Source organism: Erythrolamprus reginae, chromosome 1 (assembly GCF_031021105.1).
Source record: "Erythrolamprus reginae isolate rEryReg1 chromosome 1, rEryReg1.hap1, whole genome shotgun sequence".
NCBI lineage: Eukaryota > Metazoa > Chordata > Lepidosauria > Squamata > Dipsadidae > Erythrolamprus > Erythrolamprus reginae.
Window position 1 is genome coordinate 20,014,058 of NC_091950.1, and position 71,444 is coordinate 20,085,501.

Here is a 71,444-nt window from a genome sequence, read left to right on the forward strand (position 1 = left end):
TTTTCCCATAGGAATCAATGTAAAAGTAAATAAAGTGTGCAAACCCATTAAGAAAAAAAATAAAAGCTGTGAATTTGGATGGGAGGAGGAAGAGGAGGACAGTCACTGCTGAAGGAAAAATGTGAGGTGAGGTGAATTTTAAAAAAATCCAAAACTTTAAAGCTTAAAAAAAAAGGAGGGACTGAGGTGGTGAGGAGGAGCACCCACCAATACACCCAGCGCGAGGCTGCCTCCCATATACTGGCTGCTGCTGCTGCTACCTCTTCCTTCCCATGCTGAAGGGCTCCCCTCTCTTCTCGCTCGCTTTGTAGCCAGCGCCTTTCCTTCGCTGTGGTGAGTCCTCGGCTGCCCAGAGCAAAGGGAGTGTTTCTTTTTTCTGGGCGCTGGCAGGTTTATTCCCTCTCCAAGAGCCCAGAGAAAGGAAAATGCTTCGTTCGCTCTGGACTGCCAAAACCTCCTTAAGCACCACCAATAGGCTCCTCTGGCAGCCCAGATGGCCGGGATTAAAGGGGGAATAGCAGAAAACTTGCTGGGCCTTCGTGCCGCTCTCAAATTTCCTGGGAAATTTTTCCGGGCTCGGGTCCTTAAATAGAAAATGGTTTTTAAGTACAGACAAAAAAAATCTTCAACACCCAGTTCTTATCTAGAAAAGTTCTTAAGTAGAGGCGTTCTTAAGTAGAGGTACCACTTTACTTCTTAGTGTAACATATCCTAGGGATGAGTGATGACAACCTTTAGATCCTTGGAACAAACTTCCAGCAGACGTGGTTGGTAAATCCACAGTAACTGAATTTAAACATGCCTGGGATAAACATACAGTAGTCCCTCACCTATCGCTGGTGTTACGTTCCAGATCCGGCCGCAATAGGTGAAATCCGCGATGGGGAATTTATCGACTGATAGTACTTATTTAAGTATTTATATTATAATTGTTTGGTAAGTTTTCATTGTTTTCAGTGTTTATAAACCCTTCCCACACAGTATATATTTTAGATACAGTATTTAAATACAGTATTTACAATTTTAGATATTTTTTTTTTGAAAAACCTGCCGATTGAGTTCGGCGGGCTGTTTAAATCTGCCGATCGACTTCCTCAGAAACCCGCGAACCAGCGAAGATCCGCGAATGATTTTTCTCATTAATATTTCTTGAAAACCCGCGATGAAGTGAAGCCGCAGTAGGTGAAGCGCGGTATAGCAAGGGACTACTGTATATCCATTGTAAGATAAAATACAGGAAATAGTATAAGGGCAGACTAGATGGACCACGAGGTCTTTTTCTGCCGTCAGTCTTCTATGTTTCTATCTTCCAGGCTGAGTTGGAATTAAGGTGGTCATCTAAAGTTAAATCATCCATCTTATCTGATACAAACAAATAAATTACATGGTAAATTTCTATGGTGCTTCCTCTGTCAGTAATATGCACCAATCTGATAACAACATCGATGTCCTTAATTCCTTTAATCTGCTTTTAAAAGCAACAAATTAATTTTGCTTCACTGCAGGGGTGGGTTCAGCTTACCTTTGCCACAGGTTCATATCGCGATGTTGCACACATGCACATGTACCATCATGCATTTTCGCTTCTGTGCATGCTCACTAGCCTGATAAGAGCTCGAAACACAGCTGAGGAGCTAGTCAGCAATGCTTCGGGTAAAGAAATAAAGCTCAGGATTAACCTGGGGGCTTTTTTTCAGTAGAAGAAGAAGAAAAGCCATCCAAAGAGAAAAATTCGCCAAAAATTCTAAAAAAAAAAATGGCAGCAGCCACCGACTAGCACCAACCAAACCGGATCCATGATGCCATTGTCACTTCACCAGTGGGTCAGTAATAGTTCGGGCAATTTGGTCTGAACTCAGAGGAACCCACTCATTTCACTGGCTAGTTGAACTAAAAGTTGACTCTTATTTATTTATTTATTTATTTGTTTATTCATTCATTCAATTTTTATGCCGCCCTTCTCCTTAGACTCAGGGCGGCTTACAACATGTTAGTAATAGCACTTTCTTTAAACAGAGCCAGCCTATTGCCCCCACAATCCGGGACCTCATTTTACCCACCTTGGAAGGATGGAAGGCTGAGTCAACCTTGAACCGGTGATAAGATTTGAACTGCTGACTTTCAGATCTACCGTCAGCTTCAGTGGCCTGCAGTACAGCACTCTACCTGCTGCGCCACCCCGGCTCCTCCGCCAGCCCTTTTATAACTTGCTAGCAGATTTTGGTTATTGGGTAGTTTTAAAAATGTCAGACACAACAACTGCGCTTACTATCAAGCAAGTGAGCTCTCGGGTAATTTATTTATTGGTTATTATCTTATTAACCTCTGTAAACTTACAGCAGTACAAAAATATTATTTTCTTTGAATCAGAACGCATTTCACAAGATTACATTAGAGGAAAGAAGTCGGTTCGCCCCATCCTCCAAGCAACACATCTAGTTTTGCTAAGTTCCAGCACAGGGAACTATCAAAAACCAAACAAAAACATTCATTGGCATTACATTAACTGAAAGTGTGGTAAGAAGGGATGAGATGTTTAAACACACAGGAAAATTATTGGAGTATTAAATAGGACATGTAACAGTGAGTGTGACAGACAAACTTAAGAAAATAGCACAAGGCAAGTGCAATGCAGCATATGGCCCTCATCTTTTTATAAGGTGCATCGTTAGATGATAGGAGGTTGTACAAAGTTAGCTTCGTTTTAGGTTTTAAGAATGGGGGTCACTGAACACTTCGACCATTGTTGACTTACCAGATCTACAACCCAAAGAGGAGCAATAGCTCGAACGGACGGTAGTAGCAGCAGTTACTAAGAGGCAAAACCCCATGGGAATCTTATTCATGCCAGTTCCTCTGAAGTGGACAGAGATTGTAGCTTGCTTTAACACCCCATCCAGCGGATTCTGATCACCTGTATTCTGCATATAGAGGCCAATGGGAAGACTCAGCAATGGGGTCTTATGCTTAACAAAGAGAAGGGGGGAAACACAGGACATTTGTATTCCTGAAGGCATCCTTGCTTGTGTTTGGAGTAAACTGTAGCTGGCTATTAGCATAGCATTTCCTATGGACACCAAAGTTTTTGGATGCTTGTCTTGCATAATCAATGGGGTCAGGAATTGCAAGATGTCCAGCTCAATCTACTTTTGTCTATAAAAGTGGGCCTGCAAGGTCTTTACTGAGGAAGCCTCCTGTAACTAATCAGTTTGTCCAAGAGAAGGGAGTGTGGTTTGGGCTGAAACTCCGCAAATATGCAACCGCTTATCTGCCGCCAGTTTGTCCAAGAGAAGGGAGTGTGGTTTGGGCTGAAACTCCGCAAATATGCAACCGCTTATCTGCCGCCACTTCTGATTTGCTGCCTTGCCAACTGTGCATTGCCTTAAACTAGTGTATCTCTCAACCTTGACATTTAAAAAAAAAAAAAGATGCATGGATTCTTTAAATTCCCAGAATTGGAGAGTTCTCCTGGCTGGAGGAATTGTGAGAGAGTTAAAAGCCCACGCATCTTAAAAAAGACTGTCAAGGTTGAGAAACACTTGAGGTCTAGACTCAAGGTTAAGTTTATTTGGCATCAGACACAGATCAGCACCCTGTGGGCGATGGTGCTTCATGCAAAAGGCCCACCACCCATGCTTAGCCCTCTCTTCCCAGACAGAAACAGTCAGCCAAGACGATACAGAGAACATAGATTTAAAAAAAACAAGTAGTAATTTGCAGGTCTGTTAGCAGCTGGGCGGTGAGTGGGGAGAAAAAAAGTCCACCTCTGCTCCTCTAACAGTTTCCATGAGGACTAGTCTGTCTCATTGTCCTCATCTGTTATGCTCTGCCCATTCAGAGCCACTGAGTCGTAAGGGCCCTGGGAGAGGTCTTCGAAGTCATGGCTGGTGGCAGGGGAGATGATGTCTGGACTGGTGTCGCAGGACTCGGTGGTCTGCTCTGAGGTAGCAATGGTTGTGGCGGTACTTTTTGGGACAGGGTCAAAGTCGTCATCTTCAAGGATGGGAGACTCGTGGACATCTGGAAAGGCAGAAGGGAGATTTGTTACCGAATGATCAGGAAGGCAGGAAAAGGCATTGGATTTACAGAGTGTGTCCAGCCTTTAGAAACAATAGAAACATAGAAGATTGACGGCAGAAAAAGACCTCATGGTCCATCTAGTCTTCCTGTATTTTATCTTAGGATGGATATACAGTGATACCTCGTCTTACGAACCCCTCGTCATGCAAACTTTTCAAGATTTATTGTTTGTTTGTTTGTTTGTTTATTATTTATTTACTTACTTACTTACTTACTTACTTACTTACTTACTTACTTACTTACTTACTTACTTACTTACTTACTTACTTACTTATTGGATTTGTATGCCGCCCTTCTCCGGAGACTCGGGGCGGCTAACAACAGTGATAAAAAACAGCATATAACAATCCAATACTAAAACAACTAAAAAAACCCTTATTATAAAACCAAACATACATACAAACATACCATGCAGAAATTGTAAAGGCCTAGGGGGAAAGAATATCTCAATTCCCCATGCCTGACGGCAAAGGTGGGTTCTAAGCTTACGAAAGACAAGGAGGGTGGGGGCTATTGTAATCTCCGGGGGGAGTTGGTTCCAGAGGGTCGGGGCTGCCACAGAGAAGGCTCTTCACCTGGGTCCTGCCAAACGACATTGTTTAGTTGACGGGACGCGGAGAAGGCCCACTGTGGGACCTGAGATAATATGGTCCGGTGCAATGAAGGGCTTTATAGGTCAAAACCAACACTTTGAATTGTGACCGGAAACTGATCGGCAACCAATGCAGACTGCGGAATGTTGATGTAACATGGGCATTATTATTTATTAGATTTGTATGCCGCTTTGGGGAAGCCCATGACTGCTCTCGCAGCTGCATTCTGCACGATCTGAAGTTTCCGAACACTTTTCAAAGGTAGCCCCATGTAGAGAGCATTACAGTAGTCGAGCCTCGAGGTGATGAGGGCATGAGTGACTGTGAGCAGTGAGTCCCGGTCCAAATAGGGCCGCAACTGGTGCACCAGGCAAACGCCCCCCTCACCACAGCTGAAAGATGTTTCTCTAATGTGAGCTGTCGACCGAGGAGGACGCCCAAGTTGCGGACCCTCTCTGAGGGGGTCAATGACTCCCCCCCCAGGGTGATGGACGGACAGATAGAATTGTCCTTGGGAGGCAAAACCCACAGCCACTGCGTCTTATCACGGTTGAGTTTGAGTCTGTTGACACCCATCCAGACCCCAACAGCCTCTAGATACAAACCCGGGGTTTAAGATTTTTTTGCCTCTTCTTCCAAACTATTTTTACCTTTCAAACCCAAGCCGCCACCATTGGGATGCCCCACCTCCGGACTTCTGTTGCCAGTGAAGTGCCCGTTTTTGCGCTGCTGGGATTCCTCTGAGGCTCCCCTCCATGGGAAACACCAACTGCAGACTTCCGTGTTTTTGCGATGCTGCAGGGGAATCCCAGCAGTGCAAAAACGGGTGCTTCGCTAGCAACGGAAGTCCGGAGGTGGGGTTTCCCAGCGAGGGGAGCCTCAGCGAAATCGCAGCATCACAAAAAAAGTCCTGAGGTGGGGTTTCGAGGACTTCCGTGTTTTTGTGAGCTGGGATTCCGCTGCTGGGATTCCCCTGCAGCATCACAAAAACATGGAAGTCCGGGGGTGGGGTTTCCCATGGAGGGGAGCCTCAGGGGAATCCCAGCAGCGCAAAAACGGGCGCTTCGGCTGGCAAAAGGGGTGCGTTTTGGGCTTGCATGCATTAATCGCTTTTCCATTGATTCCTATGGGAAACATTGTTTTGTCTTACACACTTTTCACCTTACAAACCTCGTCCCGGAACCAATTAAGTTCGTAAGACGAGGTATCACTGTATGTTGATCCCAGGCATATTTAAATGCAGTTACTGTGGATATACCAACCACGTCTGCTGGAATTTTGTTCCAAGCATCTACTACTCTTTCAGTAAAATAATATTTTCTCACGTTGCTTCTGATCTTTCCCCCAACTAACCTCAGATTGTGCAACCTTGTTCTTGTGTTCACTTTCCTATTAAAAACACTTCCTCCCTGAACCTTATTTAACCCTTTAACACATTTAAATGTTTCGAACATGTCCCCCCTTTTCCTTCTGTCCTCCAGACTATACAGATTGAGTTTAGTACACATCTGCCAGCAGAAGTAAACTGTTTTCTGGTCCTTAAATCTCAGGGCTCCCTTTTGACCTACGTCTGGTTTACTGAACAGGACAGCTGTTAAAGTTATTTTTTTAACAAAATGAATACAAAGCAATCTAGCACACAGAAACTGTAACTGAACCTTTATATTTAACGTTTATAAAAAAAGACAATATTAACTGCAGCCCTGAAATAAAAGGTGCAAAATTTTAAAAGTGGTGGGAGAATGTTTCTCTGGGTGAACAAATACGGTACTGTTCATTATTCAACAATAGCATCATTGGAAGAACTCGTATTGAAGTCTACTTACTGCTAAATGCTTCTGGATACTGTTTTGCTAGCTTTCCTTTCAGAGTTCTGCAAGAAAAAAGGAAAATAACTAACTACACCACAGCTGTTTCAAAGGGGCAGGGAGAAACTGGGGTTAACTGGTCACTTAACAGTACAAGGCAAAGAAAGCAATATGCAAACTTTTTTTCAGAAGACTGGCTCAAAGGTGCTTTTTCAAAAGGCAACTGGTGTTTTTTGGAGGAAGGAGATTTACATTTAGATTTAATTGGATTTGTATGCCGCCCCTCTCCGGGGACTCGGGGTGGCTCACTGCATGTACAGAAAAACAAGAACAATAATAACAATTCAATTAATACTTTAAAAAACAATCTTTAGAAACATAGAACATAGAAACATAGAAGACTGAAAAAGACCCATGATCCATCTAGTCTGCCCTTATACTATTTTTTGTATTTTATCTTAGGATGGATCTATGTTTATCCCAGGCATGTTTAAATTCAGTTACTGTGGATTTACCAACCACGTCTGCTGGAAGTTTGTTCCAAGGATCTACTACTCTTTCAGTAAAATAATATTTTCTCATGTTGCTTTTGATCTTTCCTCCAACTAACTTCAGATTGTGTCCCCTTGTTCTTGTGTTCACTTTCCTATTAAAAACACTTCCCTCCTGGACCTTATTTAACACTTTAACATATTTAAATGTTTCGATCATGTCCCCCCTTTTCCTTCTGTCCTCCAGACTATACAGATTGAGTTCATGAAGTCTTTCCTGATACGTTTTATGCTTAAGACCTTCCACCATTCTTGTAGCCCATCTTTGGACCCGTTCAATTTTGTCAATACCTTTTTGTAGAATTTTTAAAATTCTAATTAAAAAACTATCAATATCATTCATTCAACAATCAAACTAAAGCATTCATTGGTCAGAGGGGAAGATCTAAGGAATCTCCAGGCCTGGCGGCAAAGATGAGTTTTGAGGGGGGAGGAAAAGGAAGGAAGGAAGGAGGAAGAGGAGGAGGAAAAGCAGCAATGTCATCAGTTGTGGCAGGATGGTGGGGGCGATGGAAGGATTAATTCTGACAGGATGAAGTGGTGGAGGAAGAATCATATTTGTTTGCAGTCATTTATTTTATTTTATTAATCAAATTTGTATGCCGCCCCTCTCCGTAGACTCGGGGCGGCTAACAACAATAATAAAACAATATAAACAAATCTAATATTTAAGTTAATTTAAAAAGAAACCTCAATTTAAGAGACCAATCATACATACAGATATACCATGCATAATTTTTTTTTATAAGCCTAAAGGGAAGGGAATATCTCAATTCCCCCATGCCTGATGACAGAGGTGGGTTTTAAGGAGCTTACGAAAGGCAAGGAGGTTGGGGGCAACTCTGATATCTGGAGGGAGTTGGTTTCAGAGGGTCGGGGCTGCCACAGAGAAGGCATTGTTTAGTCGACGGGACCCGGAGAAGGCCAACTCTGTGGGACCTAACTGGTCGCTGGGATTCATGTGGCAGAAGGCGGTCCCGGAGATATTCTGGTCCGATGCCATGAAGGGCTTTATAGGTCATAACCAACACTTTGAATTGTGACCGGAAACCGATCGGCAACCAATGCAGACTGCGGAGTGTTGGTGTGACATGGGCATATTTAGGGAAGCCCATGATAGCTCTCGCAGCTGCATTCTGCACGATCTGGAGTTTCCGAACACTTTCCAAAGGTAGCCAAAGGTAGTCATCTGGTCCTTAGCACTCTCTCTGAGAGTTCTTGAGGCCAGTTGGGAGTTCATCTCTGCCCCAAACCCTACAACCTCCAAGTGGCCTCAAAAGCTCTCAGGAAGAGCGCTGACGTCCAGATTGACTGAGAGAAATGTGATCCTTCAAACTTCCTTCATCCTGTCAGCACACCAAGACAACTAGACACAAGAACAGTTTTTCCCCGAACGCCCTCACTCTACTAAAAAAATAATTCCCTCAACGCTGTCAGACTTTCTACCAAATCTGCACTTCTATTCTACTAGTTTTTCTCCTCATTCCTATCACCCATTTCCTCCCACTTAGGACTGTATGACTGTAACCTGTTGCTTGTATCCTAAGATTTTTATTAACATTGTTTCTTCATTGCTTATTTGACCCCTATCACAATTGTTAAGGGTTGTACAACATGATTCTTGACAAATGTCTCTTTTTCTTTTATGTACGCTGAGAGCATCTGCACCAAGACAAATTCCTTGTGTGTCCAATCAGACTTGGCCAATAAAATTCTATTCTATTCTATTCTAACTTCCATCGCCCCCACCATCCTGCCAAAACCAACGAAGCTTCTTGGATGAGAAGTGAAACATCTTCTTCTTCCTCAAGGGGGGGGGGGGGGTCCAGTCCAGTTGTGTTCTATCCTGAGCCTACACAGATTGAAAACCAAGGAGGAATCCACGCACTGATATTTCAAATCAGTCTTTTTATGTCGTATGTATGTATTTATTTATTTATTTTATTGATTGATTGGATTTGTATGCCGCCCCTCTCCGTGGACTCGGGGTGGCTAACAACAGTGGTAAAAACAGCATGTGACAATCCAATACTAAAACAGTTAAAAACCCTTGTTATAAAAACCAATCATACACACAAACATACCATGCATAAATTGTAGAAGCCTAGGGGGAAAGAATATCTCAGTTCCCCCATGCCTGACGGCAGAGGTGGGTTTTAAGGAGCTTACGAAAGGCAAGGAGGGTGGGGGCTATTCTAATCTCTGGGGGGAGTTGGTTCCAGAGGGTTGGGGCCGCCACAGAGAAGGCTCTTCCCCTGGGTCCCGCCAAACGACATTGTTTAGTTGACGGGACTCGGAGAAGGCCCACTCTGTGGGACCTTATCGGTCGCTGGGATTTGTGCAGCAGAAGGCGGTCCCTGAGATAATCTGGTCCGGTGCCATGAAGGGCTTTATGTAGAAAGCATCATTTATACAAGCCAAATTCATGCATATGAGCTCATTTTGGCTGCTTCTCAGTGAGAGGCGTTAACAGATAACAGTCCGGCAAGGCGGCTGCCGAAGATCAAAGCTATTGTGCATTCCAGTATGAGATAAAGAGTCTCCAGTTTCACTGACTTACATTTGCAGCTTCCCAGACTCTCCGCAGACAGGGCAATTCTACTCCAAGGATTTTAGCAGAAAAGTAAGAGTTGGCTAGCAAAACATCTTTGAGAGACCCCAAAACATCAACCGACTCCATTACAAAACGTTGAAACTCCTTCCTGAATTTCCCATCTTTAAATACCTATGGGAAGTGGTCAACAATTCCCTAGAAGTAACAAACTACAGTGGTGCCTCTACTTACGAACTTAATTTGTTCCGTGACCAGGTTCTTAAGTACAGAAGTTTGTAAGAAGAAGCAATTTTCCCCATAGGAATCAATGTAAAAGCAAATAATGCGTGCGATTGGGGAAACCACAGGGAGGGTGGAAGCTCTGTTTCCTCCCAGGAGATTCCTAGAGAGGCTCCACGGAGGCTTCTCCATGCCTTTTCTGGTCCTGTTTCCTCCGAGGAGATTCCTAGAGAGACCCCACGGAGGCTTCTCCCCACCTTTTCCGGCCCTCTTTCCTCCCAGGAGATTCCTAGAGAGGCCCCACGGAGGCTTCTCCCCACCTTTTCCGCCCGTTTCCTCCCAGGAGATTCCTAGAGAGGCCCCACAGAGGCTTCTCCCTGCCTTTTCTGGTCCTGTTTCCTCCCAGGAGATTCCTAGAGAGGCTCCAAGGAGGCTTCTCCTCACCTTTTCTGGTCCTGTTTCCTCCCAGGAAATTCCTAGAGAGGCCCCACGGAGGCTTCTCCCCACCTTTTCTGTTCCTGTTTCCTCCCAGGAGATTCCTAGAGAGGCCCCACGGAGGCTTCTCCCCACCTTTTCCGGCCCTGTTTCCTCCCAGGAGATTCCTAGAGAGGCCCCACAGAGGCTTCTCCCTGCCTTTTCCGGTTACAGTTTCGGAGGCTCGGGTTTTTAAGTGGAAAATGGTCCTTGAGAAGAGGCAAAAAAACCTTGAACACCCGGTTCTTATCTAGAAAAGCTCGTTAAGTAGAGGTGTCGGTAGGTACTGCTGTACTTCCTTTTCCCATACAAGTATTCTTGTCTTTTTCTTAGTCTTCTAAAGTGGGCATTTAACAAAGGCTCATAGTCTTCCTCCTTCTCCAGGTCAGACCCTACTGTCATTGGCATATCTGCCACCTCTGGTGGTCTTTCAGGTTCATCCAGGTCTATTTCTCCCTCAATCTCATTCTCTGCCTCAGCTGGCAAAACCACTGGCACAGAGTACCAACATGGATTTAGCTTTACTAGATAAATGGTCAAAGCAATGGAAACTGCAGTTTAATGTTTCCAAATGTAAAATAATGCACTTGAGGAAAAGGAATCCTCAATCTGAGTATTGCATTGGCAGTTCTGTGTTTAGCAAAAACTTCAGAAGAGAAGGATTTAGGGGTAGTGATTTCTGACAGTCTCAAAATGGGTGAGCAGTGTGGTCGGGCAGTAGGAAAAGCAAGTAGGATGCTTGACTGCATAGCTAGAGGTATAACAAGCAGGAAGAGGGAGATTGTGATCCCCTTATATAGAGCGCTGGTGAGACCACATTTGGAATACTGTACTGTGTTCAGTTCTGGAGACCTCACCTACAAAAAGATATTGACAAAATTGAACGGGTCCAAAGACGGGCTACAAGAATGGTGGAAGGTCTTAAGCATAAAACGTATCAGGAAAGACTTCATGAACTCAATCTGTATAGTCTGGAGGATAGAAGGGAAAAGGGGGACATTATTGAAAAATTTAAATATGTTAAAGGGTTAAATAAGGTTCAGGAGGGAAGTGTTTTTAATAGGAAAGTGAACACAAGAACAAGGGGACACAATCTGATGTTAGTTGGAGGAAAGATCAAAAACAACGTGAGAAAATATTATTTCACTGAAAGAGTAGTAGATTCTTGGAACAAACTTCCAGCAGACGTGGTTGGTAAATCCACAGTAACTGAATTTAAACATGCCTGGGATAAACATATATCCACCCTAAGATAAAATACAGGAAATAGTCGTTTGGCGGGACCCAGGGGAAGAGCCTTCTCTGTGGCGGCCCCGACCCTTTGGAACCAACTCCCCCCAGATATCAGAGTTGCCCCCACCCTCCTAGCCTTTCGTAAGCTCCTTAAAACGCACTTCTGTCATCAGGCATGGGGGAATTGACATGTTCCCTCCCCGTAGGCTTATAAAATTTATGCATGGTACGCTAGTATGTATGATTGGTTTTAATTTGTGGTGTTTTTTAAATTAACTTAAATATTAGATTTGTTTTACATTGTATTGTTATTGCTGTGAGCCGCCCCGAGTCTGCGGAGAGGGGCGGCATACAAATCTGATTAAACTAAACTAAACTAAACTATAAGGGCAGACTAGATGGACCATGAGGTCTTTTTCTGCCATCAGTCTTCTATGTTTCTATGGGTCTGGCTCACCCTCCTCAAAATCTATCCTTACCAGAGTTGGTCAAGGACCACTCGCAATAAGTTGCCTTTGGAAAAAGCACCTTTGAGACAACCACGACCCAGATGACTAACAATCTCCACAGGCATCTTTTTTTCAGAAGAGTGACGCTACAACTGCCCTTCAATCTGCATGGACTTTCCCTGAGATCCTGTGCTGTGACGAAAACTCAAGAAACTTTTAATAAAAATTTCAGAGCCATAAGAGGAGCTCCTGGGGCGAGAGAAGGGCTGGATGACTGAAGAGGGGGGTCTTCTTGTACCTGATCCTCCGAAAAATATTATCCAAATCTTTCTTCATCTCCACCAACGTCCGGGTATGGTGAAGGAAACGTTCGTTCATCTGCTGCATTCGGACCCCGGATAGGTTGTTAAAGTTGAGTAACATCTCGTTGGTTTTCTCAAATCGGTCAAGCCTGAATGGGAAGGCAAGAGGTTGAATTAGAATCAGACGTGGGTTCAGACCGGTTCTATAAAACCGGCGCCTAAAACACGATTTAAGTATTGCCCACAAGATCATATGCTGCAACGTCCTACCAGTCAATAACTAATTCAGCTTCAACCGCAACAACACAAGAGCACACAACGGATTCAAACTTAATATTAACTGCTCCAAATTGGACTGTAAAAAATATGACTTTAACAATCGAGTTGTCGAAGCGTGGAACTCATTACCGGACTCAATAGTGTCAACCCCTAACCCCCAACATTTCTCCCTTAGACTCTCCATGATTGACCTCTCCAGGTTCCTAAGAGGTCAGTAAGGGGCGTACATAAGTGCACTGGTGTGCCTTTCGTCCCCTGTCCAATTGTCTTTCCTTTATCTCATATATCATATATATTTTCTTCCTTTCATATATCTTCTATTTTTACATATTATCTTTATATATACAGTGTTCCCTCAATTTTCGCGGGGGATGCGTTCCAATACCACCCACGAAAGTCGAATTTCCGCGAAGTAGAGATGCGGAAGTAAACACACTATTTTTGACTATGAACAGTATTACAAGCCTTCCTTTAACACTTTAAACCCCTAAATTACAATTTCCCATTCCCTTAGCAACCATTTAGATTATTACTCACCATGTTTATTTATTAAAGTTTATTTTAAAAAATACTTTAATATTAAAGGCGGACAAAAGTTTGGTGATGACATATGGCGTCATCGGGCGGTAAAAATCGTGGTATAGGGAAAAAAACCATGAAGTATTTTTTAATTAATATTTTTGAAAAAACGTGGTATAGACTTTTCGCGAAGTTTGAACCTGCGAAAATCAAAGGAACACTGTATTACTTCATGTCTATTCTCTTCCATATGTATTCTGTATTGGATGATGAATGAATGAATGAACGAATGAATGAATGAATGAATAAATAAATAAAACCGGCAGTAACTTGGCGGCTTGGGTCGCTAGAATCGGCAGCGACCCAGGCCTGCCACGCCCCTCGGCTGCGCCGTAGGTGAAATCCAGCAGGTTCTGACAGGGGCCATAGGTTTGCTATCACTGCCCTAGGCTCTTAAAGGCCCTGCTGTGCTTAAATGACCACCATTTTCTCCCATTGCTGATGAGGCACACCTGGCTTGACCTACATACAAATCTAATAAATTATTATTATTATTATTACATATGCAAGGCAGCTGCTGGCTGCACAAAGCCTCCTCCCCATAGGCCGCTTGCTCCATTCTCCGAATCGTGTAGGCCATCATGCATCATCCAAACAGCACACCCCATTCCTGCAATATTTCAGAAAGCCTTTGAACTGTTCTCTAGGTCAGTGTTTCCCAACCCTGGCAACTTGAAGATATCTGGACTTCAACTCCCAGAATTCCCCAGCCAGCAAATGCTGCCTGGGGAATTCTGGGAGTTGAAGTCCAATTATCTTCAAGTTGCCAAGGTTGGGAAACACTTAGATCAGCCAAGAACCTTCTGTCAAGCCGGTGCAGAAGTTGGTGATAAATTAATGGCTTTCCACACTATCTATAGAAGGCCTGATGTTTACGGGAACTTGAAAGGGGTGATTTTCATTAGGGAGCAGAGGCAACCACAAAGTATTCTTTCGAGGGGTTCAAGGCCATCCTATGGCCACCCACCTGGGCGGAAGCGGAAGGAGGAATTGCCACGCTGGCACAATCTGAGTGGGCAACGTGACAAGTTTGGGGGTGGGGGACAAGGGATCGGAACTTTAAACTGAGTGGGAAACTTCAGATTTAGGTTTCCCAATGTAGGTGCCAGGATGGCTCCAGAAATAAATTGGAACTTTGAGGTTCACTTTGACTCGGACTCTGATTTAGTTCGGATGTTACCTGGAACCTTGACACCTTCCTTGCTACAGTCCGGCTTTCCCATTGACTTTGCTTGTTAGAAGGTAGGAAAAGGGGGTCATAGGACCCTGGGACACTGCAACCATCATTAAATATGAGTCATTGGTTAAGCATCCAAATTTTAATCACATGGGTTTGCTGCAAACGGCGTGAAGTGCGAAAAATGGTGCTGTTGTAGCTTTGAATGGTCGTGAAACAAATGGCTGCAACTCAAGGACTTTTGGAGAATGCAGGTAATCCATTCTTCAAGTGCTTTGCAATCCTTCTCAATAGTTTTATCCAATGGGAAAGTGCCATGGAGTTTGCTTTCGCCACCTAACTTCCTGCTATTTTTCCACTTCCTGCCTTTCCCATTGGATGGCATTTTTATAGTACTGTATTTGCAACATGCTGTGGCTTCCTGGGGCATGTCAAGCAGCTCCAAGCAGTTTCTCCACTAAAAGCATCCTACAACTCAGGGGTCTCCAACCTTGGCAACTACCCTCTTTTTCTGCTAGATGAAAACATTCAAGAGAAAAGGATAAGTGATGCAAGAGGTCAATTATCAGCTGGCAAAAGGAGAGAGATTAATGGCAGGCAGGAAAGTTTGCTAAGATCAAAGTAATACAAGGCTGTGAAAAAAATGGATAAGCACTCACATGTTCTTCTGAGCCAAGATGATGGCATTGACGTCTTCCGAGTTCACCATGCTGAGCACACGGTTGCAGAAGACGCCCGAGGCGGTGGGTTCCATCTTAGACAGACACTGAAAACTGCCAAACAACAGAGATGGAAAAAAATACATGATGAGTAAGAAAACTTCCTCTAGGCCAGCACTTCTCTTTTTTGGTTGTTGTTAAAAGTTTTATTTTTAAATTTTATTTTTATGTTTTACCTCCATATTCATACATATATCAATGCATAGTGCTTCTCAATTATTTTCTGTTATACACACACACACACACACACACACAGAGGAAGAAGTAGATATTGCGCTCCCCCAGCTTTCCGATTTGGGCCACAATGGAATTTTAGTGTTAATATTTACTATTTTACTTATTATAAGCTGCAAGCAAACTATTGGCTGGGGAAGGCTGCTTTACCCACTTACCTGGCAGTGAATCACATTTGAACTCAGTGGAGTGTGTTTTCGGTTAGGCAAGCATAGTCTACAGAGCCAGGCCAGCTTAATCAAGCCAATGTTTTGGGGTCGCCGGCCTGGCCCATAAGTGCCGCCTCTGCCGGACACTCACAGCAGATGATGTCGAAGGAGGCTTTAGGGTGCCGTTCAAAACTTTCGCCCAGCTGGAGAGGATGCTCCTCCTTCTCCAGCAGCAGGATCAAGAACAATAAGAACCCACGCAGCAGCCCCACCTGTCCACCTTCTCTTCTGGGCTCGGAGCAGTGTGCAACCAGGAAAACATTCCCCAGCGGCCGATCAGGTCCCACAGAGTTGGCCTTCTCCAGGTCCCATCAACTAGACAATGTTACTTGGCGGGACCTAGGGGAAGAGCCTTCTCTGTGGGGGTCCCGGCCCTCTGGAATCAATTCCCCACAAAGATTCGTGTTGCCCCCACCCTCCCCGCCTTCTGTAAGAGTTTAAAAACTCACTTATGCCGCCAAGCTTGGACTCTACCCCCTGGCCAATGAATAAATAGTAAGCTTGCTGAATGGGATGTGTGCATGTTAACGGGTTTTTTATTTTCTTTTTTAAATGTAACTCTTAATTTTAACTTATTTTTATCTCGATGTATAGTTTTTTATGCGTTGTGAGCTGCCCCGAGTCTTTGGAGAGGGGCAGCATATAAATTTTAATAATAATACTAATAATAATACTAACAACAATAATAAGGATCACGCATGTCCCCCGGGGTCACACATGTCCCCCGGCATCGCTCCACACACCCCCAGGGGGGCGCACCCCACTATTTGAGAAGGACTGCTCTAGGCTTAGAGAGGTTTACAACCTCACATGATTTGAGAAAAAAACTTTCTATTATCTATAAGAAAGAAGGAAAGCATCCTCAAAGAAAATAATACAGTGAGAAGCATGAACTATACACAGTGCTGCAAAAGGAGAAGGAGAAAAAGCCCTGTCGGGCCAGTCCCAACTAGACCCCTAGGACAGAAGGAAATTGAACGGGTCCAAAGACGGGCTACAAGAATGGTGGAAGGTCTTAAGCATAAAACGTATCAGGAAAGACTTAATGAACTCAATCTGCATAGTCTGGAGGACAGAAGGAAAAGGGGGGGACATGATTGAAACATTTAAATATGTTAAAGTGTTAAATAAGGTCCAGGAGGGAAGTGTTTTTAATAGGAAAGTGAACACAAGAACAAGGGGACACAATCTGAAGTTAGTTGGGGGAAAGATCAAAACCAACATGAGAAAATATTATTTTACTGAAAGAGTAGTAGATCCTTGGAACAAACTTCCAGCAGACGTGGTTGGTAAATCCACAGTAACTGAATTTAAACATGCCTGGGATAAACATATATCCATCCTAAGATAAAATACAGAAAATAGTATAAGGGCAGACTAGATGGACCATGAGGTCTTTTTCTGCCCTCAGTCTTCTATGTTTCTAAGAAAGACTCTTGACTCCATTTGACTGAAGGGATAGGTTATTTTACAGAAGGTTTGCAACAAAAGCAAGACAAGATTTGAATATTCCTTCCTTAAGATACAAAGTGGGAAAACATGGTCTAGAACAGTGTTTATCAAACTGTGATAAATTGCCAGGGTGGCGCAGTGGTTAGAGTGCAGCACTGCAGGCTACTCCAGCTAGCTGCTAGCTGTGGTTCAGCAGTTCACAGGAGCACACAACAGATACAAACTAAAAGCAAACCGCTTCAAACTCGACTGCAGGAAATACGACTTTAGTAACCGAGTAGTTGCTGCATGGAAATCACTACCAGATTCTGTAGTATCATCACCTAATCCCCAAAACTTTACCCTTAGACCAGGGGTAGGCATTGTTGGCTCTTCTATGACATATGGACTTCAATTCCCAGAATTCCTGAGCTAGCATGATTGGCTCAGGAATTCTGGGAGTTGAACGCCACATGTCATAGAAGAGCCAACTTTGCCTTAGACCAGTGTTTCCCAACCTTGGCAACTTGAAGATATCTGGACTTCAACTCCCAGAATTCCCCAGCCAGCATTCGCTGGCTGGGGAATTCTGGGAGTTGAAGTCCAAATATCTTCAAGTTGCCAAGGTTGGGAAACACTGCCTTAGGCTATCCACTGTTGACTTCTATTCCTAAGAGGTCAGTAAGGGGCGTGCATAAGTGCACCAGAGTGCCTTCCGTCCCCTGTCCTAATATTTCTCTTTTACTAGTATCATGCATATAAATATTGTTTTATTTATTTATTTAATTAATTAGACTTCTATGCCACCCAATCCCGAAGGACTCAGGACGGCTTACAACAGTGTAAATTACAAGTAACAATAATAAAAAGAAGTCAAGAAAAAACCGAACTATTATCTAAAACCCTAATTAAAACTTAAAAACATTTCAGCAACACACGTACTACTCATTCGTCTTTGTATACCACCACCATTAATTTGTACTTGACAAAACAATTTTTAAAAATAATTGCACTTGCACAATTCCCATCATCTCGGTGCAAATTGCAAACATTGCAAATCTTGGCGCCAAGATTTGCAATTTTGCAATTTGCACCGAGAAGATGGGAATTGCAGTTTACTTTATCCAGGTGTTACCGTATGGGGGGTAGCTGCTCTCTTGAGTTAGAAGCGACCCTTCGAGTAACTCCGCCCCTTCTTCCCGCCAGACCCCTCCCCCCCACGCGCAGGTATACTCTTGCCCGAGAGCAGGTGTGACGGACCACGCCTCTAATTGTCCCTACCTGAATGAGCGAACCAGCCAATGGATCACATGTCGGACGCTAAAGGGGATCCGCGGGCGGGAGCGAGCGAGGGACCGAAAAAAAAAGTTTCCCTTCCTCTTAAACCTGTCACCGATTGTTAACTCCGGCCATAGACCAGAGCGGCACGCTCACTTCCGGATTGGGCCGGGTCACGTGACGCCTGACCTCGCCGCCGTTTTTTTGCGTGCTCGGGCCGATCCAGGGAGGGCGGAAACGAAGGAGGCCGTTTAGCCCCGCCCTCGTCCCGCCGGCTCCGCCCCTCCTATGTTTTCATTGGACAAAATGTGGCCAGCGGGGGGACCCGCCCCCCAAACACCCAGTTGGCTGAATTCTGAACTGGGGGGATTGAAAGACCCGGGAGGGGAGGTCCCTTTAAAAGTGACCGCGGGAGAAGAGTGCCTCTGGGAATGGGCAGAGTGCATTTCTACGTAGACAGCAAGGTAGGCACGGTTTGGGCTCGGGGGTTCTTCCTCCCGATCTCCCCTCCGCTCCCGCCCCACCCCGGTCCATCGGGGATGAGCTTGCTACGCATGTGCAGAAGGCAATATCTGTGCAATAAACGACAGTCGTTTGAGGGCTACAGTACGTAGGGTGCATTTCTGGTGAAGCCACGCAGGAAAAAAAAGGGGGGAACCTTGGCCCGTTCAGGGCTTCTTGCAAGGCTTGGTGTGCGGGGAAGGGGGTGCAGCAAGCACACACTCTGGTTTCTCTGCAGAGGGCAAGGCAAGCCGCAAGGGTGTTTTCCCCCAGGAATTCAGAAAAATAATATTATCAGATAGCAAGACTGGACGCGTGCAATTAGAAATGTGCATAATGCATGCTTTGTATGCGGTCAACATAACTGCCTTTGCAGGGTTTCTGGGCATGTACAGAATGTAGGCTTGCTTTCTCAAGCAGCAAGATGGCTGTGTGTCTCTTCTATTTGAAATGTATTCCACTAGCAGTTGGAACTGCAGCGGGCATGACCTTTGTTTACTCAAACCTAGGCTTCTTTTGCAAATAATAAAAGTATCTGTTGAAGATCTGGGTAGATGTGCCTGTAAGGATGTCCAGTAGATTTTCTATCAGGAATCTTGTATCAAATCTTGCAAGAGGGGTCATGCATTATAAATAGATAGCTATGGTTTGGTTAACCAATAAAGGCGGATGTTTGAAACAGGGGGGTCCTTGGTACTCCCTGAGCTTGGTTAGTTCCTTGCAGATGTTTCATTACCCAAAGTTGATAACATCACCAAATTTGCAGGATCAAATTTAAAATTGCAATCTAAAGATTCCAATATTTAAAAACAGTCATACCAATACAATCATACAACATATATCTCATGTATGTAATTGGGACCAGAGGTTTTGACCCGTTCTGGAGCGCATTTTCTAGCTATGAGAAAAGTTCCCTGAAAATGGGCTCCAATCATCCCAGCGACTTGACCCAGATCAGATCATGCAATCTTATTTATTGATTGATTGATTGGTTGGTTGGTTGGTTGGACTTATATGCCGCCCACCTCCGCGGACTCGGGGCGGCTCACAGCATATACCAAAAACATAACAATACAGTTTATCCAATTAATATACTAAAAAGATTCTTTAAAATTCTAACTTTAAAACATTCATTTGCATTCATTCATTATGCTTATAACATTATATTGCCCTTCATTTGTGATCATCAGGTTTGGGTAACAGGACATTAAGCCATATGCACAATCAAACTGCATTTGTGACAGAAGTGTCACACACATGTGTAAATCCAGCTTCCCTGTCATCATTTATTACCTCTAGTCTTCAACAAACTCTCCTTTCACTATCTCCTTTAAAAAGAGCCTTACTGACGATTCCTAGTTCTGGAATGTTCTCCTAATTCATTTGCCTTTGCAGTAAGGAGTCTGTTCATTTTTCTGAGTTTTTGAAATGTAACGTTTATTTCACTGGTAATATTATGCCAATATTAAAAATCCTAGGTTTGGAGAAGTTTGGGAGGGGGTTGGTTTGGTGTATGTGCTTTCATTCAACTTTTATTATTATTATTTTTATTTATTTATTTATTTATTTATTTTTTATTTATTTTTTATTTATTTATTTATTTATTTTTTATTTATTTTTTATTCATTCATTCATTCATTCATTCATTCATTCATTCATTCATTCATTTATTTATTGGATTTGTATGTCGCCCCTCTCTGTGGACTCGGGGTGGCTAACAACAGTGACAAAAAAACAGAATGTAAAAATCCAATTTTGCAACCCTTTCCTAGGAATATCACTGAAGTGTATCCTAGAAATATTGAAGAGTAAAAATGCTTGCAATAAATAAATATAGTGAGGAAATATATACTGTATATAATAAAAAGTCCCCCTTTTCTATTATGACAGTAATCACTACAGTTTTGTGACATGCGAATAAAGTTACTATTTGACAGTATTTGATCATTTCTAAATGCTTGTTTTGGGCCAACGAAGTCATGTATGTATTCCTAAATTTGCACAGTGAGGATAGTCATAGAGTTGGACAATTGGACATTCATTAACTCTTAACTTTATGTTGACTAATCCTGTGGGTGTATTCTGGAAGACTGGCTAGATTCTAAAATGTTTCTTTTCAAGAGCAGGCCAGAAGTTAATCTTGTCAAGTATAATTCCCTAAAAGGCATGAAAACAATCTCCCCTCTCTTTCAATCCTTGAAAGTAAGATATCTCTGGGAAGACTCCATTGTGGGTCATTGATAGCAATTTAAAATAAGGATTGAGTTGCTGGAGATTAATGCTTAGAGTCTAATTTGGAATTATGTGATTTATCATGTTTTTCATTGTGCATGAGATTTTCCCCATTGTTTTGAAAGTTAATTATTAAAGCCTTCTCCGTCATACTTTGCTGCGGCCAGTAAGGGCCCATAGAGTTGGCCTTCTCCAGGTCCCATCTGCCAAACAATGTTGGTTAGTTGATTGATTGATTGATTTGATTTGATTTGATTTCTATGTGGTCCTCCTGAGACTCAGGGCAGCTCACAACATATAGAAATCTAAATAAAATCTACAGATTAAAATCCCCATGATTAAAAGTTGACAACAGATTCATATATCATCTGGTTGGCGGGACAATGCAAGCCGCGGAGTGTTGCAGAAACTTGGGCGAATCTAGGAAGCCCCACGATGGCTCTTGCGGCTGCGTTCTGCACGATGTGAAGTTTCCGAACACTTTTCAAAGGTAGCCCCACGTAGAGAGCGTTGCAGTAATTGAACCTCGAGGTGATGAGGGCATGAGTGACTGTGAGCAATGACTCCCTGTCCAAATCGGGCCGCAACTGGTGCACCAGGCGAACCTGGGCAAACGCCCTCCTCGCCACAACCGAAAGATGATGTTCCAATGTCAGCTGCGGATCGAGGAGGACACCCAAGTTGCGAACCCTCTCTGAGGGGGTCAGTAGTTCCCCCTCTCCCAGGGTAATGGATGGACAGATGGAATTGTCCTTGGGAGGCAAAACCCACAGCCACTCCGTCTTGTCTGGGTTGAGTTTGAGTTTGTTGACACCCATCCAGGCCCCAACAGCCTCCAGACACCGGCACATCACTTCCACTGCTTCGTTGACTGGACACGGGGTGGAGATGTATAACTGGGTATCATCGTGTATTGATGATACCTCACCCCATGCCCTTGGATGATCTCACCCAGCAGTTTCATTAAATAGCAGGGGGGAGAGAACCGACCCTTGAGGCACCCCACAAGGGAGAGACCTAGAGATTGAACTCTGACCCCCCACTAACACCGACTGCGACCGACCGGAGAGGTAGGAGGAGAACCACTGAAGAACAGTGCCTCCCACTCCCAACCCCTCCAGCCGGTGCAGAAGGATACCATGGTCGATGGTATCGAAAGCCTCTGAGAGGTCAAGAAGCACCAGGACAGAGGGCAAGCCCCTGTCCCGGGCCCGCCAGAGATGTTATCATGTCATTCCTGTTCCTTCTTTTCATTAGTCATACTCAAATCCTGCAACCATTTTCCATATGTTTTAGCCTCCATGTGAGACGGGTGACTATGCAAATTTAATAAATAAGTTGTACATTCCTACAGTTCATGTAGTTTTCATAAGACCTAAAGCTGCAACTGAAAAACATACCCATCCCTGCCCTTTGTTGTCCTTTCCCCTTTCCATTTTCTAAAACTCTTAAAACTGTAAGTTGAGTGGCTCTGACTGATTTTAAAATAATTCAGTGTTTTTTCTGTCCTCCTTTTCCGGATAATTTAGTCATAGTGGCTTCTGAAGTGATGACGATAAACACCTTTGTAAATAAAACAAAAGAGCATTTAGATCAGAAACAAAAAAAATATATACACTGCTCAAACAAATAAAGGAAACACTCAAAGAACACATCCTAGATCTGAATGAATTTTTGGAGAAGTGCAGCATACAAATCTAATGAATTGAATTGAATGAAATATTCTCATTGAATACTTTGTTCTGTACAAAGTTGAATGTGCTGACAACATGTGAAATTGATTGTCAATCAGTGTTGCTTCCTAAGTGGACAGTTTGATTTCACAGAAGTTTGAATTACTTGGAGTTATGTTGTGCTTTTTAAGTGTTCCCTTTATTTTTTTAAGCAGTATATATTACAAATCCCAGCTGAATAATAATAATAAAAAATTAACAAACAAACAAAACATTGAACCTGGAGCTTAAAAGTAGCAATGCTTTAGCACATTTCCCCCAACTTCTTCTCCTGCTTGCATCTGACCAAGGTAGGATTCCGATAAAACCATGAACTTTTCCCTAGAATGTGCTAGTTTTTACTCTGCGCCTGTTCCTGTCCCTTTAATAGGCGTAGGTGGCAGAAGGAATGGGGAGGCTGTGGCTTTCAGTCTTTTGAGTAACAGCTGGGAAGGCCAATAGCATTGATTTCCTGTGAGCAACTGGAGGCACTCTGGGGAACTGAGAGGGCGGGACTGAAACTGGATAATTCCTGAGTCCAGGTGAGTGTATTGAAGGGGGGGGGCAGAGAGAGAGAGAGAAAGAGAGAGAAATGTTATAAGAACATGAGAATTAATGCAGAGCTTGGGTGGAGGTGCCAAGCGACACTGGCAGCTGCTTAGATTTTGCAAACTCTAAAGACTGGTCTTGTTTTCTTTCTCTCCCTCCCAGTTTTAAACTTTCAAGTCATTTCAGAGGGGGGGGGCGGGTAAGGCTGATTTTATTAAGTTGAAACCATCTTTAACCATCTTTCTATGCATTTTGGAGACAGGCAGAGAAGAAGAAAGGAACATCTGGGAGCATGCATAATTTTAACTTTTTCCTCCTTTGGGTTATCAGGTTAAAATCTGACCCCAGGGGGTGGGTTGTTATTTATGGCCAACTCTGTGTTGTTTGCTCTCTGCTATGCCCCCACCCGGAAGTTTTTCTTTCTTTCTTTTTTTAAAATTCATACTGATGTTCTTAGCTTTTTCTTTTCTTTGCCACGAAAGAGCCTGCCTTTGCTCCCTCCTCCTTACATTGATAGTTAAGACAAACAAACACAAGCGTTGTGGTGTAGCTGGTTGGAGTGGGACAAAAAGTTACAAAGGTTGGTGTAGCTACTCCCTGCAAAGGTCAGTCTCCTCACATTTGAAGATAAAATAAATTCTTAGTTGTTTTGGCAAATAATAATAATAATAGTAATAATAATAATAATAGTAATAATAATAATAATATAGTGATGATGATAATAATAATAGTAACAACAACAACAACAACAACAACAACAAGAGGGGCGGCATACAAATCTAAATAATAATAATAATAATAATAATAATAATAATAATAATAATAATTGACTTTTGCAAACTCCTCAAAACCCATCTCTGTCCTCAGGCATGGGGAAATTGATTCCCCTGGGCCGTTTCCGCTTTATGTATGGTCTGCATGAGATGTATGATTGTTTTTATATTCAGAGTTTTAAATTGTTTTAAGTATTGGATTTGTACTGTTTCTTGTTGTGAGCTGCTCTGAGTCCTTGGAGAGGGGGAGGGCATACAAATAATAATAATAATAATAATAATAATAATAATAATAATAATAATAATAATAGTAATCAGCCAGATAGCACTTTTTCTGACTCATAAATTGTATTAAAAGGCATCCTCTGTTATGAGCCTCAGCTCACTTATAGGTCATGAAAGCCAATATTTTTAATAAAAGGTGCAAGTTAGATAAGGTGCAACCAAACTTCTAGGGGTTTTTTAGATATATTTTTTATTTTTTCACCATCTTTACATAAACATCCATACCATACCTATACCTAGTATCAAAACATACATAATTATACATTTCTATCCAAAAGTGCCATAAGGAAATATCTAGAATTTGCACTTTTTGTACTTTTATCTCCTATTTTCCCTCTATATTTCATACTACTCTCCTTCCTCTCTTCCCTCTATCTTCTTTCTCCCTCTTTCCTACATCCCTCCTCCTTCTCTCCCCTTCTTCTACTGCCCCTTCCTCTCCTTATCCTTCCCTGAGTACCTCTAATCCATTTTATAGTTAACAGGAGAGCAATTCAAAACCGACCTTCATACCACATTGGTGTTACTCTTAAACTTATACCTTTTCTCTTATCCACCCATCTATTTATCTATCTATCTATCTATCTATCTATCTATCTATCTATCTATCTATCTATCTATATATATATATATATATATAATCCGATCTATCTGTCTGTCTGTCTGTCTGTCTGTCTGTCTGTCTTCTATCTATCTATCTATCTATCTATCTATCTATCTATCATCCGATCTATCTATCTATCTATCTATCTATCTATCTATCTATCTACCTACCTATCATCTATCTATCTATCTATCTATCTATCTATCTATCTATCTATCTATCTATCATCCGATCTATCTATCTATCTATCTATCTATCTATCTATCTATCTATCTATCTACCTACCTACCTACCTACCTACCTATCATCCATCTATCTATCTATCTATCTATCTATCTATCTATCTATCTATCTATCATCTATCTACCTACCTATCTATCCACACACACATACACAGCTCAAAAAAATAAAGGGAACACTTTAACAACACAATATAACTCCAAGTAAATCAAACTTCTGTGAAATCAAACTGCCCACTTAGGAAGCAATACTGATTGACATTCAATTTCACATGTTGTCAGCACATTCAACTTTGTACAGAACAAAGTACAGTATTCAATGAGAATGTTTTACTCATTCAGATCTGACATGTGCTATTTGAGTATTCACTTTATTTTTTGAGTAGTATGTATGTGTGTGTGTAACGTATTTTTGCTGATAATGAAAAGGAAGTGAGACTATTATAGATCTATAGGCTCTATAGATTCGACAAAAAAAAAATCACTCATATTTATTTATATATATCTGTGTGTGTGTGTGTGTGTGTGTGTGTTTTCTTAGATTTTCACGGGTATAGGTACGAAGGTCTTGGCATATTCGAGTTTCTTCCCGTGTAAGTTTCAAAGATTTCTGGTGACGTTCTGACGAGGTCCCACTCGTCATCCTCAGGTTGGTGCTTTTGTCCTTGTGCTAGGGCGAACACAGTGAGACCTGAGCTGCCTTCCCTCTATAAATACTGGTGGGTGGGTGTGGAGTGCTGCCTGCAGCTGCAGAGCCAGCACTCCACACCCACCCACCAGTATTTATAGAGGGAAGGCAGCTCAGGTCTTGCTGTGTTCACCTTTAATTTTCAAATTTCTTCCAAATCAATCGCTATGGCTTATCCTCCAGACATTTTCACTATCTCTTGTACCTCTTACCCCACGGTCAATCTGCAGCTGGATCTAACTCATTGTTTTCTTTGTGGTAATACGTAAGTATGAATATAGGATTTTTAAAAAATAAGATCATATTAAATGACAAGGTCAAATGTAGCTGAGCCAGTGAGAGTATGCGAAGTGCTAATTGGTACAATAGAAGGCGAGTTAGTGAAATTGGCCTCTTTGTTTAAAATTTACAACTATAGTCCCAGAGGTGCAGAGACCACAAATTGAAATTATTTGACCCCTATGACAATCATTAAGTGTTGTATCACATGATTCTTGACAAATGTGTCTTTTTCTTTTATGTACACTGAGAGCAAATGCACCCAAGACAAATTCCTAGTGTCACACTTGGCCAAGAAAGAATTCTATTCTATTCTATTCTCAATTATCTAGGTTGTCCCAAGGGAGCTTTTCCAAAGGCAACTGGACTTTTTTTTTTCCTTTTTGAAAACATTTTGCTTCTCATCCAAGAAGCTTCTTCAGTTCTAACTTAATGTGAAAGAAGGAAAGAATTATTACCGGTATATACCATGTTTCCCCCAAAATAAGACCCTGTCTTATATTTTTTCGAACTCTGAAATAAGCGCTTGGCCTTATCGCCATGTGCTCAAAAGCCCGATTGGGCTTTTTACCAGGGGATGTCTTATTTGGGGGGAATTAGGGTAGATGGGGGGGGGAGTAGTGATCATATTCATTCTTTTTAATACTTCTGTGATGATTAATTTTATATGCAGTGGATTTCATAGTCAAGGGCCCGTTGAGATAAGTCTGGCTGTTGTCCAAACAATTTGTCTGCATTTTATCTGCCATCCTTCATAACCCTTGACCACAATGAGGAACTAAGTTCCAACACATATGAAGGCCAACAAGATAAAGAAAAGCGAGGGAACACATTGTCTAGATGAAGCCATTTTGTAAGGTTCCCCATGGACAGAAAGCTTGATTTAACTGAATAATTTTCTTGACTGTAGTTTGATGGTAATGTGATAATTTCCAATGCTTTTGTTTTGGCCCTCAAAGAATCCTTAAAATCAGGGGACATTATCCTGCCTTTCAAAACTATTTTGCAAGTTGCTAGTCCATATGATATCTACAGCTAAATCCTATGCTGGATTAAAATGTTTTGTCCTTTCCTGGAAAACGATGCTCCTCACAAATGAAAGGCAACTTTACCCATCTATCTTGTTTTTTTCCCCTCCTTTGCCTGCGAAAAAAATGCAGGGCCTGTCCAGCAGGTTTTATTTTGCTCTTGAGCAATTAGCTCTGCTGCTCCTTGTATTAATTATTTCTCACAACCGGCTGATCGGGGATGAGCCAGTAATAATTGTATAAATAAAGCCAACCATCAGATGTGAAAATTTATTTATTTTTTTATTTTATTTTATTTTATTTTATTTTTATTTTTATTTTTTTGTTTATTTTTATTATTATTTTATTTATTTATTCATTTATTTATTTATTTATTTATTTATTTATTAGATTTGTATGCCGCCCCTCTCCGTAGACTCGGGGCGGCTCACAACAATAACAAAGACAATGTAAGAACAAATCTAATAAATTAAAAAAACACTAAAAAACCCATTGTTAAAAGCAAACATACACACAAACATACCATGTATAAACTGTATAGGCCCGGGGGAGATGTCTCAGTTCCCCCATGCCTGACGGCAGAGGTGGGTCTTAAGAACGTTACGAAAGGCAAGGAGGGTGGGGGCAGTTCTAATCTCTGGGGGGAGCTGGTTCCAGAGGGTCGGGGCCGCCACAGAGAAGGCTCTTCTCCTGGGTCCCGCCAAACGACATTGTTTAGTTGGCGGGACCCGGAGAAGGCCAACTCTGTGGGACCTAACCGGTCGCTGGGATTCGTGCGGCAGAAGGCGGTCCCGGAGATATTCTGGTCCGATGCCATGAAGGGCTTTATAGAAAATGTGCTTCCACACAACCATTAAGTCTAATGTTTGTGTATTTGTCCTTATTGGCTGTTTTGGGGTTTAAACAGGGTGGTTTTATAGAGCTGTAATAACTGCCAAGGAGTCCCTAGCCCGGTAATGGCAAACCTATGGCACGCGTGCCACAGGTGGCAAACTAAACCATGTCTACCAGCATGCAAGCCATTGCCCTAGCTCAGTTCCAGCGCACATGTGCATGCCAGCCAGCTGTTTTTCGGCTCACATGGAGGTTCTGCGAGGGCATTTTTGGCCTTCGGAGGGCCTCCAGGAGGATGGGAGAAGCCTTTTTCGCCATCCCCAGGGTCCAGGAAAGCCTCTGGAGCCTGGGGAGGATGAAAAATGGGACTAGTGGGCCCACTGGAGGTCAGGAAGCAGGGGGGGTACACACATGACCATGGATGTGGGCACATATGCGCGCTTTCAGCCTCCAAGGGTAAAAAAAGTTTCACCATCACTGCTCTAGTCTTTTTCTGTCACTTGTTATTTGGAATTGAGCAACCTCCTGTCTCCAGATCGTCAAAGCCAAAGTATTTTGTGGTTATTGATACATAGCCACATAGTTAGTGTATCATGACTGAGTCTTGCAGCAGGGAGTTCCATAAGCTTAATGACATGTTGTGGGGAAAACACACTTCCTGTTGTTTGCAACCTGAATCCTGTTGACACTGGAGTTTTGGTGGCCGAGGAGATGGAGGAATAGCTTGGAGGATTTTTCACTCGGGGTGAGTGAGCTGGAAGTCAATCTCTGTATTTGTGTGTGAATGTAGATTTTTAAAGGAAGAGATATGTGTCTCAGGGTGGAGTTTTTGAGCTAGTGATAAGTCTCATCCCTGGGAATTTATTTAGTAGTTTTGTAACCTGCCTTTCATAGCAGGAGCTCAAAGCAGCATCCATTGTATGCTCGCTCCTACTTTTCCCCACAACGACCCTGTGAAGTAGGTTCAGGTGAGCTAATAAGTGAACCTATATCAAGCAGGAAGAGGGAGGTTGTGATCCCTCTGTATAGAGTGCTGGTGAGACCACATTTGGAAAACTGTGTTTAGTTCTGGAGACCTCACCTACAAAAAGATATGGATAAAATTGAACGGGTCCAAAGACGGGCTACAAGAATGTTGGAAGGTCTTAAGCATAAGACGTATCAGGAAAGACTTCATGAACTCAATCTGTATAGTCTGGAGGACAGAAGGGAAAGGGGGGACATGATTGAAACATTTAAATATGTTAAAGGGTTAAATAAGGTTCAGGAGGGAAGTGTTTTTAATAGGAAAGTGAACACAAGAACAAGGGGACACAATCTGAGGTTAGTAATTAGAAGTAATGTGAAAAAATATTATTTTACTGAAAGAGTAGTAGATCCTTGGAACAAACTTCCAGCAGACGTAGTTGGTAAATCCACTGAATTTAAGCATGCCTGGGATAAACATATATCCATCCTAAGATAAAATACAGGAAAATAGTATAAGGGCAGACTATGAAGGTTTATGAGGTCTTTTCTGCCATCAATCTTCTACGTTTCTAACTTAAGGAGCTTCGGTAGCTGGGGGTGGATATCAATGTAATTCTACCCAATATAACCCCTTAACTATTAGAAGCAGTGTCAGGCAATATATGAACAAGAACAAGGGGGCACAATCTGAAGTTAGTTGGGGGAAAGATCAAAAGCAACGTGAGAAAATATTATTTTACTGAAAGAGTAGTAGATCCTTGGAACAAACTTCCAGCAGACGTGGTTGGTAAATCCACAGTAACTGAATTTAAACATGCCTGGGATAAACATATATCCATTGTAAGATAAAATACCGGAAATAGTATAAGGGCAGACTAGATGGACCATGAGGTCTTTTTCTACCGTCAGTCTTCTGTTTCTATGTTTCTATGAAACATTAAATTGTGTTAAATTGATATGACAAAGTGAAAGACCTCTTTATGGGAATCCTGGTTTATGGTGCTAGAAACTCTGTGTCAGCTAGAAATATAAGTTCCACTTTCTTCTCAAAACTTGCCTGCAGTGCCATTGTGAATTGACAAAATGCCATTGACAAAATGGAGTTCCTCCAAACTCATGGTACAAAGGATAAAGATCTCATAGATGTAAAAACTGGAGATATTTTTCAACTTGTTAAACCAGTTGTTGGCAAAAGTTTGTGCTCCATCTGTGTAGATCTGTTTCTCCAGAGATATGATTGTTGACTAGTGGTGATTTTCAAATCCTCGCGTATTTGAAGCTGAGTCACAAGGATTTGGTGACCGTATTCCCTACTGGAAAGAAGTGAAATGAGGAACTCAGCCTTTTAAAATGCATTTTAGACCCTCTTCTTAAAGTTGATTTCAGACTGTGGTTGGAGGAACAGCATGCTAAGAGGATAGATGAGGAATGTCGTGTTTTGATGTGTTTTAAAATGGCTTTATAAATTATCTTGGTTTCAGAAGAAAAACTATAATTTATTTTATTTTTTTATTTTTTTATTCTTTGTCCAATATACAATACATATGAAAGAGAATAGGCAATAAGTAATATATATAAAGATAGGAAGTAAAAAGAAGAGAAGTAGGTAGGAAGAGAATATGTATAGAGGAGAGAATATATAAGATAAAAGGGATAAGGAAAGACAATTGGACATGTAAGTGCAATAAAGATGGCCTGTTCATCTTTTTTTTAAAAAAAATATTTATTTATAAAGAGCTGATAGATAAATTAGTGAAGATTGGACTTAATCCCTCGATAGTTCAGTGGATTTGCAGCTTGCTGAAGCATAGACATCAGAGAGTTATTGTTAATGGTGAGTATTCTGAGCAGAGACAGGTTACAAGCAGTGTGCCACAAGGGTCTGTTCTGGGTCCTATTCTTTTTAATATATTTGTGAGTGACATAGGGGAAGGTTTGGTAGGGAAAGTTTGCCTATTTGCCGATGACTCTAAAGTGTGCAATAGGGTTGATATTCCTGGAGGGGTCTGTAATATGGTAAATGATTTAGCTTTACTAGATAAATGGTCAAAGCAATGGAAACTGCACTTTAATGTTTCCAAATGTACAATAATGCACTTGGGGAAAAGGAATCCTCAATCTGAGTATTGCATTGGCAGTTCTGTGTTAGCAAAAACTTCAGAAGAGAAGGATTTAGGGGTAGTGATTTCTGACAGTTTCAAAATGGGTGAGCAGTGTGGTCGGGCAGTAGGAAAAGCAAGTAGGATGCTTGGCTGCATAGCTAGAGATATAACAAGCAGGAAGAGGGAGATTGTGATCCCGCTATATAGAGCGCTGGTGAGACCACATTTGGAATACTGTGTTCAGTTCTGGAGACCTCACCTACAAAAAGATATTGACAAAATTCAGAAGTTAAATAAGGTTCAGGAGGGAAGTGTTTTTAAAAGGAAAGTGAACACTTCAGCCAGCTGCAAATCCACTGAACTATCCAGGGATTAAGTCCAATCTTCACTAATTTATCTATCAGCTCTTTATAAATAAATATTTTTTTTAAAAAAAGATGAACAGGCCATCTTCGTTGCACTTACATACAGCAATTATAGTTTTTCTTTTGAAACCAAGATAATTTATAAACACAAGAACAAGGGGACACAATCTGAAGTTAGTTGGGGGAAAGATCAAAAGAAAAATGAGAAAATATTATTTTACTGAAAGAGTAGTAGATCCTTGGAACAAACTTCCAGCAGATGTGGTTGGTAAATCCACAGTAACTGAATTTAAACATGCCTGGGATAAACATATATCCATCCTAAGATAAAATACAAAAAATACACTTAGTATAAGGGCAGACTAGATGGACCATGAGGTCTTTTTCTATAAATAAATAAAAATAAAATAAAATCTCCCAGCATCAATGCTCGTCCTCTGAAATGTGAGGGGGAAATCTTGTATTTCATGAATCTGAAACTGATGTTTCAGACGGGGTTACGATTCCCTATTGCAGTGGTGGTGAAGCTTTTTTTAGCTTGGATGCCAAAAGGGCACGCATGCGTGCCCATACCTATAATACAATGCCCTCCCCGTGCATGCGCATAACTCCACACTGCCTCCCGCGCATGCGCACAGGACTCACTGAAGCCTTCGAACTTTCAGTTGGCCTGTCGGGCCGTTTTTTGCCGTCCCCAAGCTTCAGGAGGCTTTTGAGAAGCCTGGAGAGAGCGAAAACAGACAAAAATCAGCTGGTCTGCGCGCAAATGTGCGCTGGAACTGACAGAACAATGCCTCATGTGTCTTCAGATAGGGACCAGAATACCTATGGGACCGTCTTCTGCCGCACGAGTCCCAGCGGCCGATTAGGTCCCACAGAGCTGGCCTTCTCCGAGTCCTGTCGACTAAACAATGCCGTCTGGCGGGAACCAGGGGAAGAGCTTTCTCTGTGGTGGCCCCGGCCCTCTGGAATCAACTCCCCCCGGAGATTAGAACCGCCCCCACCCCCCTCGCCTTCCGCAAGATGTTAAAGACTCATTTATGTCGCCAGGCATGGCGGGACTAATCCCCCCCTTCTGACTTGTAGCATTTATGTATGGTGTGATTGTGTAGCTTTGTTTATTATAATAATAATAATAATAATAATAATAATAATAACAACAACAACAACAACAACAACAATAATAATTTATTAGATTTGTATGCCGCCCCTCTCCAAAGATAATGGGTTTTAACTTGTTCTTTTTAATATTAAATTTGTATTATATTGTATTGTTGTTATTGTTATGAGCTACCCCGAGTCTTCGGAGAGGGGCGGCATACAAATCTAATAAATAATAATAATAATAATAATTATTATTATTATTATTATTGTTATTATTATTATTATTAGGCTCTAAGTGCCACCTGTGGCATCACTTCTGTATTGTTTTAGAGAAAATCCTGGAGTTGTAAAGGTAGTGCTTGACTTATAAACACTTGAAATTACATTGGACTTTCCACAGGGATATACCGGTACTCAGACTCAAAGATCCAACAAATGGGGGGTGTTCCCCCCTCAAAGTCACATGACTGAATTTTGGGTGCTCAGCCACCAGGCCACATTTATAGCTATTTGCAGTGCTTTGTGGCTATAGAATAGAATTTTATTGGCCAAGTGTGATTGGACACACAAGGAATTTGTCTTGGTGCATATGCTCTCAGCGTACATAAAAGAAAAAGAGACATTTGTCAAGAATCATGTGGTACAACACTTAATGATTGTCATAGGGGTCAAATAAGCAATGAAGAAGCAATATTAATAAAAATCTTAGGATATAATCAACAAGTTACAGTCATACAGTCAACATGGGAGGAAAAGGGTGATAGGAATGATGAGAAAAACTAGTAGAATAGAAGTGCAGATTTAGTAGAAAGTCTGACAGTGTTTTACAATGGTTTTGCTAAAAACCGGAAGCTACTTCCGATTTTCGACAAAACTGCTCCTTATGCAAACCATTGGTTCGTTTAATGACTGCAGTGTTTGCTTAACAACATTTTTAAAAAACATTTTTTATGAAGATCATGATTTTGTCAGGCAGGCTCCATTATGATTGTAAATCAGAGACTACCTGTATACTGAAGACATTTGGAAAAAGATAACACATCTGAATTGGGGAAGTTCTTAGGAAATTTCCCCCCAAAGATATTTTTCTGGTGGAAAATAATTTCACTTGAAGACATTCTCAGTTTTATAAAATTAGTGCTAAAGCTCAATGAAGGAGCAGCTGGAATGGATGGTATTCTCTTCTAGGCTACTGGGATTAATTTTTTTCAGCTCTTCCCTAAAAAAAGATGAGATTCCTGGCCTGCTCAGTGTTTCAATCTGAAGTGAGTGTGTTAGTATTTCAGCACCTTTATCTATTTGCCCAGATAAAGTTTGAGTTCCTTTAAATTTAATATTTATATAAGTAAATAGCCATAGCACTTGATCTTAGACTTGTATACCACTTTACAGTGCTTTACAATTCTCTCTAAGCCAGTGGTTCTCAACCTGGGGGTCAGGACCCCTTTGGGGGTTAAACGACTGTTTCACAGGGGTCGCCTAAGACTATGGGAAAAGACAAATTTCCTCTGATGTCAGGAAGTAAAGCTTCTATTCTGGTGCCTGGGAATGTATTTTTACAATCTGACCAATCAGGCATTTACAGTGGGAGTATCCCTCTGTCCTTCCTGCCAATCAGCTTAAAGCTCTGTTGGGAGAATTGGTGCTAGACTTATGGTTGGGGGTCACCACAACACGAGGAACTGAATTAAGGGGTTGTGGCATTAGAAAGGTTGAGAACCAATGCTCTAAGCCAGCGGTCCCCAAACTACGGCCCGTGGGCCGCATGCGGCCCGCTGAGGCTATTTATCCGGCCCGCCGGTGATTGACAGGAGCACAGGGAAAAGAGAGCAAGAAAGAAAGAAAAGGGAAAGAGAGGGAGGGAAAGAGAAGTGGAGAGGAATGAAGAGGGAAGGAAAGAAGGAAGGAAGGAAGGAGAAGTGGAGGGACAGGGGAAGGAAGGACTGTTTTGGGGAGGGGTAATTTTTTTTTATTTTTCTCTTAACATACATTCAAACAATATAGTGTACCATCTAATTTTCCATGAATAAAATGCGGTATTTTGTTAGTAACTAATATCAGTCATCAAAAAAGTTGCAAAAGTTTTTTTTTCTAATTTTGTCATCCAGTTACATTCATTTTTTAAATTAAATTCCCTCCTTAATGCTCCTTCAAAAAGTACACCAATTATTTTTCTAACTTATTAACCATTATGCCAAAGTGCTTCCTTCTTTCTTTATACATTTTTCTATAAGCCAAGAAAACCTTGTATAGCCAACCAGATGTTAACAAAAGAAAATTAAAAACAAAACATAAACATATATGAATTTCAGACTTCTTCCCCCCCTCTAAATAGTACATTCCCATTTTGTTTTTTACTTTAAGATAAGGTATGTGCAGTGTGCATAGGGATTTGTTCATATGGGTTTTTTTATAGTCCGGCCCTCCAACAGCCCGAGGGACAGTGAACTGGCCCCCTGTGTAAAAAGTTTGGGGACCCCGGCTCTAAGCAGTTTACAGAGTCAGCATATTGCCCCCCAACAATTTGGGTCCTCATTTTATGGACCATGGAAGGATGGAAAGCTGAGTCAACCTTGATTTATATAAGTAAAGCATTAATTCTGTACAGGTTTTTAACAAGCAAGGTTCACTGAATTCATCTGTGGTTGTTTTTGGGTAGATACTCCTAGGACCATATTAAAAGGACCATAGGACCATATTATATTTAGGACCATATTACATTTAGACTAATTAATTTAAACTAATCAGATTTACGGTGCTATATTGTTCCTCTTATATTTATTTATTTATTATTTAGATTTGTATGCCGCCCCTCTCCGCAGACTCGGGGCGGCTCACAGCAAATTACAACACTTCATGACAAATCCAAATAAATTTAAAAAAATTTAAAAGAACCCCATTTTACTAACAAACACACACACAAACATACAATGCATAAATTGTACATGCCCGGGGGAGGTGTTTCAGTTCCCCCATGCCTGACGGCAAAGGTGGGTTTTAAGGAGTTTACGGAAGGCAGGGAGAGTAGGGGCAGTTCTAATCTCTGGGGGGAGTTGGTTCCAGAGAGTCAGGGCCGCCACAGAGAAGGCTCTTCCCCTGGGGCCCGCCAACCGACATTGTTTAGTTGACGGGACCCGGAGAAGGCCCACTCTGTGGGACCTAATTGGTCGCTGGGATTCGTGCGGCAGAAGGCGGTCTCGGAGATATTCTGGTCCAGTGCCATGAAGGGCTTTAAACGTCATAACCAACACTTTGAATTGTGACCGGAAATTGATCGGCAGCCAATGCAGATGGTGTAATCCCCCCTGGGCGGCATATAAATCCAATTAATAAATAAATGATTGAGTTCTATTGACTTTGCCTTATTGACAGGGTTTTTCAAACTCTAAGATGTTGTATATACTCCTGATCAGTTGGAGGATGATGAAGATATTGAGGACTTGGATTCAGATAGTGTTTATGAATTAGTAGGGGGCCCGGGGTTACAGGTAGTAGAACAGGTGGGAGGCCAGCCACTGGATGGGGCTATGAGTTCAGGATCTAGTGAGGGAGAATCAGACGCTCGCTGGGTTAACCCTAAATTCAGAAGGGCCCAAAAACATAGAGAACAGGTGTCTGGAAGAAGATATTAAGGAGAGGAATGGGTTAAATATTGTAGTGATGTATTTGGCACGTCAGGGGGTCAGTGGAGAAGAAAGGTGGAGTTTCAACGTTGCCAAAAGGAAAAATGGATGTGTTTTTGCCACACTAAAGTAAGCCAAAGTATTTTGTATTGTTATCAGTGAGTGCTACTGTTTTTCAAAGTTATACTGTTAGGAAAATAAATCTTGTTTAAGTGAAGCAGAAGGACGAATGTGAGAAATGCGCCTAAGAGAGATAACGGACCGAGTGCCTGTATGGAATGTGTTTGAATTACAGGAGAGCAGAGAAATAAATGGAGTTTCTTTATTCATGAAATGATGCATTTAATAAGAGTTATTTGTAATTGCTAAATTTCTACCAGAAACCAGAACATAAGATGGGAAGACCAACTCCCAAAATTCATGCTGGCTGGGGAATTCTGGGAGTGGAAGTTGATATACCATATAAATGTTGCCAAGATTTTTTTAAAAACACTGAAATAGGCCCATTGCAACGATAGAAAATTGTATATAAGATTCATATAAAATCATATAAAATTCACACAGTGGGTACATGTGTACACATACAAAATACTGAAATATAAGCCAGGTAAACATAACCTTGTCAAATCTCTGTTTGGGTCATGGGATCATTTGTGGTTTTCCTTGCCATTTGTCATTCATTCTGTTTTATTAGGTGTTTAGAATGGATGGACTGTGTGCAAAATACTTCCGGCAAAAACACCCCATAAAAACTAACTGGCAACAGATTTAGAGTACAGAGGAGTTGCTGAGGTCATTGTAATTTCAACTCCCTCAGGATAATTGTAGGATGTTTATTTTCCCCTAGAGTGATGAGGGAGAAAGCAGAGAAAATATATTGTACTCTTCAGCAGTATACAGTGTGGTTTCTGGTGTTAGCGATTTCAAGATCTCTAACTATTGAAGTTTGAAACCAGGATTGATTTTAATCATTTGTTTTGGATACACCAGCAGTTATCGAATTGTTCAGATTTTAAGGAATGTTTGCCTTGAAGGTCAATTTTTAGTACATTTTCTACATAGGTTTTAAAGCCTCTTCTCTTCTCTTCTCCTTTTCCTCTCCTCTCCTTCCCCCCTTCCTTCCTTCCTTCCCTCCTTCCCTCTCTTCCTTCCCTTTCTCTCTTCCTTTTAAAAATTTTTTTATTATTATTATTATTATTATTATTATTATTATTATTATTAATTAGATTTGTATGTCTCCAAAGACTCGGGGCGGCTCACAACAACAATAAAACAGTATACAATAAACAATTCTAATATTTAAAAAATGTCTAAAAACCCATTTTTTTTAAAAAAAAACAACATACAACACAAGCATACCATACATAAACTATATATGCCTGGGGGAGATGTCTCAGTTCCCCCATGTCTGACGGCAGAGGTAGGTTTTAAAAAGTTTGCGAAAGGCAAGGAGGGTGGGCGCAATCCTAATCTCCGGGGGGAGCTGGTTCCAGAGGGTCGGGGCCGCCACAGAGAAGGCTCTTCCCCTGGGTCCCGCCAGACGACATTGTTTAGTCGACGGGACCCGGAGAAGGCCAACTCTGTGGGACTTAACCGGTTGCTGGGATTCGTGTGGCAGAAGGCAGTCTCGGAGATATTCTGGTCCGATGCCATGAAGGGCTTTATAGGTCATAACCAACACTTTGAATTGTGACTGGTAATTGATCAGCAACCTATGCAGACTGCAGAGTGTTGGTGTAACATGGGCATACCTCAGGAAAGCCCATGATTGCTCTCGCAGCTGCATTTTGCACGATCTGAAGTTTCCGAACACTCTTCAAAGGTAGCCCCATGTAGAGAGCGTTACAGTAGTCGAGCCTCGAGGTGATGAGGGCATGAGTGACTGTGAGCAGTGACTTCCGGTCCAAATAGGGCCGCAACTGGTGCACCAGGCGAACCTGGGCAAACGCCCCCCTCGCCACAGCTGAAAGATGGTTCTCTAATGTGAGCTGTGGATCGAGGAGGACACCCAAGTTGCGGACCCTCTCTGAGGGGGTCAATAGTTCCCCCCCCAGGGTGATGGACGGACAGATGGAATTGTCCCTGGGAGGCAAAACTCACAGCCACTCCGTCTTGTCTGGGTTGAGTTTGAGTCTGTTGACACCCATCCAGACCCCAACAGTCTCCAGGCACCGGCACATCATTTCTACTTCCTTCCATCCTCTGTTTATATTGGAATTTGATAGCCATAAAGCTGCAAAAAAGATATTAAAACCAGAAACAAGATCATGCTATAGAAGCACACAGGGTGATTACTTTAAGTATTACCTCCCACTGGCCTGTCTTTTGTGACAGCTTTTAGATTGCAAAAGTTTGTGCTCCTATCAATATTTTATATAGCACCGCACTTACTCATTTATGCAGAAATACAGTAATTTATCAAGCTGTTGCTGTGCTTTTTGTTCACACTATAGAGCAAGTGATTTTCAACCTTTTTTGAGCCGTGGCACATTTTTTACATTTACGAAACCCTGGGGCACATTGAGGGGGGGGGCGCTAAAAAAGTTTGGACAAAAAATTATCTCTCTCTCTCTCTCTTCCTCCCCTTTGCTCTATTTCTTTCTCCCTCCCTCTTTCTCTCCCTTCCTTCCTCTTTCTTCCTCTCTCTCTCCATCCCTCTTTCTTTCTCTTCCTTCCTTCCTCTCTTTTTTGCTCTTTCTCTCTCCCTCCCTACCTCCCTCTATGTCTTTCTCTCCTTCCCTCCCTCTCTTTCTCTCTCTCTCTCTTGCTTTCTTTCTCTTTCTCGCTCTCTCGCTCTTTCGCTTGCTTGCTTTCTCTCTCTCTCTTTCTTTCTCTCTAAGCTTCGCGGCACACCTGACCATGTCTCGCGGCACACTAGTGTGCCGCGGCACACTGGTTGAAAAACACTGCTATAGAGTATTCAGCCTGTTACCTCACATGTGAGCCAAATAGCACATTTGGAAAGATACTTGTAATGGAATTTGGGTCATGGCAGGGATGGGTAGATTGTCAAAGGAGTTTCTTAGCTTGTGGAACTCCAGGTCACAAGATGTGGCAATAATTGTTGATTGATACAATTCGTAATAGTTACCTTGAGGTACACTGGGCGGCTTTATAAATGTAATTAATTAATTGATGATGATTGAATTTCATAACAGGAGGTAGAGTAAATGCATTGTTGGCAATTAACATAATGGCTAAACGAATACTCCAGACTCTGTGAAGAACAACTGCATGCGAAAATGGGTTTTTCTTATCTCTGGGGCCAGGCGAGTTTTTGGGTAGCTGGTCACATTTTATGAAATTCCTCTCTATCGGAGGGTTGTCAGGCACCCATGCAAATTTTTCAGTTGCAAAGCAAAGTGTTGCTTATTGACACCCAACTATTTTAATTAGATTCCTGAGCGATTTCCCCCACCCCCTTTTGAATTAATTAATAGCATTAATATTTTTAAATCTTCTCATCGGATTTTCATTGTTCTAATTAAATAAAACCTATTTTTTTTCCTAGTTGTTTGCTTGGCTCCTTCTTTTTTGGGGGTGGGAAAAAAGAAGGAAGAATATTTTTTTTAAAAGATAAAATAAAAATGTCCTGCAGTGTAGATTCCATGAACCGTGAAAGACCCTGTTGAGCTGACAATCTAGTAGAGGGGCCCTCAAACTTAGCAACTTTAAGATTTGTGGACTTCAAATTGGACATTAAAGGAAAAGAAAAGGGGCAAAAATTTCCAATTGCCTCCAACCAGTATTTAAATTAAAACCTACCACTGTTAAAAAAATAGTTAATATATATATAAAGGGGGCAAGAAAGGAGAACCCACCAAATATCGCCAAATGAATAAGCCAAATTAAAAAAGAACCTGATTAAAATTGACTCCCTTTCATGAATAAAAATACAAAATAAAAATAGAGATTAAAGAAGATTAGAAGATAGCAGGGGAAAGTGCTTTTAAACTGTCCTTCTTTTTAGAAGTTTTAGTATTAATACTGCATGTCTTTGGTTATGAGCCGCCCAGATTCGGAAGGAAGGAAGGAAGGAAAGAAAGAAAGAAAGAAAGAAAGAAAGAAAGAAAGAAAGAAAGGAATTATCCATGCATGACTAGGAATGGGAGGTGGATGTGAAATTTTTAAAAAATCAAGGCCGAATGTTTTCAAAATATTTTTATTGATTTTTAAAAAAATATAACACAAAACAAGACAAACAACATTTAACATGTAAAGGAGCTACCATTGCTCCACTAAGCATAGAAGTCTTCCTAAAACAAAAAAGAAAGACTAATTATAGTTTAGATCAAAACAGAAAAGTTAAATTTGTTAGTAAAATATCTTAGTAAACTACGATAATATCTAAATCTAGACATTCAAACAATTTCATTATATAATTGTAATTAAGATAATTATAATCAAATTATATCCCCTTATATAGAGCGCTGCTGAGACCACATTTGGAGTACTGTGTTCAGTTCTGGAGACCTCACCTACAAAAAGATATTGACAAAATTGAACGGGTCCAAAGACTGGTGGAATGGTGGAAGGTCTTAAGCATAAAACGTATCAGGAAAGACTTAATTAACTCAAGCTATATAGTCTGGAGGACAGAAGGAAAAGGGGGGACATGATCAAAACATTTAAATATGTTAAAGGGTTAAATAAGGTTCAGGAGGGAAGTGTTTTTAATAGGAAAGTGAACACAAGAACAAGGGGACACAGTCTGAAGTTAGTTGGGGGAAAGATCAAAAGCAATGTGAGAAAATATTATTTTACTAAAAGAGTAGTAGATCCTTGGAACAAACTTCCAGCAGACGTGGTTGGCAAATCCACAGTAACTGAATTTAAACCTGCCTGGGATAACCATATATCCATCCTAAGATAAAATACAGGAAATAGTATAAGGGCAGACTAGATGGAGCATGAGGTCTTTTTCTGCCGTCAGTCTTCTATGTTTATATGTTTCTATGTAAATAATAAAACTAAACTTATCCATTAAATATCACTATAGGATATATTTAACCTGGTAACTTTAACTATTCCATGCTTCATCTTAATATCTTTAATAATCCTTTTTTACATTCCACCAATTGTATACTTTCTCCCAAGTTTTATAGAATTCCGTTTCCACCTGGTTGTTTAACCGTCTCGTCCTCATTTCTCTTCATTTATTTCTCTGTCCCACCTTCTTCTTGCAGCTCAGCTGATCCGTAGCGCACCGTCGCCATGGCTTCCGGCGGGGAAGACTTGGATGACTGGGCGGGGACCAGTCTGGTCGACCTGACCTCATCTGAACTGGCGGCCAGCCAGGCTTCCATGATCGACAACGGGGAAGATTTCGAAGTCCTGGATAGCACGGATGACGGGGATTTCAGTGGTCTCCCGCCACTGGAGGATGTCCCAAGCAGCACTACCAGAAAGGACAACCAAGAAACAAATGGGGAATCTCCAGCTAAGGAAGAATCGGAGGCGGCCCAGGAATGGCTTGACGTTTTAGGTGGGACCATAGCTTTTGTCCACCTCTCTTTTTTAAATTTTTTTAAAAAACAACAACAAATATACACAAAATTTACATATATACAAGTCAAACATACGTTAAACTCTATATAACAATGACAAATAAAACTTAACCTAACAAATAACATGGATCATTAACAATATCTTTTTGCAGCATTACCATATTTTTCGGACTATAAGATGCACCTTTCCACCCCTAAAAGAGGCTGATAATGAGGGTGTGTCTTACACTCTGAATGCAGCTTCCCCCCCTTTGTAGGTGTTTTTTTTCTTCCCATTGGTCTAACTTGCTCCAAATATTTCTTTCCAGCCCTACCCAGGTGATAAAGATGTTCCCAGCTCTTCTTACAGGCTTGCAAGCTCTTTCATTGTTTCTCTCTGCAAAGAATGTTTTCCAAGCCCTAAGCCTTTGTAGGTGGTTTTTTTCCCCATTGGCCTAACTTGCTCCAAATATTTCTTTCCAGCCCTAACCAGGTGCTAAAGATGTTCCCAGCTCTTACTGGCTTGCAAGCTCTTTCATTGTTACTCTATGCGAAGAATGTTTTCCAAACCCTAAGCCTTCGTAGGTGGTTTTTTTCCCCATTGGCCTAACTTGCTCCAAATATTTCTTTCCAGCCCTAACCAGGTGCTAAAGATGTTCCCAGCTCTTCTTACAGGCTTGCAAGCTCTTTCATTGTTACTCTCTGCAAAGAATGTTTTCCAAGCCCTAAGCCTTTGTAGGTGGTTTTTTTCCCCATTGGCCTAACTTGCTCCAAATATTTCTTTCCAGCCCTAACCAGGTGCTAAAGATGTTCCCAGCTCTTACTGGCTTGCAAGCTCTTTCATTGTTACTCTATGCGAAGAATGTTTTCCAAACCCTAAGCCTTCGTAGGTGGTTTTTTCCCCCATTGGCCTAACTTGCTCCAAATATTTCTTTCCAGCCCTAACCAGGTGCTAAGATGTTCCCAGCTCTTCTTACAGGCTTGCAAGCTCTTTCATTGTTACTCTCTGCGAAGAATGTTTTCCAAGCCCTAAGTCTTTGCAGGGTTGTTTTTTTTCATTGTCTACTTGCTCAAATTGTTCCCAGCTCTTACTGGCTTGCAAGCTCTTTCATTGTTACTCTCTCCGAATAAGGGGTTTTTTTTAAAAAAGCCCTAAGTAGGGGATAAAATAATGTGCTGAAGATGACCAGATTAAGGAAGCTAGCCAGATAAATATCTGGTAAGCAGATTCTTTCCCCTATTTTCCTCCCCCAAAACTAAGGCGTGTCTTATACTCTGAAAAATATGGTAGATATCGCTACATCTTCTGTATTCCTATACAGTGTTCCCTCGATTTTCGCGGGTTCAAACTTCGCGAAAAGTCTATACCACGGTTTTTCAAAAATATTAATTTAAAAAATACTTTGCGGGTTTTTTCCCTATACCATGGTTTTTCCCACCCGATGATGTCATATGTCATCGCCAAACTTTCGTCCGCCTTTAATAATTTTTTTTAAATGAACTTTAATAAATAAAAATGGTGAGTTATAATCTAAATGGTTGCTAAGGGAATGGGAAATTGTAATTTAGGGGTTTAAAGTGTTAAGGGAAGGCTTGTGATACTGTTCATAGCCAATAATAGTGTATTTACTTCCGCATCTCTACTTCGCGGATATTCAACTTTCGCGGGCGGTCTCGGAACGCATCCCCCGCGAAAATCGAGGGAACACTGTATCACTATATCATTAACTTATGCATAATCACATATTTTTTATTCTCTTCATCATCCTTCGTAGTTTGTTTATGTCAGTCTACCCGTCATCATTTATTTTATGTTTGTTGCTGATTGTGTTGATTTATTCTTTACATTTCAACTGTTTATACCTGTTTTCCCAAATCTTATAGAATTCCGTTTCCTCTTTGTCTAATATTCTTGTTGTGATCATTGTGTTTGAAGGGACTTTATTCCATCTTCCATCATTGGGTGTACACTCCTGGCCGCCGTTATTATACGTTTTATTTTATTTTATTTATTTATTTTGTCCAATACACAATAATACACAATGAAGGTTATAGAGGATATAGTAGAGAAGAAATACGAGATATAGGAGAGACTATAGGACAGGGGACGGAAGGCGCTCTAGTGCACTTATGCACGCCCCTCACTGACCTCTTAGGAATCTGGAGAGGTCAACCGTGGATCGTCTAAGGGTAAAACGTTGCTCTTCTAGCCCCCCCCCCCCCACGGTTCCCTGAGTCCTTTTCCAAATGGTGGGTCCTTTTCCACTGCATTTATGGCCCACCTTTATTCACGTGAACACCCCATATCAGGGGTCTCCAAGCTTGTCAACTTTAAGACTTTTGGACTTCAACTCTCAGAATTCTGGATGGAGCTGGCTGGAGAATTCTGGGAGCTGAAGTCCACAAGTCTTAAAAGTTGACAAGTTTGGAGACCTCTGCCCTACATCATGTGGTGTGTACACGTAGTCCTCGACTCAGGACCATAATAGAGCCTGCACATCACAGTCGTAAGTCGTAAATTGGCTCACCTGTGTTAAACTAACACCACAGTTGTTAATACAAGCCAGTGCTTCACTATGGGTCCCCAGGTTGAGGACCACTGCATTAAACTATCATTTGAATACACAGTTCTAAATACAGTGGTACCTCTACCTACAAACACCTCTACTTGCAATTTTTTCTAGATAAGAACCAGGTGTTCAAAAATTTTTTACCTCTTCTCTAGAACCATTTTCCACTTAAAAACCCGAGCCTCTGAAACTGTAACCGAAAAAGGCAGGGAGAAGCCTCCATGGGGCCTCTCTAGGAATCTCCTGGGAGGAAACAGGGCCGGAAAAGGTGGGGAGAAGCCTCCGTGGGGCCTTTCTAGGAATGTCCTGGGAGGAAACAGGGCCGGAAAAGGCAGGGAGAAGCCTCCGTGGGACCTCTCTAGGAATCTCCTGGGAGGAAAACGGCCAGAAAAGGCGGGGAGAAGCCTCCATGGGGCCTCTCTAGGAATCTCCTGGGAGGAAACAGGGCCTCCATCCTCCCTGTGGTTTCCCCAATCGCACACATTATTTGCTTTTACAATAATTCCTATGGGAAAAATTGCTTCTTCTTACAAACTTTTCTACTTAAGAACCTGGTCATGGAACAAATTAAGTTCGTAAGTAGAGGTACCACTGTACAGCATAGTCACATAGGCCAGAAATAGCAGAGAATAGTCGAGAGAGTGAATCACATTTCTGGCGCCCTCTTATGGCAATCAGTAACACTAGCTCTTAAAGCAATAGTGTTCTATTACATGTAAGCATACATTGTTGGTTTGTGTTTTTATATTTGCAAAACCCAACCAGTTGTGTACATAGTACTAACAACAGTGATTCGCTTAACAACCATGGCCAAAAAAACCCTGGGCACAACTCACTTAGCAACTGCAATTCTGGTCTCAGATGAGGTTGTAAGTCGAGAGCTACCTGTAGCTCTGAGTTTGAGGGATTCTAACAAGTTAAGTCTTCTCTCCATCCCATCTGCAGGGAATGGCTTACTGAAGAAGAAAGTCATCTCACCAGGCCGCGGTCAGGAGACCCGGCCGGTCAAGGGCCAGGATGTGACTATCCGGTTTAAAGCAACGCTGGAGGATGGGACGGTGGTGGAGGAGGACCCCAGCCTCACCTTCACGCTGGGGGATTGTGATGGCATCCAGGTGGGTGTCTGTCTTGGCCTGTCATTGTCGTGACCAGCAACAGGCACTCCCAACCAAGGGAAAAAATGGGGACCAGAAACTTATTTCCATGTAGATTAGATATTTTATAGGGGGTCAGCAGTTTTGTTTGTTTGTTTGATTGATTAATTGATTAATTAAACAAACAAACAAACAAAACAATTAAAGCCTGTAGAAATAAAAAACATTCATATCTTTGGCCAGATCCAGATCATAATTTATTGCTCAACAGCCCCATTATAAAAAAACAAATAAATAGGAACCAAGGGAAAACATCTAACAGGCTGATAGATACTGTAAGCACCAAGTCTTTAGCTCCGTGTTTCTCCATCTTAACACATTTGAGATGTTCGGACTTCAACTCCCAGAGTTCCCCAGTCAGCCATGCTGGCTAGGGAATTCTGGGAGTTGAAGTCCACACATCTCCTACGTGTCAAGATTAAGAAACGCTGTCCTAATGGGGTTTCTGGAATGACTGTTTATCTTCCCTGTGCAGCCTCCTTACTCCCCAAATAACTTCCCTTTTCTCCCCCCTTCACAGGCCCTGGATCTCTGTGTGCAGCTGATGGACATGGGAGAGACAGCGCTCATCACGTCAGATGGGAAATACTGCTTCGGCCCACAGGGGAGGTACATGAGGAAGGGGATGGGAGACAGGTTGTTGGCAAGAACAAGGGGGCACAATCTGAAGTTAGTTGGGGGAAAGATCAAAAGCAACATGAGAAAATATTATTTTACTGAAACAGTAGTAGATCCTTGGAACAAACTTCCAGCACACGGGGTTGGTAAATCCACAGTCACTGAATTTAAACATGCCTGGGATAAACATAAATCCATCCTAAGATAAAAATACAAGAAATAGTATAAGGGCAGACTAGATGGACCATGACGTCTTTTTCTGCCGTCAGACTTCTATATTTCTATGTTTCTAAGTATGGGATGTTTTAGCACAGTGATGGCAAACCATGCTATCCTTGGGTGGCGAAAGAGCAAGCACAAGCACTATTGCCCAGATGCGTGAGTGACCACACCCACAATTCAACGTCTGGGGAGGGCAAAAACAGCTTCCCCCGCCCCCCCAGAGGCCCTCTGGAGGCTGGAAATGGCCTGTTTCCCAACTTCTGGTGGGCCCAGTAGGCTCGTGTTTCACCTTCCAAAGGCTTCCCTGGAAACAGGGGAGGGTAATAACGCCTTCCCCCATCCTCCCGGAGGCTCTCTGGAAGCCAAAAATGCCCTCCCAGTCTCTCTGTGTGAGCCAAAAATCAGCTGGCCAGTACATACATACATGCATGTTTGTTTGTTTGTTTGTTTACTTATTTATTTATTTACTTATTTACTTATTTACTTATTGATTGATTTATTGATTGATTGGATTTGTATGCCGCCCCTCTCCGGAGACTCAGGGCGGCTAACAACAGTGATAAAAAACAGCATGTAACAATCCAATACTAAAACAACTAAAAAAAACCTTATTATAAAACCAAACATACATACAAACATACCTTGCGTAAATTGTAAAGGCCTAGGGGGAAAGAATATCTCAGTTCCCCCATGCCTGGCGGCAGAGGTGGGTTCTAAGAAGTTTAAGAAAGGCGAGGAGGGTGGAGACAATTCTAATCTCTGGGGGGAGTTGTTTCCAAAGGGCCGGGGCCGCCACAGAGAAGGCTCTTTCCCTGGGTCCCGCCAGATGACATTTTTTAGTTGATGGGACCAGGAGAAGGCCCACTCTGTGGGACCTAACTGGTCGCTGGGATTCGTGCAGCAGAAGGCAGTCCCTGAGATAATCTGGTCCGGTGCCATGAAGGGCTTTATAGGTCATAACCAACACTTTGAATTGTGACCGGAAACTGATCGGCAACCAATGCAGACTGCGGAGTGTTGGTGTAACATGGGCATATTTGGGGAAGCCCATGACTGCTCTCGCAGCTGCATTCTGTTGGAGCTGAGCTAGGGCATCGGCTCGTGTGCCAGCAGATATGGTTCCACATGCCACCTGTGACACCCGTGCCGTAGGTTTCCCCATCACTGGTATAGGTTGAAAAAAAGGTTGCCTTAATATTTAGTGAACTTAGGGCTCAATGAAAAGGACCATTCATGGCAATTGAATGTTGCTTTGATTGAGCCTTGGATCTGATCTGATGCAATTTGATCTGAATGTATCTGTTGGTCTCTTCCGAGCAGGATTCCTGATATTCCTCCCAATGCTTCCCTAACTCTCGAGGTGGAGTTGTTGGCAGCCCAGGATGCTCTCGATTTGGAACTCCTCAGCGGGAAAGAGAAAGTCTCACTGGCTAACAAGAAGAGGGAATGCGGCAATTTCCACTACCAGCGAGCAAATTACGTTATGGCTGCCAACTCCTATGACATTGCTCTCAAGGTCATCAACTCTGATACTAAAGGTACCTGGTTTTCCCCCCCTCCCCACCAGCCTCCAGGAAGCTTGGCTTCTACTCAGAGTCCTATTTAGGAGAGCAATTTGCTTTGTATCAAAGTCAGGGTGGAAGTTGAAGTCCAAATATCTTCAAGGTTGGGAAACACTGATCAAATTCACCCACATCCTAGAAGTGAGCAGCTATAGAACAGTGAAATGAAAGAAACATCTCACTTAGAATTTTGAAAGCACATTTGGAGCGTTATCATAAAGGTGCCTTCATGATTAAAATGGCCACTCACAAAATCATCACTTACTCAAAGGCAACAATGTAAAGTGTCCCTTGCTACTTTCACAGCCTAAGTGAACATCCCAAAATGCTCCATTCCACATAACAGTCTTAACCTTCCTTCCTGCAGACTACCCAACAAAATCAAGGTTTCTGGCAAAACATTAGATTTCAAGCATCATTCATTTTATTTTCCAGAGCAGGGGGGTCCCCAAACTTGGCAACTTTAAGACTTGTGAATTTCAACTCCCAGAATTCTCCTTACAGCTATGAAGACCCCTGTGCTAGAGAATATTACAGTGTTCCCTCGATTTTTGCGGGTTCGAACTTTGCGAAAAGTCTATCCCACGGTTTTTCAAAAATATTAATTAAAAAATACTTTGCGAGTTTTTTCCCTATACCACAATTTTTCATGCCCGATGACGTTATATGTCATCGCCAAACTTTCGTCTGCCTTTAATAAAAAAAAATTTAAATAAACTTTAATAAATAAACAGGGTGAGTAATAATCTAAATGGTTGCTAAGGGAATGGGAAATTGCAGTTTAGGGGTTTAAAGTGTTAAAGGAAGGCTTGTGATACTGTTCATAGCCAAAAATAGTGTACAGTGATCCCCCGATCATTGCGAGGGTTCCGTTCCAGGACCCCCCGCAACGAGCGGGTTTTCGCGAAGTAGCGCTGCGGAAGTAAAAACACCATCTGCGCATGTGCAGATGGTGTTTTTAACTTCCGCAGCGCTAGCGAGGAGCCGAAGATTGGGGGCGGCGCGGCTGTTTTAAAACGTCGCCGCTGGCATGGGGGGCTTGCCAGCACCCCCTGGACCCCCAACCCGGGTTTGGGGGGCTGCTAGGAAGCCGCCCATGCCAGCGGCGACGTTTTAAAACAGCCGCGCGGCTTTCCAATGAGTCCCGAAGACAAACGTCAAACTTCCGTGTTTGTCTTCGGGACTCATTGGAATGCCGCGCGGGTGTTTTAAAACGTCGCCGCCGACATGGGGGGGCTCGCTAGCACCCCCCCAAACCGCCAACCCGGGTTTGGGGGGGTGCTAGCGAGCCCCCCATGTCGGCGGCGACGTTTTAAAACACCCGCGCGCCTTCCCAACTGAGCCCTCAAGCCAAGCGCCAAAGGCGAACTTCTGCGCTTGGCTTGAGGGCTCAGTTGGGAAGGCGCGCGGGTGTTTTAAAACGTCGCCGCCGACATGGGGGGCTCGCTAGCACCCCCCCGAACCCCGAACCCGGGTTTGGGGGGGTGCTAGCGAGCCCCCCATGTCGGCGGCGACGTTTTAAAACACCCGCGCGCCTTCCCAACTGAGCCCTCAAGCCAAACGAACCCAGGTGGCCGGGCGAGCAGCGAGCGAACGGCGGGTGGCCGGGCGAAGGGCGGGCGAAGGGCGGGCGAGCGGGTGCTGGGGGGGGGCTTCTCGCCCTCCCGCCAGCAAGAGGGGGAAAACCCAGGGAAGCCGCCCAGCAGCTGATCTGCCCGGCGCCATCTACGCATGCGTGGCCATAGAAAAAAAAGGGCGCGCATGCGCAGATGGTGTTTTGACTTCCGGGTTGAAAAATCGCAAATTAGCCTGTTCGCAATGGTCGGGAACGCAATAACCGGGGGATCACTGTATTTACTTCCGCATCTCTACTTTGCGGAAATTCGACTTTCGCGGGCGGTCTCGGAACACAACCCCCGCGAAAATCGAAGGAACACTGCACAGCCATTCGCAAAGGAGGGGGAGGCAGAAACCCAGATCGCATAGAATTAATCCCAGGTCTTATCTTCTTATACTTTTCCTAGACACTTTTGTTTGTAGCAGAATCACCGACTTTGGGGTTTTTAAACGCTTTCGGGAAGAACGTAGAGGCTGCCCAAAGAAGACACCTTGCATTTTCTTTCAACATCTTTCAGTGCAAATTGGATGCTCTGGGGTGGAGCTCCATTTTCACTACTGTACTGCGTTCCCCTTCCCCAATCTTGGCTGAATGAATCTGAGCCCTGCCCCCTGTCCTGAATCACAGCTTTTCCCCCAGTCCTAACTCTGTTTCTTTCCCCCCCCCCCTTTTTTTTCTTTTAAATATTTTTTATTGAATTGTTTTAAAAACATAACCAAAGACGTATACAGTGTTCCCTCGATTTTCGTGGGGGATGCGTTCCCTTAACAACCATTTACTCACCATTATTACTGGTACTCACCATTGAATAAGACACTTAGTGATCCTGGTATTTATAAACATAATTATTAATTAACAATATTTTTTTTTTGTTATTTATTTGCAAAAATTATTAGTTTGGCGATGACGTAAGACATCGTCGGACAGGAAAAACCGTGGTATAGAAAAAAACCGCAAAGTATTTTTTAATTAATATTTTTTGAATAACCGTGGTATAGGCTATTCGCGAAGTTCGAACCCGCGAAAATTGAGGGAACGCTGTATACATATACACACTTATGCATTTACAAAATACAAAAATGAAAAAAAAAAAGAATACAAACCAAAACAAAAAATAATAATAATAAGTAATATAATAATAAAATAGTTAATTACTTAAATAAATACAATACACAATATCAAACAATAACAACAATAAACAAAAAACCTAACATATATCCTAACTCTGTTTCATTTCTCTCCCTGTAGTGGATTTCAGTGAGGAAGAAGAGGCAGAGCTGGTGGAAGTGAAGATAAAATGTCTGAATAATTTAGCGGCATCCCATCTTAAGCTGGACCATTTTGAGGCCGCCCTGCGAGCCTGCAACCAAGTGTTGGAGCAACAACCAGACAACATTAAGGCTCTGTTCCGAAAGGGAAAGGTAACGTGTTGGGCTTTAGAGCCAAGGGTTTGCCAATGAACTCAAGGTCTGGTGTTGATTGGGTGATGGAACTGCCCGTCAAAGGACAGCAGTGCTTGGCACCTCCTCCCAGGTTTAGAGGATCCTTGACTTAGGACTGTAAATGAACCCAGAATTATCATTAGAATAGAATAGAATAGAATAGAATTTTTATTGGCCAAGTGTGATTGGACACACAAGGAATTTGTCTTGGTGCATATGCTCTCAGCGTACATAAAATAAAATATACATTTGTCAAGAATCATCTGGTACAACACTTAATGATTGTCATAGGGGTCAAATAAGCAATGAAGAAGCAATATTAATAAAAATCTTAGGATATAAGCAGCAAGTTACAATCATACAGTCAACATGGGAGGAAATGGGTGATAGGAATGATGAGAAAAACTAGTAGAATAGAAGTGCAGATTTAGTAGAAAGTCTGACAGTGCTGAGGGAATTATTTGTTTAGCAGAGTGATGGCGTTCGGAAAAAAACTGTTCTTGTGTCTAGTTGTCTTGGTGTGCAATGCTCTGTAGCGACGTTTTGAGGGTAGGAGTTGAAACAATTTGTGTCCAGGATGTGAGGGGTCAGTAAATATTTTCCCCGCCCTCTTACCATATTTTTAAGAGTATAAGACGCACCTTAGATTTGGGGGAGGAAAATAGGGAAAATAATCTACTTATCAGGTATTCATCTGGCTAGCATCCTTAGTCTGGTCAGCTTCAGCACATTATTTTATCTCCTGGTTAGGGCTTGTAAAAAATCTTATTCAGAGAGAGTAACAATGAAAGAGCTTGCAAGCCAGTAAGAGCTGGGAACATCGTTAGCACCTGGAAAGAAACATTCGGAGCAAGTAGAGCAATGGAAAAAACCCTGCAAAGACTTAGGGCTTGGAAAACATTCTTCGCAGAGAGTAACAATGAAAGAGCTTGCAAGCCGGTAAGAGCTGGGAACATCTTTAGCACCTGGAAAGAAACATTCGGAGCAAGTAGAGCAATGGAAAAAACCCTGCAAAGACTTAGGGCTTGGAAAACATTCTTCGCAGAGAGTAACAATGAAAGAGCTTGCAAGCCGGTAAGAGCTGGGAACATCTTTAGCACCTGGAAAGAAACATTCGGAGCAAGTAGAGCAATGGAAAAAACCCTGCAAAGACTTAGGGCTTGGAAAACATTCTTCGCAGAGAGTAACAATTAAAGAGCTTGCAAGCCGGTAAGAGCTGGGAACATCGTTAGCACCTGGAAAGAAACATTCGGAGCAAGTAGAGCAATGGAAAAAACCCTGCAAAGACTTAGGGCTTGGAAAACATTCTTCGCAGAGAGTAACAATGAAAGAGCTTGCAAGCCGGTAAGAGCTGGGAACATCTTTAGCACCTGGAAAGAAACATTCGGAGCAAGTAGAGCAATGGAAAAAACCCTGCAAAGACTTAGGGCTTGGAAAACATTCTTCGCAGAGAGTAACAATGAAAGAGCTTGCAAGCCGGTAAGAGCTGGGAACATCGTTAGCACCTGGAAAGAAACATTTGGAGCAAGTAGAGCAATGGAAAAAACCCTGCAAAGACGTAAAGGCTTAGGAAACATTCTTTGCAGAGAGTAACAATGAAAGAGCTTGCAAGCTGCTAAGAGCTGGGAACATTGTTAGCACCTGGTTAGAGCTGGAAAGAAACTTATTCAGAGCAAGTTAGAGCAATGAAAAAAAACCTGCAAAGACTTAAAGACTTAGGAAATATTATTTGCAGAGAGAAACAATGAAAGAGCCTGCAAGGTAGGAGCTGGGAAGATTGTTAGCAGTTAGTTAGGATTGGGGGGGGAAAGGCTACATTCAGCGTATAAGATGCACCCAAGGTATCAGCCACTTTTAGGGAGGAAAAAAGGTGTGTCTTATACTCTGAAAATAATGGTAAGTCATTGTAGTTGTTAATGTGACCTCATGCAATTTCAGGGCCTATTTTGTGATAATTGTTAATCACAACTAGCCACATACCTCCCAGCGGCTGGTTAGGGCCCACCGAGTTGGCCTTCTCATGGTTCATTCGGCCAGTGTCGGCTGACGGGGCCACATGGGAGGGCCTTCTTTGTGGTGGCTCCGGCTCTATGGAAACAACTGCCCCCTGAGATCGGCATAATCCCCACCCTCCTGGCTTTCTGAAAGGCCATAAAAACATGGCTTTTTCGGCAGGCCTGGAGCCGGTGAATGGCGCCATCTTGTCCCGGCTGTATGGATGAATGTTTTAAAATTAAGGATTTTTAAAATAATAATAATACTTGTTTTTATTGTTTTTATATTGCTGTTAGCTGCCCAGAGTCTGTAAGGAGTTGGGCAGCATACAAGTCGCAATAATACATAATAAATAATAAATAAATAAACTTAATAGTTGTTAGGCAAACACAGTGGTGGTTAAACAAATCCATTTTTTGCATGGGTGTCTTTTGCCAAAAACGGAAGTAACTGCTGGAAATCGGCAAAAAACAAACCATTACTAATCGTGGGCACCTCACCACAGGATGATGTGTAAAGGGGAGCCAGTTGCCAAGCCCTTCCCCCCAAAATACGATCACAAGATCGTGTGTGTGTGTGTGTGTAGCCATTATAATTTTGAAATTGGGTCATAAGAAGTGACCGATAAGGTCCCACAGAGTTGGCCTTCTCCGGGTCCCGTCGACTAAACAATGTCGTTTGGTGGGCCCCAGGGGAAGAGCCTTCTCTGTGGCGACCCCGGCCCTCTGGAATCAACTCCCCCCAGAGATTAGAACTGCCCCCACCCTCCTTGTCTTTCGTAAATTACTCAAGACCCACCTTTACCGCCAGGCATGGGGGAGTTGAGACACCTTCCCCCAAGCTTTTTATATTTATGTTTGGTATGCATGTGCTGTTTGGTTTTTTAAATATGATAGGGTTTTTATATGCTTCTTTTTAATATTAGATTTATTCCGCCATAATATTGTTTTTACTATTGTTGTGAGCCGCCACGAGTCTCCGGAGAGGGGCGGCATACAAATCTAATAAATGATGATGATGATGATGATGATGATGATGATGATGTCAGTACAACACAGCAAACAAGATCACTATGCTGGATTTCGTATTTCATCACCAGTCGGGCGCTTCCCAAGCACCTAGGACTGCGTGATGTAGCGGCAAATTATGATTGCCGATCCCAGTAAAGCGGCGTTTTGCAATTGACAGATGGAGAATTTGTCAATTCCGATGGTTTTCAAATGACCGCTGAGATCCTTTGGTACTGCGCCCAGCGTGCCAAGTACCACTGGGACCACTTTCACTGGCTTATGCCAGAGTCGTTGCAGCTCGATTTTTAGATCTTCGTATTTCACTAATTTCTCTTGCTGCTTCTCCTCAATTCTGCTGTCTCCTGGGATTGCGATGTCGATGATCCATACTTTCTTTTTCTCCACAATCACAATGTCTGGTGTTTTATGCTTCAGAATTTGGTCAGTCGGAAGTCCCACAGTAGTTTTGCTTGCTCATTTTCGGCCACTTTTTCGGGCTTATGATCCCACCAGTTCTTTGCCACTGGTAAATGGTAGTTCCAGCACAAATTCCATCATTATTATTATTATTATTATTATTATTATTATTATTATTATCATCATCATCATCATTAGTGAGGTGTTTGTCGTAGCTTTGAATGGTCTCCATCAGAGAAGTCTGGCAGAAGCTTTAAAAAGGCCTGCAGTTAAACCAGAGAAGGCCCAGCATTTTTCTCTTGTCTGCTAATCTAGGTTCTGGCTCAGCAAGGGGAATACTGTGGGGCCATCCCAATCTTAAAGGCTGCTCTCAAGCTGGAACCCTCAAATAAGGTAAGCCTTGGATTATGATCATAACTGGGGCAGAGAAAACAAATAGGGGCTTATGGCCACCAAATGCCAAAAAAGTCAACACAGTTCTAGGCTGCATTAACAGAGGGATAGAATCAAGATCATGTGAAGTGTTAATACCACTTTATAAGGTCTTGGTAAGGCCACACTTGGAAGACTGCATCCAATTTTGGTCACCACAATGCGAAAAGGATATTGAGACTCTAGAAAGAGTGCAGAGAAGAGCAACAAAGATGATTAGAGGACTGGAGGCTAAAACAAACAAGGAACGAGTATTAGCTATGTTTGCCACCTTGCGTTGTTTATAAAAATGGTAAAGGCGAGATATAAATTAAATCAATAAATTACCCAGGCACCCTGATATAGAAGTGTTCTCGTTTTATTTTTATTTTTATTTATTTATTTTCTCCGCCATTCCATTTGTATATCAATACACACATACTTTAAAATATCAGTAACATACATATTTATACATTTTAATTCAGTCAGTCAAAAGGTCAATACCTTATTTTGGAGCTACAGTGATACCTTGTCTTACGAACTTAATTGGCTCCGGGAGGAGGTTTGTAAGACGAAACAATGTTTCCTATAGGAATCAATGGAAAAGCGATTAATGCGTGCAAGCCCAAAATTCACCCCTTTTGCCAGCCGAAGCAACCATTTTTGTGCTGCTGGGATTCCCCTGAGGCTCCCCTCCATGGGAAACCCCACTTCCGGACTTCCATGTTTTTGCGATGCTGCAGGGGAATCCCAGCATCGCAAAAACAGGTGCTTCGCTGGCAACGGAAGTCTGGAGGTGGGGTTTCCCAGCAAGGGGAGCCTCAGCAAAATTGCAGCATCGCAAAAATACTGAAGTCCTCGAAACCCCACCTCCGGACTTCCCTGTTTTTGCGATGCTGCAATTTCACTGAGGCTCCCCTCGCTGGGAAACCCCACCTCTCAACTTCAGTTGCCAGCGAAGCACCTGTTTTTGCGCTGCTGGGATTCCCCTGCAGCATCTCAAAAACACGGAAGTCCAGAGATGGGGTTTCCCATGGAGGGGAGCCTCAGGGGAATCCCAGCAGCGCAAAAACGGGCGCTTCGCTGGCAACGGAAGGTCTGGAGGTGGGGTTTCCCAACAACGGGAGCCTTCGCCTGGCAATGGAAGTCCGGAGGCGGGGCATCCCAGCGGCGGCGGTGGGTTCGTAACATGAAAATAGTTCGGAAGAAGGGGCAAAAAAATCTTAAACCTCGGGTTCGTATCTCGAAAAGTTCGTATGACGGGTTCGTAAGACGAGGTATCACTGTATTTTCATCAGTCTCTTTTTCTTTTCTGTTACACTCCCCTCCCTCCATCTCCCTCTTTCTTCTACCTTCTTCCTCCTTCTCTCCTTTTTCTACTTCTTTCCACTCCTTCTCTTCTCCCTACATCTTTCTACTTCCTCTTCCTCCTTCTTTGCCTTTCCCTGAGTGCTTCTTATCCTAGATCATCTCATATTTAACAGACTGATAATATAATCCAAACTCTTATACTAAAGTTGTTTAAAAGTGATTTTCCTAAAATTGTTAAGTTTATATCATTTCTATATTTATTTATTTATTTATTCATTCATTCATTCATTCATTCATTCATTCATTCATTCATTCATTCATTCATTCGTCCAATACACAAATACATGGGAAGAGAATAGACATGAAGTAATATATATAGAGAGATAAATGTAAAAATAGAGGAGAAGATATATGAAAGGAAGAAAATATATATGATATATGAGATAAAGGAAAGACAATTGGACAGGGGATGAAAGGCACACTAGTGCACCTATGTACACCCCTTACTGGTCTCTTAGGAACCTGGAGAGGTCAATCGTGGATAGTCTAAGGGAGAAATGTTGGGGGTTAGGGGCAGTGTTCCCTCTAATTTTTGGGGGGATGGGCGAAAAAGTACAGTGTCTGAGCGAAATAATAAATAAATAAACAAACAAACAAACAAACAAACAAAAACCTACCCTGTTTTGCCTCAGAGAATTTCAAAATAAAATACTGTACTGTGTGTCTATATCAGTGAGCTCATAATAGGGCAACTCTATCAATATCAAAATGCCACTTAAATAGTTGAGCTAGTTTCAAACTAGATTTTGATTTTCTTTCTCTCTTCCTTACTCCCATTCTTTTTCTTTCTCTTTTCCTTCCTCTCTTTTTTCTATCTGTTTCTCTCTCTTCCTCTCTTCCTCTCTCTCTCCTTCCCTCTCACTCTTTCCCTCTCGGCTTCTGGGCAGGTTTGGAAAACTCTGAGTTGATGATGATTTTTAAGTGAGCGATTGCTCACTGCTCAGCTTAGAGGAAACTATGGTTAGGGGTCGACACTATTGAGTCCGGTAATGAGTTCCACGCTTCAACAACTCGATTGCTAAAGTCGTATTTTTTACAGTCAAGTTTGGAGCGGTTAGTGTTGAGTTTGAATCTGTTGCGTGCTCTTGTGTTGTTGCGGTTGAAGGTGAAGTAGTCATTGACCGGTAGGACTTTGCAGCATATGATCTTGTGGGCAATACTTAAATCGTGTTTTAGGCGCCGTAGTTCTAAGCTTTCTAGACCCAGGATTGTTAGTCTATTTTCGTAGGGTTTTCTATAGAGGATTCTTTTATATGTTACCAATCTAATGCTGCTCCTGAGTCTACCATCAATTGGTTTTAATTTTATTCCAAATTAACTGCTGCAACTTAACTTTCCAAGTTAATTACTATCTCTCATGCATCTTAATTTTAAGCCCTATTGCTTCCTCCCCTTTCCTTAATTATTATTATTATTATTATTATTTATTAGATTTGTATGCCGCCCCTTTCCGCAGACTCGGGGCGGCTCACAACAATAATACAAACAATATATCACAAATCTAATATTAAAAAGTCTCTAAAAAACCCCTTATTTTAAAACAAACATACACACAAACATACCATGCATAAAGATATCTTTACTCCTTATTCATTTTTTTCTTAATTATAAATAAGAAAAAACTTATTTTTCTTATTTATATAAATCCAATAAATAAGTAAATTTCTAAATGCCCAATAAGATCAACATTTTAATTGTCAGTTTTGTTTTAAGATCTTATAGTCAAGTGTTGGTAATGACCTTTAAAGCCCTACATGGCATTGGGCCAGAATACATCCGGAACCGCCTTCTACCGCACGAATCCCAGCGGCCGATAAGGTCCCACAGAGTTGGCCTTCTCCGGGTCCCGTCGACCAAACAATGTCGTTTGGCGGGCCCCGGGGGAAGAGCCTTCTCTGTGGCGGACCCGGCCCTCTGGAATCAACTCCCCCCAGAGATTAGAAGGGCCCCCACCCTCCTTGTCTTTCGCAAATTACTCAAGACCCACCTTTGTCGCCAGGCATGGGGGAGTTAAGTTATCCTTTCCCCCTAGGCTATTACAAGTTATGCATGGTATGTTTGTGTGTATGTTTGGTTTTTATAATAAGGGTTTTTAGTTATTTTATTAAATTGGATTGTTACATGTTGTTTTTTATCATTGTTGTTAGCCGCCCCGAGTCTGCGGAGAGGGGCGGCATACAAATCCAATAAATAAAATAAAATAATAAAATAAAGTAAGTAAGTAAGTAAGTAAGTAAGTAAGTAAGTAAGTAAGTAAGTAAGTAAGTAAGTAAGTAAGTAAATAAATAAATAAATAAATAAATATTGAGTATTCATTTTAACTTCTTATATTACTCCCATAACATCAATACTTCTCGCCTTCCTACTGGTACCCTGCCAATCATGCCATATTCTGTTTTCCATTGGCCTCCAGACCATTCACACCGAGCTTTCCAAACTGGCCAAGAAGCACGCTGACGAAAAGAGCATCGAGGCAGAGATGTACCGCAAGATGCTGGGGAACCCTGGGTCCGGCAGCCCCCCAGCGAAGTGCAAAGATAAATCCTCCTGGGTAAGTGGCCAGAAAGATGTATTCACTGAGCCAGACAAGTTGGGAGAAAAGGGGAAACGGAGGTACCACAAGGTTCTGTCTTAGGCCCAGTTCAATATCCTCGTAAAGACTTGGATGAAGGAATGGAAGGGGAACTTACCAAATTTGCAGATGGTAGGAATAGAAACATAGAAGATTGGCGGCAGAAAGAGACCTGAGACGTGAGAAAAATATTATTTGACTGAAAGTAGTAGATGCTTGGAACAAACCTCCAACAGACGTGGTTGGTAAATCCACAGGAACTGAATTTATTATTATTATTATTATTATTATTATTATTATTATTATTATTATTTATTGGATTTGTATGCCTCGGATAAACATATATCTATCTTAAGATAAAATACAGGAAATAGTGCAAGGGCTGACTAGATGGATCATGAGGTCTTTTTCTGCTGTCAATCTTCTATGTTTCTATGTGCCCGTTTCTGTATCGTGTGTCTTCTGAATTTTGGCAGTTTTAATTCCCCCTCCCTTTTTTTTCCTCCTTCCCAGACAATTCCATGGAAGTGGCTGTTTGGTGCCACAGCCGTAGCCCTGGGGGGCGTAGCCCTCTCGGTCATCATAGCAGCCAGAAACTAAGGCCCACCTGTGGTTGATGACTTCTGATGGAACCAGGCTTGGAGATTCGGCCCTTCCTCCCTTCCTCCCAGCTCCTGCCCCTCTTCCACCACCCTGGCCCCCCGCCTCAAGGACTGGCATACGACTCTCCCTCTGGACTGTAGGTTGACCGAGTGGGGTGGGGCCCAGCAGACTTGGCTTTCCTGCCCAGAAAGACTTCCCAACCTCCAGAGTTGATCGAAACATCGACGAACCCTTTGCAGGAGATGCCCGGGGTGGCAAGAAAAAAAATATTTGCGCTATTTGGAGCTGCAGAAGTGAGAAGAAACCCAGAGGGGGGGGGCGTCTGGATATATTTTGCAGGAGGGGGCAGGAAAACGGGCCTTGGCTGAAGTCCGCTATCATTCACTTCTCTCTTTCTCTTTCTCTCTCTCTCTCTTCTGTCTTTCTCGCTCGTGTGGGTTTTCTTCTTCTTGCGCTGTAGGTTGGCCCTCGCAAAGGATCCGTCAAAATGAAGGAAGGATATTGTTGGGGGGTCCTCCTGGCAGGAGGGAAAGAAACCAGGGACTGCAAAAAATAAAAATAAAATAAAAGTTGCATTGGCTTTAGAACAGGTTTAGGAGGAGAAGCTTAGAAGCTGTCTAGGCCCGGCCTTAAGCCAGGAGTGAAGAGGAAAGGGCTGTGAAGATCCTCCCTTAGAGCTCAGGATTGGTTTGGGTGATGACGTTGGAGGGATTTTGGTTTGTTCAGCCACCTTCCGTAAAAGTTTCCTTAGGGAACCTCAGGGGTTCTCTAGACTTCAGTCTGGTTTGTTCAGTTCTTTCCAGGTGGGTAAAAACAACAACACCTGGATTGCTTTCTTTTTAGTCGTCTCTGGGAAGCCAAATTGGGATCCAAGGAACCTCTTCATTGTTGTGAAAAATCTGCTTTCAAACTTTACCGGTGGCGTTTCCCCCCTGTCTCTCCTTTTAAAGCCACCCAATTCTTTTAAGTTATCAGCACTGGGTGCCACTCTAACCCAGAGCTGCTTCTCTTTGGTACAGTTTTTTTTTCACACTTTGTCTACATTTTGAACTGTGAACAGCTGCGACATCCTCATGTTCTAATAAAGCAACGTCTCTCAGCAGATTTTCTAGCCGTTCTTTTTTATTATTCCGAGGGCCGTGGAATCGTTAATTTATTTACTTTATCGTCCATTCGTTGAACTTTGGAAAGTCGTAGAACTGTAAAGCATTCAAACTTGGCAACTTTAAGACCTGTGGACTTCAACTCCCAGAATTCCTCAGCCAGCCATGATCTTTGCATATTATTTACCTCAGACGTCTTCAAACTTGGCAACTTTAAGACTCGTGGACTTCAGTTCCCAGAATTCAGCATAGCTGGCTGGAGAATTATGAGAGTTGAAGTCCACAGGTCTTAAAGTTGCCCAGTTTGAAGACCTGTGAGGTAAATGATACGCGAAGATCATGGCTGGCTGAGGAATGCTGGGAGTTGAAGTCCACAAGTCTTAAAATTGCCCAGTTTGAAGACATGTGAGGTAAATGATACGCAAAGATCATAGCTGGCCGGAGAATTCTGGAAGTTGAAGTCCACAAGTCTTAAAGTTACCAAGTTTGAAGACCTCTGAGGTAAATGATATGCGAAGATCATGGCTGCCTGAGGAATTCTGGGAGTTGAGGTCCACAAGTCTTAAATGTTGCGAAGTTTGGGGACCTCTGCCGTAAAGCTTGAGAATCTCAAAGTAATGGAACTTGAACAGAGAAAGAAAGGAAGGAAAAGCTTTTGCTATATTATTTTATTATTATTTATTAGATTTGTATGCCGCCCCTCTCCGAAGAGAAGGACCAGGAGGTCTTTTTTCTGCCGTCAATCTTCTATGTTTCTAAATAAATTTACTAGCTAGCAGAACAAGGCAAATGGCCATAAATGTAGACTAGTTGCTAGGCACCTCAAGTGCCAATATCGCCAAAATCTCTTGCGCACTTGTGTCCCCTCGCAAGATTTTGGCGCGTTTTTGATTCCTGTGCATATACAAAAGCAAAACCACATTGGGGCATATGTGCAAGACCATCGAAGCTGTGAGCACAACACACCGGTAGCAGCCGGTAATAGCAATCCGCCCCCTGGTCTAGCCCACTCAGGAAACTGACTCGGAGGAAACAGTTGTTCGTTTTCGCTTTGGGATGAAGTAGTTACCACTGATATATTTAGAGCAGCCCAAAGGAAGGGGAAGCAATTCTGCCCCCTCAAATACCACATGGACAATGGATGGGGAGATATTTTTATGCACAAACAGACACACACACTTGAACATTGGCACATGTGTGCTCACATGCCTGCCTGCACTCATTCCCACTCCCATCTTGGTGGGGAGCTAAAGATTTAAATCTTCTTGAAATAAGCAGAATACAAAGTGTGCAATTTAAATAGGAGTAGTCAGTTGGGATCTCCCTTAGAGTATACTCTTCAAATCCATTTTATTTTTGTCAAATTTAAATACCACTCCTCTCTCTCTCAACTGGATAAGAAAGCAAACTTTCTTTAGAAATTACCGGGTTTTTTGGAATATAAAATGTACCTTTTTCCTCCCTAAAAGAGGCTTAAAATTCCGGTGCGTCTTATACTCTGAATGTAGCTTTTTTTTCCCCCAAAGCTTTTCTTCCCAGCCCTAACTAGGTGCCAACAATCTTCCCAGCTCTTCCCTTGCAGGTTCTTTCATTGTTACTTTCTGCAAAGAATGTTTTCCAAGCCCTAAGTCTTTGCAGGGTTTTTTTCCCATTGCTCTAACTTGCTTGGAATAAGTTTCTTTCCAGCCCTAACCAGGTGCTAATGATGTTCCCAGCTCTTACTGGCTTGCAAGATCTTTCATTGTTACTCTCTGCAAAGAATGGTTTCTAAACCCTGACTTTGTAGGGTTTTTTTTATTGCTGTGCATGCTCCAAATGTTTTCTTCCAGCCCTAACCAGGTGCTGACAATGTTCCCAGCTCTTACTGGCTTGCAAGCTCTTTCATTGTTACTGAATAAAGTTATTTTAAAGCCCTAACTAGTGTATAAAATAATGTGCTGAAGCTGACCAGATTAAGGACACTAGCCAGATAAATACCTGGTAAGCAGATATTTTCCTCCCCAAAAACTAAGGTGCATCTTATACTCGGTGCGCCTTATACTCCAAAAAATATGGTACATTATCAGAACCCCACGACTGTCAACGCCGGAACCTAAAGACCCCGTGGAAGATAAATTTCCCCCTATTGCTCCGTTTTCCTTGGCAGAAGTGAAACATTAAACAAACCTACACAAAAGTTCCCAGACGGGGACCTTTTTGGGTGTGGATGAGAGGCAGCCTGCTATTGGTTCTCTAGTGGTCGGGATGAATCCTAGAAGGTGATTGGTCACTGAGCGTTCCCTGTGCCTCCACTCTTCCTGTTGCTGATAGCTGGAGGGATTGTGAGGGGAATGTTTATGTTCGGATGGAGGCGGCTGGCGGCGGGCCGGATAAATGGCTTCCCATGTTTAATTTCCCCACGGCACACCTGACCATGTCTCACGGCACACTAGTGTGCCATGGCAAACTGGTTGAAAAACACTGGACTATAGGACCCCAACCCACCATCCTCCACTGGCTCAGTTTGCCAAAATTCATATTCATGGCGTTGATGTCACTATCTAACCATCTCATCCTCTGCTGTCTCTTTCTCCTGGCAACCCACCCCTTTATCCTTGTATCCAAAGGCCACCAATATAGCACACTGTTAACATAACCTGTACTAAATCTGCAGTAGCCCCTGCTTGAGGTTTGAACAAGAGAGTAACCACTTTTCCATTCAGAATGCCAAGTTCCAAGCAGAAGAAAAATGCAAGTTTTGTATTTAAAGCCCTTCATGGCATTGGACCAGAATATCTCCGAGACCGCCTTCTGCCGCACGAACCCCAGCGACCGATTAGGTCCCACAGTGGGCCTTCTCCGGGTCCCGTCAACTAAACAATGTCGGTTGGCGGGCCCCAGGGGAAGAGCCTTCTCTGTGGCGGCCCCGACTCTCTGGAACCAGCTCTCCCCAGAGACTAGAACTACCCTCCTTGCCTTTCGTAAACTCCTTAAAACCCACCTTTGTCGTCAGGCATGGGGGAACTGAAATATCTCCCCTGGGCCTATATAATTTATGTATGGTATGCTTGTATGTATGTCTGCTTAATAATGGGGTTTTTAAAATATTTTAAATTGTAAATTATTAGATTTGTCACGAACTGTCTTTATTGTGTTGTGAGCCGCCCCGAGTCTACGGAAAGGGGCGGCATACAAATATAATAAATAAATAAATAAATAAATAAATAAATAAATAAATAAATAAATAAATAAATAAATATTAACTTCTTCCCATCCTCGCAGCCTTCCAGGTAAAAATGGTCCCCCCCACACACACACACAAATGGTCCTTGGGAATTAATTCTACACGGTGATGCCACTTATTACAATTCCAGTTACTATTTTAAACGCTTTAACCTTTTAACTTTAAATACTCCATAAGCCACTTAAGAGGACACAGTGGCTCAGTGGGTAAGACAATAAGCTTGCTAGTGCCACATAATGGGGTGAGCTCCCATTACTTATCCCAGCTTCAGCCAACCTAGCAGTTCGAAAGCATGTAAAGTAGAAAAATAGGGACCACTAATGGTGGAAAGGTAACAGCATTCTGTGAGCCTTTGGCATTTAGTCATGCCGGCCACATGACCACGGAGACGTGTTTGGACAGCACTGGCTCTTTGGCTTTTGAAGTTATTATTTTATTATTATTTATTGGATTTGTATGCCGCCCCTCTCCGTAGACTCGGGGCGGCTAACAACAGTAATAAAAACACCATGTAACAAATCTAATGTTTAAAATAATTAAAAAACCCTTATTATAAAACCAAACATACATACAGACATACCATGCATAAAATTGTAAAGGCCTAGGGGGAAAGAGTATCTCAGTTCCCCCATGCCTGGCGACAGAGGTGGGTTTTAAGAAGCTTACGAAAGGCAAGGAGGGTGGCGGCAATTCTAATCTCTGGGGGGAGTTGGTTTCAGAGGGCCGGGGCCGCCACAGAGAAGGCTCTTCTCCTGGGTCCCGCCAAGCGGCATTGTTTAGTTGACGGGACCCGGAGAAGACCCATTCTGTGGGACCTAACTGGTCACTGGGATTCGTGCAGCAGAAGGCGATCCCTGAGATAATCTGGTCCGGTGCCATGAAGGGCTTTATAGGTCATAACCAACACTTTGAATTGTGACCGAAAACTGATCGGCAACCAATGCAGACTGCGGAGTGTTGGTGTAACATGGGCATATTTGGGAAAGCCCATGATTGCTCTCGCAGCTGCATTTGAAACGGTGATGAGCACCGCCCCCTAGAGTTGGGAACAATCATGGTAGCTCAGGAATTCTGGGAGTTGAAGTCCACATGTCATAGAAGAGCCAAATTTGCCCACCCCTGAACAAGCACACATATGTGTGAGTGCAATCTTTACCTTTTACGGAGAGGGGGGGGGGCATACAAATCTAATAAATTGAATTGAATTGAAGCCACTTAAGAATCTGGTTTCAGGCAAGTCAGATTTTTTTAAAAAAATAACTTTATTCTTTTTTAAAAAATACAGTATCCACTTTGACATCATACAGAACATCCACGTTTAGCCAGTCATACTACTTTTTAACATTTAGAATAGAATAGAATTTTATTTTTGGGGGGTGTATAAAATTTTCTTTATTTTTTCTGCAACATACAGTAAAAACAAAATAAGTTTAAAAAATTACATAATCAGTGCCTAAAATAATAATATTTCTTTGATACGTTCAACATTCAGAGAAAAAAAATGCTTATAATGCTTTTGATACTTTTTTCCTCTTCTTTGTTAATTGAAATTACACATGGGACATATTTCTTTTTTTTTTTAATTAATATTTTTTATTTACAAGGCTATATAAAGACATAACAACATATAAACATCAATAGACAGTATACAATAACGGAAAATACAAAAGGTTGGGCGGGTGAACGGCAGATCTATGATAATAAGTTGTGCTATGAATATTCTCAATATTCTGATATAGTATAGTTAGATAATTACATTGTATATAAATGAGAGATAAAGTTCAGTATGAAATAGCAGAAAAATTATAAATAGATAGGTTTGGTTTTCGTAAATATCTTACGGACATATTTCATTGACAGATAGCAATCTTATAAAAGTCTATTCTCTTACATTCCTTTTTTCTATCCATAATAAAACATACACATCTTAACTTAATATCTAATTTAATGCTTTCATCCCTGTGTTAACTCTTTATCCATTGCTGCCTCCAATCCTTATTTCATCATCCAGGTCTTTAGCAAATAAAAATTAAACCATCATGTATTCTTTCAAGAGTAATTAAGAAAATGACTTCTCAATTGTTTTTAGAATAGAATTCAACTTTGCCCCGAATCCTCGGAGAGGGGCGGCATAAAAGTCCAATTAATAATAAATTAATAACTTGCCATTTGGCACAAAATAGAATAGAATTCAACTTGCCATTTTGCACAGTAGAACACAACTTCCATTCCCACCCACTCCCTTATAAAGTTTGTTTTCTTCCCCCAAAACACATCCTTGGAGAACCCCAACCTTCGGAAACCAGTCCAAAAGGGTCATCAATTGAAAGAGGCTTCTTTTATTATTATTATTATTATTGCAGCTAAGGAAAGAAGGTTTGCAGATTGTCTTCCTAAAAAGCTAGCATCTCCATATTGCGATTCTCTCTAATGTGCGTTGCAGAGACCATCAATCCAGGACGTGCTCAGCGCTCCTTGGGCTTGTCCTCTTCCCCGCCGGGACTCGGATCGGCCGCCTTCACGTCGATGGGGATGGCTTGTTGCGGGGCCTCGGGCGAAGGCAGGCGCGGGGCCTCGATGCACAGCTGCCCGTCGGGGTTCAGGGAGCAAGCGATGGCCTTGAGGTCCACATCGGGAGGCAGGAGGGTTTCCCGGCGCAGCTCTTGGTGCTCCACCCAGCAGCCGCTGTCTTGGCTCTGCGTCTCCTTTCGGCGCTTGGCGGTCACCGTCACTTTCCTCCCGTCCAGGTTCACCGTCATCTCCTCGGGGGCGAAGCCGGCCACGTCCACAGAGATGCGGTAAGGGGTTTTAAGCCCGTCCGGGCGGACGATCTTCTCCTCCTCCTCCGAGGTTTCCTTCGGGCTTTCCCTCCCCAAAGGCAGCGGCGTCGCCTGGAAGAAGAGCCGGCTCATCTTCTCCATCTCGTGGAACTGCCTCTCCACGTCGCCCATCACGCGGTCCACCAAGCTGGCGGGGCCGGACGGCCACAGGGACCTGCAGGCGGCCGGCTGGGGCTCGCTGAGCCAGACGGGGCCCAGGCTGGGCAGAGGCCACCGCCGCAGAGGGAACATCCGAAGTAGGACGCGGGAGTAGGAGCTCGCCATGGTGTGTGGGCAGCGCGCAAGGAGCTTCTGAAATTGATACGCCCCTCCCCGCACTCGCTCTGTCTGTTTCAGTCTGGGCCGGCGGTCGGTGCCGCCTTTTATAGTCCCCGTAGGCCCCGCCTCTCCAACCGGCAAAGGGGCGTGGCCTTGGTTGTTTTTATGACGCAACAGCGGGCAAGAGGTTTCCACACAAATCTAGAAAGCCGGCGGCGGTTTCAGAAGCGCCTGGAAGGGAGAGTGAAATTCCTGTCAGCTCCGCTTTGCTCCTGATTCTGAATAGAATGGAATAGCAATAGAATACAATAGGAATAGGAATAGACCAGAATAGACTAGACTAGACTAGAATAGGAATAGACTAGACTAGACGACTAGAATAGAATAGACTAGAATAGAATATAATTCTTTATTGGCCAAGTATGATTGGACACACAAGGAATGTATCTTTGGTACATATGCTCTCAGTGGACGTAAAAAGAGACATTTGTCAAGAATCATGAGGGACAACAATTAATGATTGTCATAGGGGTCAAATAAGCAATGAGGAAACAATCAATATTAATAAAAATCTTAAGAATACAAGCAACAAGTTACAGCCATACAGTCCTAAGTGGGAGGAAATGGGTGATAGGAATGATGAGAAAAAACTAGTGGAAACAGTAGTGCAGACTTGGTAAATAGTTTGACAGTGTTGAGAGAATTATTTGTTTAGCAGAGTGATGGCGTTCAGGGGAAAATTGTTCTTGTGTCTAGTTGTCTTGGTATGCAGTGCTCTGTAGCGATATTTTGAGGGTAGGAGTTGAAACAGTTTATGTCTAGGATGCGAGGGGTCAGTAAATATTTTCACGGCCCTCTTTTTGACTTGTGCAATATACAGGTCCTCAATGGAAGGCAGATTGGTAGCCATTTTTTCTGCAGTTCTGATTCTCCTCTGAAGTCTGTGTTGGTCTTGTTGGGTTGCAGAACCAAACCAGACAGTTATAGAGGTGCAGATGACAGACTCAACGATTCCTCTGTAGAACTTGGGCAGTTTGAGCTTCCTGAGTTGGCGCAGAAAGAACATTCTTTGTTGTGCTTTTTTGATGATGTTTTTGATGTTAGGTGACCATTTTAGGTCTTCAGATATGATAGAACCTAGAAATTTGAAGGTCTCTACTGTTGATACTGTGTTGTCTAGTATTGTGAGAGGCGGAAGCAGTGATGGGCTACCAAAATTTTTACTACCACACTGTGGGCGTGGCTTATGCATTTTGTTTCAACATCTTTCAGTGCAAATTGGGTGCTCTGGTATGGAGCTCCAAATTTTGCTACCGGAACTGCGTTCCTGACCGTTCCCGTAGGAGCCCATCACTGGGCGGAAGGATGGAAGAGTTTCTCCTAAAGTCTACCACCATTTCTATGGTTTTGAGTGTGTTCAGTTCTAGGTCACATCACAAGGTTAGTTGTTCAATCTCCCGTCTGTATGCGGATTCAACATTGTCTCAAATGAGTCCGATCACTGTTGTATCCTCTGCAAACTTCAGTAGTTTAACAGATGGATCGTTTGAGATGCAGTCATTAGTGTATAGAGAGAAGAGAAGTGGTGAGAGTACACAGCCTTGGGACGGGGGGGGGGGGCTGTGCTAATTGTAAAGGTACCTGTTGTGATTTTTCCTAGCTTCACCTGCTGCTTCCTATCTGTTAGGAATAAGAATAGAATAGGAATAGCAATGGAATAGGAATAGCAATGAAATAGCAATGGAATAGGAATAGCAATGGAATAGCAATGGAATATGAATAGGAATAGGAATTGAATAGGAATAGGAATGGAATAGCAGTGGAATAGGAATGGAATAGGAATGGAATAGGAATGGAATAGAAAAAGGAATAGGGATAGGGATAGAATAGAATAGGAATAGAATATTATTATTATTATTTATTGGATTTGTATGCCGCCCCTCTCCGCAGAAATAGGATAGAATAGAAATAGGATAGGATAGAATAGGAATAGGAATAGAATATGAATAGGAAGAGAATAGGAATGGAATAGAGGAATAGGATAGAATAGGAATAGGATAGAATAAAATAGGAATACAATAGGAATAGGAATACAATAGGAATGGAATAGGAAAATAGGAATAGAATAGAATAATTTTATTGGCCAAGTGTGATTGGACAAACAAGGAATTTGTCTTTGGTGCCTATGCTCTCTGTACATAAAATAAAATATAGATTTGTCAAGAATCATGAGATACAACACTTAATGATTGTCATAGGGGTCAAATAGGCAATGAAGAAACAATATTAATAAAAAATCTTAAGGATACAAGCAACAAGTTACAGTCATAAGGTCATACGTGGGAGGAAATGGGTGATAGGAATGATGAGGAAAAACTAGTAGTAATAGTAATGCAGCCTTTACTAATGCGCAGAAGCATTACATGTGCACGCAAATAGGTAGTAAAGGGTTTTAGAACCCACTACTGATTACTATGTATAATTTTGTATGCAATACCTAGGTCTGACTGAAAGCGACACTGGTCTAAGCTATCCAAACAGATACCTGACAGAAACAGGAAGTAAATGTTGCTTTTTGGAAAAAAAAAATAATTAAAATTTTTAAAATGCAGTTAAAAATATAGGAATAGAATAACCCATAAGATCATCTGCTACAACATCCTTCCTGTCAACAACGACTTCAACTTCAACCACAACAACACACAAGCATGCAACAGATACAAACTTAAAACTAAACCACACCAAACTTGACTGCAGGAAATACGACTTGAGTAACCGAGTAGTTGATGCATGGAACTCACTACCTGACTCTGTGGTGGTATCACCTAACATCCAAAACGTTACCCTTAGACTATCCACTGTTGACCTCTCCCGATTCCTAAGAGGTCAGTAAGGGGTGTGCATAAGTACACCAGAGTGCCTTCCATCCCCTGTCCTAAGGTTTCTCTGTTACTATGATTTATATAAACATTGTTATATCTTTATATACTACCAATATGTACTTGACAAAACAAACAAATAAATTTAGAGTAGAGTAGAACAGAATAGAATAGAATAGAATTCTTTATTGGCCAACTGTGACTAGACACACAAGGAATTTGTCTTTGATGCATATTATTATTATTATTATTATTATTATTATTATTATTATTATTATTATTATTATTATTATTATTATTATGTCAGTACAACACAGCAAATGAGATCACTATGCTGGATTTCGTATTTTATCACCAGTCGGGCGCTTCCCAAGCACCTAGGACTGCGTGATGTAGCGGCGAATTATGTTTGCCGATCTCAGTAAAGCTTTTGCAATTGACAGATGGAGATTTTGTCAATTCCGATGGTTTTCAAATGTCCCCTGAGATCCTTTGGCACTGCGCCCAGCGTGCCAAGTACCACTGGGACCACTTTCACTGGCTTATGCCAGAGTCGTTGCAGCTCGATTTTTAGATCTTTGTATTTCACTAATTTCTCTAGCTACTTCTCCTCAATTCTGCTGTCTCCTGGGATTGCGATGTCGATGATCCATACTTTCTTTTTCTCCATGATCACAATGTCTGGTGTGTTATGCTTCAGAATTTGGTCAGTTGGAAGTCGGAAGTCCCACAGTAGTTTTGCTTGCTCATTTTCGACCACTTTTTCGGGCTTATGATCCCACCAGTTCTTTGCCACTGGTAAATGGTAGTTCCGGCACAAGTTCCAGTGGATCATCTATGCCACAGCATCATGTCTATGCTTGTAGTCAGTCTGTGCGATCTTTTTGCAGCAGCTATGTGATCGATTGTTTCATCTGTTTCTTTACAGAGTCGTCTTCTTCTTCTTTTTCTTCTTCTTTTTCTTCTTCTTCTTCTTTTTATTATTATTATTATTATTATTATTATTATTATTATTATTATTATTATTAATAATGAGATTTGTATGCCGCCCTTCTCCAAAGACTCGGGGTGGCTTCATATCTGCCTTGAAGGGCAAACTAGGCAAGACCCTTGTGTGTGCTCTAGCAGCTTCTAGAAAAATCCAGCGTGCCTTCACACACAGACACACCTGCGGAGCTACCAACTGCTCTCCCCCAAGGCTAACAGTGTCCATATTAGCAGGAGCTGGCCTCCCATTTTGGGGGAATAAGAATCCAGAAAAAAAACCACAGTGATCACTGTGGCCTCTGTTTCAAAACCTGGCCTTTCCTCTTTTCTTCAGTTCCAGACATTTCATACAACAACGCTGTGGAGCAGGGTCAACCTTTTTTCAGGGGATAGAATAGAACAAAACAAAACAGAATAGAATCTAAGAAGAAAATAAGGCATGAAGATTCCCCGTCAGTGTGGGAGATGGGGGTTATGAGAACATAAGACTTTCTTCTTTAAATTTTTTTTTAAAAAAAGTTAAATATATATACAGTGGTACCTCGTGATACGAACCCCCCGTGATATGAACATTTCGAGATACGAACCGGGAGTTTGGAAATTTTTTGTCTCTTCATACGAAATTTTTTTGACTTACGAACCCATCGCAGATCGCAAAAAGGCACTCTGCTGGGCGCCGCCGCCCGGCTGTCACCTTTTAAAACAGCTGGGGGGCTTCTCGGCGTTTTCCCGAACCCGGAAAGCGTTGCCGAAAAGCGCTGCCGCCCGGCTGTCACCTTCTGAAACCCAGAAGTTCGGCAAAAGTTTGGGTTTGGGTTCCGGAGGCTGAGGAGAAGCGCCCGGCTGTTTCAGAAGGTTACAGCCAAGCGCCGCCATCTGGCGGAGCACCTTTTTTGCAATCGGTAGCGGCGTTTTCAACCGATCTGGAGGCTGAAACGGAGGTGGGGAATCCCAATAGGGAATTCCATGGGCAGAGCTTTGACGTCACGAAGACGTCCTTCCTGGTCGGCCGAAATGTGGCCTCACCAGCGCTCTACAGAGCAGGAT

General features: G+C 42.3%; 3 protein-coding genes across 6 annotated transcripts; 1 reads left to right on the plus strand and 2 right to left on the minus strand.

The window, feature by feature from the left end:
• Positions 1–2,265: 2,265 nt before the first annotated feature.
• On the minus strand, positions 2,266–18,405 carry KXD1 (KxDL motif containing 1). 2 transcript variants are annotated; one of them, XM_070746511.1, is made up of 5 exons: positions 18,173–18,405; positions 14,958–15,071; positions 12,260–12,412; positions 6,500–6,546; positions 2,266–4,020 (listed from the first exon to the last, which is right to left on the minus strand). In XM_070746511.1, the coding sequence occupies exons 2-5, from the start codon at positions 15,050–15,052 to the stop codon at positions 3,794–3,796; spliced, it is 522 nt and encodes a 173-aa protein (XP_070602612.1). In that variant the 5' UTR covers positions 15,053–15,071; positions 18,173–18,405; the 3' UTR covers positions 2,266–3,793. The 2 variants fall into 2 exon arrangements, with proteins under 2 accessions (XP_070602612.1, XP_070602621.1); XM_070746520.1 differs by lacking the exon at positions 18,173–18,405 and adding an exon at positions 18,027–18,102.
• Positions 18,406–18,477: 72 nt separating this feature from the next.
• Positions 18,478–60,211, plus strand: FKBP8 (FKBP prolyl isomerase 8). Of its 3 annotated transcripts, none has more exons than XM_070746478.1 (9): positions 18,478–18,633; positions 41,243–41,541; positions 45,058–45,227; positions 45,787–45,875; positions 47,427–47,644; positions 50,535–50,707; positions 54,466–54,543; positions 58,346–58,483; positions 59,018–60,211. In XM_070746478.1, the coding sequence occupies exons 2-9, from the start codon at positions 41,271–41,273 to the stop codon at positions 59,102–59,104; spliced, it is 1,224 nt and encodes a 407-aa protein (XP_070602579.1). In that variant the 5' UTR covers positions 18,478–18,633; positions 41,243–41,270; the 3' UTR covers positions 59,105–60,211. The 3 variants fall into 3 exon arrangements, with proteins under 3 accessions (XP_070602579.1, XP_070602589.1, XP_070602598.1); XM_070746488.1 differs by lacking the exon at positions 18,478–18,633 and adding an exon at positions 23,026–23,156; XM_070746497.1 differs by lacking the exon at positions 18,478–18,633 and adding an exon at positions 23,163–23,768.
• A 4,583-nt stretch (positions 60,212–64,794) lies between these two features.
• On the minus strand, positions 64,795–66,601 carry LOC139156635 (heat shock protein Hsp-16.1/Hsp-16.11-like). The gene has a single exon (XM_070732495.1). It carries the CDS (start codon positions 66,535–66,537, stop codon positions 65,899–65,901), a length of 639 nt encoding a protein of 212 aa, XP_070588596.1. The 5' UTR covers positions 66,538–66,601; the 3' UTR covers positions 64,795–65,898.
• Between the last annotated feature and the right edge of the window lie 4,843 nt (positions 66,602–71,444).

Coding starts and splice junctions, on each gene's coding strand:
- KXD1 (XM_070746511.1), bottom strand. CDS start 15,052: ATGGAACCCACCGCCTCGGGCGTCTTCTGCAACCGTGTGCTCAGCATG. Junction 12,413..14,957: donor ATCTTGGCTCAGAAGAACAT/GTGAGTGCTTAT, acceptor CTTCCCATTCAG/GCTTGACCGATTTGAGAAAA. Junction 6,547..12,259: donor AATATTTTTCGGAGGATCAG/GTACAAGAAGAC, acceptor TTTTTCTTGCAG/AACTCTGAAAGGAAAGCTAG.
- FKBP8 (XM_070746478.1), top strand. CDS start 41,271: ATGGCTTCCGGCGGGGAAGACTTGGATGACTGGGCGGGGACCAGTCTG. Junction 47,645..50,534: donor CATCAACTCTGATACTAAAG/GTACCTGGTTTT, acceptor CTCTCCCTGTAG/TGGATTTCAGTGAGGAAGAA. Junction 54,544..58,345: donor AGCTGGAACCCTCAAATAAG/GTAAGCCTTGGA, acceptor ATTGGCCTCCAG/ACCATTCACACCGAGCTTTC.
- LOC139156635 (XM_070732495.1), bottom strand. CDS start 66,537: ATGGCGAGCTCCTACTCCCGCGTCCTACTTCGGATGTTCCCTCTGCGG.